Source organism: Parasteatoda tepidariorum, chromosome 5, assembly GCF_982258835.1.
Source record: "Parasteatoda tepidariorum strain Cologne lab strain chromosome 5, Ptep-v5.0, whole genome shotgun sequence".
NCBI classification, from domain to species: Eukaryota; Metazoa; Arthropoda; class Arachnida; order Araneae; family Theridiidae; genus Parasteatoda; species Parasteatoda tepidariorum.
The window spans coordinates 6,055,399-6,127,487 of record NC_141759.1 but is presented as its reverse complement, the minus strand read 5'-3'; the positions used below and the strand labels follow the sequence as shown (position 1 = coordinate 6,127,487).

Below are 72,089 nucleotides of genomic sequence, written 5' to 3'. Positions count from 1 at the left end.
GACATTTTAATAAATGATCCGAATCTATTGCTAAGTATTCACTCAGATCAAAAATATGATCGTGAAAGAAAATAATATTTTTTTTTAATAAAAAATTTAATTTGATTAAAAATCATGATGTTCAAATTATTATTTTTTACAAATATTTTCATAGTTACCAATAATTAATAATAAATTCATTTTTGTGCAAGTATATGAATGTATACAATAAAATATTCATAACTAAATTGTAATTCTCATTTCATCCCATTTGTCTCAATGAAAATGTGGTCACTTTAGTCATGAGTTGCAAACTCACATAAGTTAATAAAATAATATATTGTTCCCCAAAAAACGTCATTTCGTGTTACTACAGATCCTTCGAAATACAGCCTTAAAATGTGGGTAAAATTATTATATATTCTGAAAGCTTCCGTTTTTCATGGTTTACTACACTACACTATCTTTTTCAGAACTGAATCTTACAGAAAGTATTACTTTTCATTTTAATAATAGTTCGAAACGTAAAAAGTGGTAAAAAAATTATTTTGTTATGAACATCAATCTAGGAGATAATATGTGATCCATGTGCATTAAAATTTGGTTTGCTTTGCTTTAAGTTGGATTCACAGCACCAACATTGACAAAAAGAAATAGTTATATCATATGCTATGACGTCACGGAAAAGCCCAAATAGGGTTTGTTTGTTTTGGATGTATGTAGAATACTTCGAAATTAGCTTTTGTTACATTTAAAATTAAAATATCTGTTCAAATTTGAATGAAAGAAAAGTACTACACATGTTCAAAATTATTATTATTATGTGTTTTTTTGACAAATTTCTAAAGAATGTGTACACTTGCGAAATTTATTTTTATTCATTTTTTAATTTTTTGTGCAATCCTTTTAATTTTCTAACGCTTTGGTGACCGATACATTTAGAATCGGGAAACAACAAGTTAAATGCAATAAGTATAATTCGTTTTTTTCCCCCTTTATGAACATTTATATTTTTACTTTTACATAACGCTTTGACTGACAAACAGGAAAAGAAAAAAAAAAGAAAGTAAAAGAAAAGAAAGAAAAAGAAAAGAAAGAAAAAATAAATAAATAAAACAAAAAGTAGGAAAGGTTAAAAAATGTTTTGATGAAATAAAGAAGTCAAGGTCACTACAAAAGAATAATAATCACGAGCTACAAAAAGACGCTATTTTTTTCTGACAAAAAATATCAATGATAATGTTTCAATTTTATCACAGCTTTGAGTCATTATCAACTGCCGATATCTTTTAAATCAAGCTCACACCTGTGATATTCTGATTGATAATATTTTACTGAGAATAAGTCAACGTCTTCGATCGTGTTCGAACATAAAAACAATTAACTCATCCATTACCGCATGAGGTTTCAATTTCGTCAAAATTGTTTTTGCATGCTCTTTCACAAAATTATTTCCCCTGATGACGTAATTACCTCGTGGATATTATATATTTTTTTCCAAACATGTTGACATCGTTTCTCTCACATTTTTTGATTTATTTGTGGTTTCACTCAACACTATTAGGTAAGTATGAATTTGCTTTTAATATTGCTGACATGGGTGTTCGCGAAAGACGTGAAATATTAGGTAAGGTATCGTTTCCTCTTTATTTGACCATCTCACTCATTTTTCAGGGATAGCACGGGCGACTTAAAATGTAGAATCTCAATTCTTAATCTGTTAAATTTTGTCACTATTTACTATATTAAATTATTCAATCGTAACTAACACCAGAAATTATATTGTAAATTATTTATATTTAAAATAGAATATTGTACACTCGCGATGAATAGTAATTTTTTAAAAAAAAAACATGCTAGTGAAAGTTAATATTTTCAACCACTTTTAACTGAGGTTTCCATTTGTCAGCTTTCTTGAAATGCGTTTGAATAAAATTGGCAATCATTTTTTAGTATAAGAAAACGCATAAAAGTTATAAAACACATAATTCCTTTTGAAGTTTGGCAGTTATAAAATTTATTTATAAAGAAAAAGAAAAGTCAATAAGTTCCTAATAGGTCGTGGTAAATATACTTACCACCAAAAAAATGGCATTAAAATTTAGATTAATTTTTTATAAGTTAAATAAGTTGTTTTTCCTTATATCAATTTCAAAAATATATTATCTTTACTAGAAATAAACGGCTCATTAAAGGGTTAATTTAATATCAGCACAATAGCATTTGTAACACTCATTGTTATACAGTTTAAAAATTCTTAAAACAATTTGGATACTAATTATTAACCTATAAAATTTCTTTGTTTTAAAGTGGTTGAACTCCGTGGGGGGCATCGGAGTGCAAAGGGTTAAAACTAGCTACTTTTACTAGCATATTATTTCTTGTTCACACTTGTAAGTGATTGTATATTAATATATCTTGAAATTAAGTCATAGTAAAGTAAATAGAATAATTAATGTGATAATAAAGAAACAAAAATGAATTTAATTTCTACCCCTTTTTACATTGTTAGTCCCCCCTGTCGCATCTCTGCAAATACAGTGTTCTCTCGATCTGGAAAGATCTTTAAAGTGGCAGGGATGAGACAGGCGACTGAAATTACAAGATGTGATATGGAAACTCAAATGCCAACTTGTTCCGGACTACGGATAAATATTTATCGAATGGTAGTCTTATGCATACCTGCCAACTTTCACTCTTTCCGAGAATGGACTTTCCAAGTGCATACCTGCCAACTTTCACTCTTTCCGAGAATGGATTTTCAGAGTGGTTGTAAAACAATAACCGAAAATCAATCTGATTCAAAAATATATTTATATTTTGATCCCGTTGAAATTTGCTTGCGTAAAGATTATTATGCTTTCATATATTTACTGTAATTATTTATATGTAGTGGTGGTCAGACTCATCTATAACTCAAGAAGTTAATTGGAATAACCTGAGTATTGCTACCACTTTAAATATGAAAATAAAATCTTCCGGAAAAGTTGACAGGTATGCAAGTGGTAGTAAAACAATAAACGAAAAACAATCTGACTCAGACATATAACTGTATTTTGACTACGTAGAAATTCGCTTTCGTATTAGTTATTATGCTTTTATATATTTATATGTAGTGGTGGTCAAACTCATTTATAATTATCATTATAATTCAAAAAGTTAATTGGAATAACATGAGTCTCGCTACCACTTTAAATGTGAAAATAAAATCTTCCGGAAAAACCCGGAAGAGTTGTCAGATATGCTTATGATAGTTTCAAATGGTAATGTATGATTCTTGGTTTAGTAAATTCGATTCATAGAATTATTACTGATCACTTCTAAAAAAAATTCAAAAGCTTATGTGATGCACCACTTTGTTACAGTTAAGCCGAGCTGACTCTTGTAAAATGTTGGAAAAATTAATCGAAAATATGCAAATTTTAGTTTGTAGTTCTCATTTTTTTTTCTTTTGTTAAATATTTTGTTCAATTCGGAGCAGTTGGCATCTCTGCATTGAAATGCCGATTCTCTACCACTTCAAAAAAACTCTTTTGACATTATTTCACGTTAGTTTTAGTTAAGTAAATTTTATTTTAAATAATTTTTCCACCACTATATATCAAAAATTCAAAGCATGATATCAATTGCAACGTTATTGCAGTTACCTCGTGGTGCTGGTGACACTTCCAAAGATTGGGGATAGCTGTCCTTATTCTACAAGTTTAATTATTTAATTCGTTACAAATTAATTAAAAAATTTGTAGAAAGCGGAGTGGTTGACATCTCTTCACGTGCAGAGATGCCAAATGCGTCGCATTATAAGGAAGTTTTAATAAACTGATAGCGAATTAACCCTTTTGAAGGCCGTGGTAAGTATACTTACCACCACGTTTTACCACTTTTAATTTAGGTTTCCATTTTTCAATAACTTCAGCTTTCTTGAAGTGAGTTTGAATAAAATTGGTAACCATTTGTCACTTTTAATAAACGTATAAAAGTTATAAAATACATAATTCCTTTTGAAGTTTGTAACATTTGAGGAATTTATTTTATAAATAAATAAAAATAAAAGCCAGTAAGTTCCTAATAGGTCATGTTAAATATATTTACCACCAAAAAAATGGCGTTTTTATAAACAAAATGAGTTTTTTTTAATATCAATTACTGTTCTTAAAACAATTTCAATTCCAAAAATACTTTAATTTACCTTTACTAAAAATAAAAGGCTCGTTAAAGGGTTAAAACTTGTAGAATAAATAATAATTTCGCCAACTCTTCAGTAATCTCATTGATAGGGTTCATCCGCACTTGGAAAAAATTAAAAAATGTTAGCAATATGATAAAAAAAATTTATATTATGTTTGTAGATGCCGGAATATTCTATTTTCTCTAAGTAAATATACGTAGATCCGAAGGTGGAGGATATGAAATTTTGATACGAAAGTGGAAGATAATATTTAGAAATTTTCAACTTTCTTATAACAAAATTGAAAACAGTTTTTAAATATTTCCAGGTGCGTACGAAACCTGACCAAGAGATAATTGAAACAAAGTAGTATTCTATATGAGGCTATGGATTTTTGACACGTAGTGGTGTAAAAATAACTTGAAATCAAACTTAATAAGCTAAAAATATATTCTCCATGAGGCTATGAAACTAAAAGTAGTATTCTATATGAGACTATGAATTTTTGATACGTAGTGGTGAAAAAATAATTTGAAATCAAACTTTATAAACTAAAAATATATTGTCCATGAGGCTATGAAACTAAAAGTAGTATTCTATATGAGACTATGAATTTTTGATACGTAGTGGTGAAAAAATAATTTGAAATCAAACTTTATAAACTAGAAATATATTGTCCATGAGGCTTTGAAACTAAAAGTAGTAGGCTATGAGGCTATGAATGCTTGATACGTAGTGGCGAAAAAATAATTTGAAATCAAACTTAATAAGCTAAAAATATATTCTCCATGAGGCTATGAAACTAAAAGTAGTATTCTATATGAGACTATGAATTTTTGATACGTAGCGGTGAAAAAATAATTTGAAATCAAACTTAATAAGCTAAAAATATATTCTCCATGAGGCTATGAAACTAAAAGTAGTATTCTATATGAGACTATGAATTTTTGATACGTAGTGGTGAAAAAATAATTTGAAATCAAACTTTATAAACTAAAAATATATTGTCCATGAGGCTATGAAACTAAAAGTATTATTCTATATGAGACTATGAATGTTTGATACGTAGTGGCGAAAAAATAACCTGAAACTAAATTTAATATACTAAAAATAACTCAAACTTCACTGCCACTAGAAAATGTTCTTTTTACAATGCGGAACAATTTTGCATCGCTACAACTTGCTCGGCACAGCGAATATAAATATTCTTGAGTGATAGTCTTGTAATATATATGATTCTTGGTTATTTAAATTCGATTTATAGAGTTTTACTTACTTCTAAATAATTCAAAGGCTTATGTGTTACACCATTTTGTTACAGTTAGGTCGCGTTGAGCTTTTTATAAAATTGTCAAAATTAACTGAAAACCTGCAAGTTTTAGCTTTTAGTACTCCATCGTTTTTAAAAACATTTTATCAAATCCTGAGCTGTTGACGTCTCTGCATAGAAGAAACTGCTTAAGTTCAAATAAATATTTTTAAATAGTTCGTTTGTTTATATTTTGCTCATTTCCAGCGAAAAAATAATAATTCGCAACAGCGTCAAATTGTTGGAGTCTCCACCTGTAAATTAGACGGCTGCCAACTTTCTTCGCTTCTTGTAAAAATTAATACTAGTGGTAGCTAAGTCTATGTTTTAGAATATTATTTTTAATTCATTTAAACTTATTTTCTACACCTTTATATGAAAATGATTTGAAAGTTCATATGCAACGCCACTTTGGCACTAGCTCTTTCATAGTGATGATTTCAAAATGTTGGCAAAATTACCAAATACTAATTCTGAAAATGTTTACCACTCTATAAAATATTTTGCAAAAAGCGTAGTAGTTTGCAGGCCTGAAATTATCATGTGTTTTCTCTACTTGCTAAATTTTATTGGTGATTTTCATAGGCGCTGAGACAAACAGTCACGCTTTACCCTCATGGAATGTGTTCCACGATCCACAGTATTGGCAACACTTTGAAAGGGAGGTCAGAGCGAAGGCGTGGAGTTGTCAATTCAACAGTGACATCCTACAATCGAGCCTGGAGAAGGATGCAGCCCTTTATGACGATCCTACAACCTTCAGGAAACGAAGAAATGGCGTTCAAGAGTGGGTAACGAACACCACCTTATGGATTGAGACAGCGCTGGGTGCCTGTAAGGAACTCAGCAACGGAGAGAGTGGTCAATATGTTCGACAACTTGACGAGTTAAAGATTTTGGAGGCGTTTTCTGACTATTTGGATCATTTGAATTTCTTCCAAATGGTGGCTGATAAGATGGCTTCACTAGGACAGAGGGTTCGTATATTTGCTTATTGTATTTCTTTTTAAATGTTATGAACGTAAAGCATATTGAAAAGTGTAATTAAAATTATTCAGGCCAGTTTGAACCCTAGAAATGAAGAAAAGCTGGTAGCAAAATCAGCTAATATTTACCTTGTTTTCGAGAGGAGTATTCTCGATTCAGGGATACCACAGGCGACTAAAAAATGCAAAACGGGGTGGAAATGACTATTCATTTTAATTTATTTATAACCTCTTTATTTATTCAATCGTGACTTCCACTATGACTTACGTTTTAAAGTATTCATATTTAAAACCCAATAATCATTATTTTAAATCCGTCGTTAAACAGCCAACCCAATTTTATGGGCTTACGACTACTAATGCAGAGATGCCAACTGCTCCGGCCAAACCAAAATAATTTAAAAAAACGGTAAATAACTACAAACTAAAATTTGCAAATATTTGACTAATTCTGGTAACTTCTTAAGAAGGTTTAACATAACTAAAATAAATAAAGTGGTGAATATATAAGCTTACGAATTGTTTAGAAATAGTGGTGGATAAAAATCCATAAAATTGAATTTATTAAACCAAGAATCGCAATTAATTAACTTCCACTAGAAAATATTTATTCTCTGTCCGGAGCAAGTTGGCATGCTAATGTTGATTTGAATTCGCATGTCCACTGACCGTGCACTTCAATTTTCCTTTTTTATTTTATTTATGTTTGTGCCGTTCATAGACTCAACCATATACCGCATCAGCTCATCTTGATGCTCTCGATTCTTGTTTTATTCAAATAAATTCGAATTCCCTTGTTTTACATTTTATATTATAACCGGCGTTGAACAGCCTACCCAACTTTGGGTGTACGACTATTAATGTTCAACTCCATAGCCCTGTAATTTTGAATCCAATCCAGAAGAAAAGGTAATTCCTGGATCAAATATTAGGAGAAATTTATTTCGTGGAGGACATTTTGATGAGACTAACTATTATTTGCGTTACTTGGAGAGGAAAACTTACCACAGTTAGCCTGATGGCAAGGGGAACTAACCCATGATGCATCTACTACTGAGAATACTAAACTTTTGCAAAAAAGTAGCCATATATATTGAGTAGCTATGAAAAATGTTCCCAAATGACGAGAGTGGTAGAACATTTTCAAAATATTATAATTGATTAATTTCAGATTCTCTAATTTTACGGCAAACAATCACGCTGTACACTCTAATATACCATGAATCGTCTCCAGAGATGTTATTGATTTTTGCTATCTTAATTTGAGGCATATAACGTAACTTGATGTGAAGTGTATAACGTATCTTTTAGCGTAAAAGTAGTGAGTGAAAATTATTGCACGATTTCGTCTGCTTATTATAAATAGGGAATAATTCATTTTAATAACCTCTTATCAAAAAGATAATTACTGAAAACTTAATTGAAGTAATTTTCAAATTTTTCTTATTGAGACAAGACATAGTAATTTTCCATTGATTCCTTGGATACAATTTTATATTGGCCCCAGTCAGGCTCAAAATTGGTTCAATATGGGTCGTATAAGAACATGCACCGAGGATCCAATATTGGGATGCCTCAATTTTTTAATGTTGGTTCAGATTGCTTTCAATATTGTAACATGATTAATTTCTATCTGGGACCAATATTATAAAATATAGCCCATAAGAGACCTAGACAGAATTGAAACGTAGTCCATTATTGAAAGCCATTCTGGGATCAATTTAAAAAAATCTAGACATCCCCATGCTTACTCAACATTAAGGTATCCAATCACCCTTTTTTCATAAAAATCGAACAAATTATCGATTTTTTGGTTTTAACATTTTATTATGCTTTAAACATCCAGCTTTCTAAATCTGTTTAAATTTTGTTTTTAGCTTTAATATAACCCGAGTTATAGCATTTTAACGAAACATCTCCTTAGAAATTGTGAAACCGGAAGTTACATTCTTACACAGGAAATGAATGATTTCTGCTAGTTTCGTTTTGATTTCTGCTAGTTTTGTTTTGATTACTTACGTATATTTGAATATTATTCACTTAAGGGCAGTTTTTTTATTACTTTTTTGAAATGGCAACGTTTTTCTTAAATATTTATAAGATTTTAATCTGGCAATGAATTAATAATCAATGAATCAGATCCTTGTTTATCTTTGATACTTGTGATTGCGCTTTATTTAGATCTTCAATTTATAGTTATTAATTTGTTAATTCTGTTATTTTCTTGTTAAATTTGCTGTTGTTTTTTTATTTATTATTAATAAGTTTTGTTCTGTTTGACTTTGTTTTTGTTTACATTATTTTGAAATTAATAATGGGGAAGTCAATTGCCCGTAAGAGGAAGCGGCAGTTTTACGGCAATCGTCATACTAATGAAAGTATGATGAACTCTAGTACAGCTAGTTCATCAAAATTAAATGATTCATTAGTGAACAATAATGATTCCGATGGAAAGGAGGATTTTTCTGGTAACAGATTATTTGATCTATCAATGCTGTCATTGGTATTCAACAAACTAGCATGTCCTCAGTGTTCAAATTTGGGGTTTATTTTTGAAGAGGATTCAAATTATGGATTGTGCAGTAATCTCGTTTTAAAGTGCCATGAGTGTAAGTTTACTGAAGGATTTTCTTCATCACCTAAAATAAATAATACTTCCGAAATAAATATGAGATTTGTATATGGCATGAGACGGATAGGCAAAGGATATTCAGGTGCAAAATTGTTTTGTGCAACTTTAAATTTACCTCCACCACCTGCAAGATCTGCATTTAATAAAAACAAAGTAAAACTGTTGAAAGCTCATTCAACACCATCAACCAGAAGGCGTAGAAAAATTATAAGGGCAAATAGGAAAAATAAATATGTGTTGAGAGAGAAGAAGGAAGGTGTTACCTATGAGTATGGCGGATTTTAAGGACACGACACTATATAAAGATTATACATAACAGAAATGTCATTTTTTGAATTGTTTTCATATTTATTTAGTTCTTTTCAACATTTTAAAGGATATATGTATTGAATTATAATTTGTAAAATTTTTATAATTGCCTGAGAGAAACATGAGTTTTAATTTTTCTCGAAATGTGTTTTTCTCAATTTTTCATTTTACCCGAACCTTGATTTTAAAGCAGCCTAATGATTTAATAAGTTTCAAAAGATTCAGTTAAATTGTTGTTCAAATTTTCTCTCATCTTCATGAAGATGTTATAATAAAATTATTCAAATATATTCTCAGTTTTGCACTTGACAGTTATTTTTCCAATTTTAACTTTAAATTTTATTTAATTTTTCAACTACATAATAGTTAGCTCTATCTATAAAATTTATATTATCAAATTGTTATGATTTAAATATGAAGCTATTATTATTGTTTGTAATCAGTATAAAAATTCGTTCTTGATAAAAATTTTTATTCAATATACTTATATCATGGTTTTTATATGCCTACACTTATGCTATAATTAGTAAACTCGTATTTATGTAATGACATGTACTTATTTGTATCATAATAATTAATTTTGCAACTATATGATTTAAAAAGGATATAACTTTATTTAAGAATGCTTATGTTACTAAAAAATAACTAGTTTTTTTATGAATAATGCTATTTTGTACTTTATTTTTGTAAAAAATTTTTGTTTTTGCGTTTTTCTCAAAATGCATTTTTTGTGATTTTGAAAGTACGCAAAACATAAAAACTTAAATTCTTTTGCATGTATTGCTTCCAAATTTTAACCATAGTTTTTTATCATTATAAAGCAGGTTTTGAACTAGAATCATGAAGAAATAATAAAAATTGAATGTTTTACAGCTAGTTATAATTCTTTTGATCTTAGACTTTTTCCGTTTTTAGAGTGTTGACACATATTTTTGGCTGTCAAAATGGTTTAGGCAGACATATCTGAATTGTTTTAGTTCAAAACCTGTATTAGTGTTAAATAAAAATATTTTAATTAATTTTGTGAAAAAATATCAATAACTTTTTTTAATATCACGTTTTGCGTAAGACAGTTTTTTTAGTAAAATTAACTTATTTTTTATCAAAATTTCAAAAAATAATAATAAATTTTATAATTTGTTTTTTAAAATTATTTTATTTACTCATAAACAATATTAAAATCACAAAAGATGATAATTTAATCAGAAATTTCAAAAATTTGTTATCGAAGGTGTACGGATACCTTAAAAGTTTTTGAGGGTCCTACATTGAAAATAATATTGATCCATTATTGAAAGCCATTCTGGGACCAGCATTAAGAAATCTTGGCATCCCAATATCTATCCAATATTAAAATTCTATAAGGGTCCAACATTGAAAACAATACTGGTCCATTTTTGAAAGCCATTCTATCACCAATATTAAAAGATCTAGACACCTCAATATTTACCCAACATTATTAGACTATAAGGGGCCTAGATATAGCTGAATCATGGTCCATTATTGAAAGCCTTTCTAGGACTAATATTAAAAGATCTAGCCACTCCCTATATTTTTGCAACATTATGAACCTTTAAGGGACCTAGAGAGAAATGATTCGTGTTCCATTATTGAAATTCTAGGACCAATATTAAAAAATCTTGACATCTCAATGTTTACCCAATATTAAAAGCCTATAAGTGTCTAACATTGAAAATAAGATTGGTCCATTTTTAAAAGCCATTCTAGCACCAATATTACAAGATCTAGACACCTCAATATTATAAGACTATAAGGGGCCTAGATCTAAATGAATCATGGTCCATTATTGAAAGCCTTTCTAGGACCAATATTAAAAGATCTAGACATTCCAATATTTTCCCTACATTGTAAGCCTTTAGACCAGATATAAATGAATCGTGGTCCATTATGAAAAGGTATTCTAGGACCAATATTAAAAAATCTAGACAACCCAATGCTTACTCAACGTTAAAAATTTGTAAGGCTCCTACATTAGAAGTAAAATTGATCCATTATTGAAAGCCATTCTAGGACGAATGGTAAAAGATCTAGCCACCCCTTACATTTACCCAACATTATAAACCTATAAAGGACCTAGAGAGAAATGAATTGTGGTCCATTATTGAAAGCCCTTCTAGAACCAATATTGAAAAAATTTAGACATCCCAATTGTCTTGAACGGAGTTCATAACTATCCAGCCCAAATATCCGGGTTTTATCTAGCAATCTGCAAAATTTGAATCAAGCATTTGAATTACGAAACATCATATGAAAATTTCTGTCCTAATTTTTTTTTCATCACAGGTGAAACCTCTCAGCCAGGACTCATCAGGAATCCACGACATCGATAAACTAGATCCCATCATGTTGGTTGGTTACTCAGAGAAATTCGAGGACATGATGAACACTTCTATTTGGAATGTGTGCGTGGACAGGCACACCAAAGTGAACCCACACCACCAGGCGCACTGCCTGTGGCACGGCTGCTGCCGAGATAAGAATAGCTGCACGTTCTGTGAGGGTGTGAAGACCATAGCCCTCCGCGAGATGGTCTGTGACAAAGTGTCCAGAAGAGTTCAGAAAAACTTGGGTGGGAAACTTTCTAAAGATATGTGGGACGTGGACATCGCCTTCTTCGCCGGCCTTCCAGAGGATTGGCTCGCGAGAGCGAAAAGCATGATGTTGGAATTAAAAGGAAATGATACCTACACTTAACTTATATATGTATAAATTTTGAATATAGTAGTAAGGAACTGTATAGCAATAGTAGGTACTGTATATAAGAAAGAAATGGTTCGTCTAATAAAAATAATAGTCATAGAATTGTTTAATTTTTTTCTAACCTTAGTAAGGTATCTAGTTAATTAACATTATAGGGTATATGGAAGTATAAACTACAGTAGAAGGGATAATATGAATTGAAGGAATAATGCACGCTTGTTTTTCCCCTATCTTGCTTTTAGATGCATAGGTAGTTGTGCAATTCGCAATCTTTATTGCTTATCCAACTATCCTTAAGCATTTGTTGCATTATTTTTTGGTCATTCTGTATGCTATTTCAATAGTTTATATAGTGTATGATTTTTTTCAAGTTGTGAAATTGAAACCCTGTAACAAACAAAAACCACTGATCCAAGAGAACTGCAGAAACTAGGAGTAGATGCGTGGCCAATGAAGCCATTTCCGTAATGATGGTGTAACTAGCGCTTAAAAATATGGAACTGGAATGATGTTGAAGAGAGATGATGCTGAATCTCTCCATGTACTGGATACCCGGAGGTAAATGGCTAAAAGAAGGTGATATGCAGTATTCCAACTTGATTTCTGATGTAGAAGATTTTGGGGATCGAATAATCTAAGCGACCTTAGGATCATTAAAAAGACTCTTTAGATCTTAAGTCCGTGCAAGTTTTGAAGCCTTATCCCGGAGGGAATCAGGCTTTCTCCTCGACGGTTTCTTCCTGTATTCACATACAGTATCCAAGAGAACTGAAATTTCATCACAGTATGCTCCTTAAGTAATGAAAATATTTTAGGCGTGGTTAGAAAAAACTTTAAATCTCACTGATAGGTGACACTGTAAGTTAACAGAAACTAAAAGTGTTGTCAATGCGATGAAAACAACAGACTAAGAAAAAGAAAACTTTTTTACACATATCAAAAACATACGGAACGCAGTAATTGGGAAAATGAATTGCAAACTCCCTTTCGCCCAACCTTAGTGACTTTAATACTGGGAAACTTCCAGGAAACACCACCTCTGTGTGGCTACCACCTCTATTTACAACCTAACTTTTGAGAAGAACGGAATTTTTTCCATAGACTTTGTGTTGAAGAAAACCTTAGGGAGAGGCTATTAAAACCTCTCCCAGTGACCGGGAGACCTCCGCACGGGATAGGTTAAATAAAGAAACACATATATATATATAAAATATTAAAAAAATAAATAAGTAAATTCAAATGTATTCAAAATATTTCTGAGTGACTCATATTTAGAGAGCTCTTTTTAACCATTTCAGTTAGAGATTGGCAACCTTATGTTACAGTCTGAGTGTAATAAAGACGATGCTATCAATGATTTAGTTTCAAAATTAAAATAGGAAACAAAAGTTACTTTAGAAAAAAAACTAGACATTTCAAACAAACCTCTAATTTTTTAAAGTAAATTAATTTTTATGATATAAAACTAAATGCAGATTTACACAAAAACATAACTGTTCATTTATTTATAATAGTTCTAACATTTTGGATTCAATTGATTTAACCTCTAAGAATGACCAACGTCCAATAACGACCATTTTACTGTGGAACAGAGGGTGGTCTTTCCCGAGAGGTTTCACTGTACTTATGTAGGATTAAGTTTTGCAACAGTGACTAAAAAATGTTCCATTAATTTGGAAGCATACAGTTAAAACAGTGTTTTTTCTGTATCATAAGTTTTAATTTCACTATTATTATTATTTAAAAATGTGATATGAACCGAATAATAAGGTAACCAATGATTCTTTATAATTGTTCAATTGAACAATTATTCTTTATAATAGCATCTCATAACAGCCATGGTGGCTCAGGGGATAGAACGTTAGCAAATGAGGTGACCCGGGTTCAAATCCCAGCGATGGCTGGTCGATAAGAATTCCGCACTGGCTCGCAACAACCGCAGTGCTGATTTAAAATATCCTCAGTGGTAAACGGATCATGGGCTAGATTCCCCTTGCCATCAGGCTAACAGTGGGAAGTTTTCGTGATTTTCCTCTCCACATAACGCAAATGCGAATTAATTTCATTAAAAAGTCCTCCAAGTAAATTTCTCCCAATACTTGATATAGGAATTACCTTTTCTTCTGGATTGGGTTCAACATTACAAAGCTACGGAGTTGAACGTTGACGCGTAAACCCAAAAAATTGCGTCGGCTCTTCAACGACGTTTATAAAATAAATTATTAAAAAAATATAATCTCAGAGATGATTTTTGATATTAAAATCTGGATGTCTTGCTGGCAAATTCAGCTGATGAATTCCGGGAGAATCACTTATCAGAAAGGCATTTAATGGTCGCGCATCAATGTCCATACGAAGTCAAATCAGAGCAAGCTGCCCTTCAAAAATACCAAACATGTGGGACTCTAAGATCTCATCTTTATGCCCTTTTAAAGTGCCTCTATCAAGCATAAAGAAGAGTTTGAGTCCATTTAACATGATTTCAGCTCAGACCACAAAATTTCCACTGCCATATTTCCACTCAGCTCAGCCACAAATATCCCCCAGAACATCTTTAATATAACTCTTTTACAAGAAAAAAAACTGGATATTTCCAAGTCTAACAGAGATCTCCAAAGTTTCTGAATTCACATGAAATATCTTTTTAAAGACGTAGGATTTCTACTATGTTTAGACACTCCACCGAATGTATATTCCAGAAAAATCTGACAGATATATGTGAGTAACCACAGATATCCAATACGTAACATTGATATCTAAGACACTTAAACAAGATCTCAAAGCAGGTAGCTGGTGTGAAAATGCGGGAGTAAAAAATAGTAAGGCGTGATAAGGTGAGTATGCGTGATGAAAAAATGGTAACTAAAGGTCAGGACCTATCAGTGAGGAGAACGCATTTTCTATAATAAGTGCTCCAATCTTAAAGCTATGACTCATAGACTAAGTCATAACTGCCCTCTTCACAGTAATAAGAACTCCTCTTTCTTAAAACCTGGAGATTCGTAAAAGTCATCCATGCGGTGGAGGTAGAGGAATTAGGAAAGTGACATTTTCGAGGGTTATTATTAAGGGAATTTATTAATATTGGAAAATTATATAATGTGTTCGCATCAATGTGGTTTCGTTCAATGTAACAGAATTGTTTTTACTTTAACTGTGGCATAACTATTCTACAATAATTATTCTACACTACGGTCAGTGTGCAGGTGGGTGACCACTTGGATTAGTCTGCGTGGGGACCGAGGGTGCGCAGTATTGATCCTCGTTAAACTGCTCGACTTCGCGTGCAGGTCGTCGGGCTACCGTAGCGGGGGTGCCATCCCCTCTGTAGAGGATCAAAATTGTGATGGCATGTCTTCGGAGTATCCTCAGGGATGTTTCCCAGACCGTCGCCAATAGCCCATTGTGCAGCTCTAGTGCGATGTAAATAAACTGCAACTACAACTCTTTACAGTTTAAGTAAACTTAGAATGTGTTACTACAAATTTTGTGATATCAGTCAAGAATTTAAAAAAAAATTTTAATACGATTTTATTCCGAATAAATCAATCAGTCTGTAGAAATCTTGTATTTATTTGATTTACCTGGTAGTTATCGCTTCTTTATTAATTTAGTTAAATTATTTTATTATGAAATGAAATGGGCAACATGAACTAATCTTTTATTCATCTTTGATTTAATCTTTAAATTAATTTTTTACTTTGGGAGTTTGGCTTTATTTAAACTAATTTTTCAACAAAAAAATTCACTTATCTCTCATGGCTCTTCTAAATTAAGCTTTAATAACGTATATCGAAGAATACAACTCAAATTCAATTGTAATTAACATTTAGATGATTAATTTGAAAATGGTTCGTAGTAAAACGACAACGAGATATTTATATCGAGTTTATCTGCTGCAGCGGTTCCCAAATGGTGTTCTGCAGAACACTGGGATTCCACGGAAGGGTCACAGAGTTTCCGAGAATGAGGATTTTTTTTTTACCAGGTTATGATTTAGGATGGGCTATTGGCGACGGTCTGTGAAACATCCCGGAGGATGATCCGAAGACATGCCATCACAATTTTGATCCTCTGCGGAGGGGATGGCACCCCCGCTTCGGTAGCCCGACGACCTGAGCGCGAAGTTGAGCACTTTACGGTAGCACAGTTTAACGAGGACCAATACCGCACACCCTCGGTCCCTATGCAGACTGATCTAAGTGGTCACCCACCCGCACACTGACCGCAGCCAGTGATGCTTGACTTTGGTGATCTGCTGGGAACCGTGTCTTAACGATCAGTCCACTGCGGGACTTTATTATCTACACTCGATGATTATGTTGTAACATGAAAGTTAATTAAAGTGGGTTGAAGTATGATTGCCAGTGTGCGTATTTTTTTATTATCTATACTCAGTGATTATTTTGTAACATGAAAGTTAATTAAAGTGGGTTGAAGTATGATTGCCAGTGTATTTTTTCATTATCTATACTCAGTGATTATTTTGTAACATGAAAGTTAATTAAAGTGGGTTGAAGTATGATTGCCAGTGTATTTTTTCATTATCTATACTCAGTGATTATTTTGTAACATGAAAGTTAATTAAAGTGGGTTCAAGTATGATTACCAGTGTATTTTTTCATTATCTATACTCAGTGATTATTTTGTAACATGAAAGTTAATTAAAGTGGGTTGAAGTATGATTGCCAGTGTATTTTTTCATTATCTATACTCAGTGATTATTTTGTAACATGAAAGTTAATTAAAGTGGGTTCAAGTATGATTACCAGTGTATTTTTTTATTATCTATACTCAGTGATTATTTTGTAACATGAAAGTTAATTAAAGTGGGTTGAAGTATGATTGCCAGTGTATTTTTTCATTATCTATACTCAGTGATTATTTTGTAACATGAAAGTTAATTAAAGTGGGTTGAAGTATGATTGCCAGTGTATTTTTTCATTATCTATACTCAGTGATTATTTTGTAACATGAAAGTTAATTAAAGTGGGTTGAAGTATGATTGCCAGTGTATTTTTTCATTATCTATACTCAGTGATTATTTTGTAACATGAAAGTTAATTAAAGTGGGTTGAAGTATGATTGCCAGTGTATTTTTTCATTATCTATACTCAGTGATTATTTTGTAACATGAAAGTTAATTAAAGTGGGTTCAAGTATGATTACCAGTGTATTTTTTCATTATCTATACTCAGTGATTATTTTGTAACATGAAAGTTAATTAAAATGGGTTCAAGTATGATTGCCAGTGTGAGTATTTTTTTATTATCTAAACTCAGTGATTATTTTGTAACATGAAAGTTAATTAAAGTGGGTTCGAGTATGATTGCCGGCGTCAGTATTTTTTTAAACTTATCTGTATTCAATGATGTTCGGTTGTTTATTTACGGAATGCTTCGACCAGTTTTAGTGACCATTGGGTCCTTGCTGCTCATACCAGTGGATTGTAAGAATTCACAGATCGACAGCATCAAATGAGCTACTCATTAAAATAATGATTGAATCTTTTACTTTTTGAGGTAATAATACATTATTGCATTAGGAGGAATTTTAAGGTAAATTTTTAACAGTTTATTTTTTAATAATATATGATGGCATCAACATCATGTCAATTAGGATAGGATAAATACAGTAAAAGTTCGCTATAATAGTATTGCCGCTATAACGAGGTTATCGTTATTAGCAAACGCACACATTTAATGTTGTGAATTTTTTTTGTTTGATACTCTTATTTGATTTAAAATGCACACCTAGAAACATTTTTGCCCACATATTCTTCTTATTAAATGCCAGGCTTGTTATATCGAGTTTTTATTGTACTAAAAAAATTTTTAAAAAAGAAATGTGAGTAGAAAATTGGGAATAACTCTGGCACAGCAAAATGGAATCAATAAAAAAATCCTTCACAGTTCCAAGGCTAAAGATGCCACAACATGTTTGAATCAAATTTTTTATTTACATAATAATCTTATACAAATTACTTAGATAAAAAATCTTTAAACTATAAATAGACATAACAAAATTTACACAAATCAACATGATTTCAGTATTTACTACAAAAGTGATGTTAGTATTTTTTTTTTAAATATTTCTCAATAGGACAAATAAATTAATGTCAATATTTCATAATGAATCTCAGATTACAAATACATTTATTCATTAATCAATTATTAATGAAATTAAAAAATAACACATAAGTGAAATGGGTAAAGTTTCACTATAACACAAATTGAAATTTATTACTTCTTTATTAAAACTAGTTAAAACTTGAATAATCCCAAGAAAACTGATATGAAAGATGTACTTGTCAATTAAAAAACTTCAGAAAACGTAAGACAGTATTATTGACTATGAAATCGCAGTGGCTGGCACCTCTTCATAATTATTAACTTTTTACTGAATTTTTATTAATTTGATTAATTTTCGCTTAAGCTTTCATTTATTCTACAATATAGTATGCCAGTAAAGACATGTTTTATTGAGCCAATATATTTAAGATATTTTAGGGAAAAATGTCTTGGAATAAATATCAAATTTAACTTACAATAAACTATTTGTAATAATTTTCCCCCTCAGAAAAAATAGATTTAAAAAAAAATTGGCATAGTTAGGTAAAATTTCTTTTAAAATTTTACATAAATGCTAACTTCATATAAAAAAAATTTTTTCTTTACATTATTTTCAAGAATACCTTAAAAATATTTTCATTGCACATGAAAGTGATTTTCAAAAATAATAAGAATTTGTAAATTATTTGTAATCAATAAGAAAGTTATTAAACATAATTGTTTTCAAAACATTATCTCTACTCGCGTTTAATATAATTTACATGTACAGTAAAAACTATGGCAATTTTTAATGTTGCTATGCTAGTTTTTGGCATTGCTATTATATTGCAAGAACTTTAATTGGTCAAATATTCTGTCGTTCTGTTTTGCCATTATTCTTGTAACTTCATGATCCTGAGCTCATAGAACTTATGGTCCTTATCAGCAAAAGAACTCAACGAAATATGATCAGAGGTCATCGTTATTAAGGATATATATTTACCATTTAAAATATTTTCTAAATAAATGATAATTCAATGGTGAAAGACTATATGGGAGATCACAAGGGAGTCATGTTGCATCGAATTATCCCTTATTTGGGAATTCACAAAACATTTTAAATGATAAAAATTTCACTAATAATGATGACCACAAATTGCACTTGGTTGAGTTTTTTTGTTGATAACGACAAGAAGTGCAGAAGCATGAAGTTACCAAAAAGATGGCAAAAGATTGTCAAACAGAATGGAAGATAATTGATTGAAATATCATTCATGTAGAATAAAACCGAATTTTATTTCACATTAAAAAATCAAAATCTAAACTTTCTTGCTAACCTTAAAAGTTTTTTTTAATATTGTTATGGGATTTATTAGCGCCCTTTTGCATGGATTTGAATCACTTTGAGAAACAAGAGTCGAGTAAACAGTGCACAGTAGGGTTTTCAAAGTTACAAACAAAATGGTTACTATTTCTACTCAATAAACAAGTAAAAAGAACTAAAAAAAAGTTTTTTGATTACCCTTCTTATTTCAGATATATTATGTACAAACTTTTAAGCCTTATTTAAAATGTCGTTCAATCATATTTCTTTTTCCTGCATTTATTGATATCGAACAAAATAATTTACAAAAAGTACTAGAAAAATAAATACTTATTTATTAGCTAGGTCCCAGATAAAACTTTGCTGAAATTAGCAAGCTTTATCACTAATGCATTCTGCTGTTTAGTTATTTGATACAGATGGACTTACATTTTATTACATTCAATTAACGGGAAAAAAATGAAATATAAAGGAAAAGAAATCAATTTAAGCAGCTGGCATAACATCGTATATTTCTATTAAAATTACTGAAAATAAATTCAACTTAAGAAGCAGTTTAAAAATAATAAGCTAAGTTCATTTACTTGAAACTGTATCACAGTAACTATTCCTTTTACTAATAAATAATATTTTAAAATAAAAAGCAAAATTAAAAAAAAAATGGTTAGCCATTCACAACCCATAGACCAGTGATTCTCAACCACTGTGCTGCGACACTTTTGCATGCCGCCAAATTCTTAAAATGTGCCGCTAAATATTAGAAATGATACAATAAAAATTATAATGCCTTTTTTATTAAGAGTAAAGTTTAAATTAAAGAAAAGTGTATATATATACTTTTTATAATTTTTTCGCGCTTTAGTTACGCTTAGCTTACAAACTTTTAAGCCTTATTTAAAATGTCCTTCAATCATATTTCTTTTTCCTGCATTTATTGATATCGAACAAAATAATTTACAAAAAGTACTAGAAAAATAAATACTTATTTATTAGCTAGGTCCCAGATAAAACTTTGCTGAAATTAGCAAGCTTTATCACTAATGCATTCTGCTGTTTAGTTATTTGATATAGATGGACTTACATTTTATTACATTCAATTAAAGGGGAAAAAAATGAAATATAAAGGAAAAGAAATCAATTTAAGCAGCTGGCATAACATCGTATATATCTATTAAAATTACTGAAAATAAATTCAACTTAAGATGCAGTTTAAAAATAATAAGCTAAGTTCATTTACTTGAAACTGTATCACAGTAACTATTCCTTTTACTAATAAATAATATTTTAAAATAAAAAGCAAAATTAAAAAAAAAAATGGTTAGCCATTCACAACCCATAGACCAGTGATTCTCAACCACTGTGCTGCGACACTTTTGCATGCCGCCAAATTCTTAAAATGTGCCGCCAAATATTAGAAATGATACAATAAAAATTATAATGCCTTTTTTATTAAGAGTAAAGTTTAAATTAAAGAAAAGTGTATATATATACTTTTTATAATTTTTTCGCGCTTTAACCACGTGAACAACTTTGTTGGCGATTGTCTTGTCTCTGACAATCTTAAAATAAGATGGAAGTATTTAAATTGTATATGACACACAATTTTAAAAAATGGTGTAAGAGCTAATCATTAAAGTAAGTTATGCAATTAATAAGCAAATTAACAAAGGATAACTAAAAAATATTTATAAAAAACAAATTAACAAAGGATAACTAAAAAAATTAAGCTAACAATTAATAATTAGTAAAAAAACTAGTTAACAAGAAATCACAAAAAAATAACAGTTAATGTAAAAAAACCTAACAGTTAATAACTATAGAAAACTAGCTAAGAATTAATAACTAGCAAAAAACTAAATAACTGTTACTAACTAATAAAAAATTAGTCGAAAGAAATAATTAATCCCTTAATAAATGTGCTTTTGTAGTACATATTATTTTATTTCACATTCAAAATTATTATCACAAACTATTTAACACAGTGTAAAATAGGTAATTAAACAACTTTTAATCTAATTTTTTTCATTGTGTGCCGTCAAATTTTGAAATCCTTAAAAGTGTGCTGCAACAAAAAAAAGGTTGAGAATCACTGCCATAGACAATGCACCTCATGAATTTTATTATTTTTTTAATATAAACCATAGACTAAAAAAATATTATAAATATTATTTCCATATTTATTTTAATATATAAATATAGAATTATTATGAATACTTTATAATATACTGAAAATTATTTTATTTCATGCTTGTTTCTCAAAACTTACTGTTAGAAATGAACCTTGCAATGTTTACAATAGTTGTGAAACGCTTCGAATCGAAAGAAACGCTTTTTATAATGAATACAGCAGGTTTTTTTCAAATTATTTGAAAGTTTAGTAAATTTTTTTAAAAAGTAGCCACAGTTAAAATGCTACAACCTGCCATGTGATGAAAAAAAAATTTCTTTTTAATTTTGCTTTATACCTTGAAATAAAACTTTTAAAACTTGGCAATCATTTTGGTGCAGAAATTTTCATTTGGAATCCAGTAAACAAATAAGTGGATAAGAATATTAAATAAAAGCTTCAAAAGTAATGCCTTTTATAATTAAAATTAAGTTTTTTTTAATTATATAAAAGTGCAATATTTTTTAAGAAAGTGGCCATTGTTAAAATGCTACAACTGCCCATGTGCCCATAACAATTTTTTTTAATTTTGACTTGTACTTTGAAATAAAACTTTAAAAAATCGGCAATAATTTTGGTGCAGGGACTTTCCCCTGGAATCCAGTCAACGAATAAGTACAAATAAGAATATTAAACATGTCTGAACAAATAACAAGCATGTAATTAAATAAATAATTTAATCGGAATCTTAGACTACTCAACTAATGAGAATGAGTCAGGTCTTCGAATTCTGGAAGGTGGTGCTGAGACTTCAGGAGGCAGTGGCATGCTACCCGCTAGATTAGGCACAAAGAAGTGGAAGCTTTTTCCATTTGGAGAGGGATTCACAATCATCACAGTTTCATTCCCACCGCTCATTTCTGGCGTTATAGGAATGGACAATATTCTATTTGAAGAGGTATTTAAAGTTGTAACAAGTGGACTAGATGAAGATCTCACTAAACTGGGAGAGGCCTGAATGTTGTAAGAAGGACTTCCAACATTTGTGGATGGTGCATCACTCTGCATACGAGAGTAAGTTTGTTGCCTAAGTTGTCTAACAAACCGGGGCTCATCACAGGAAGTTGACTCTCGTACGCAGGTCGGATCAGTTTCTGGTTCCATCACAGGAGTATAGTTAACTGACGATGGCAGTAAGCAGTTTTGGTTATTTTGCGGTTGTGTGCGAGAGTGAGTGTGCTGCCTAGGTTGTCTTACAAACCGTGGCTCGTCCCGCGAAGTCGACGACTCTCGTACGCAGGGTGGATCAGTTTCTGGTTCCATCACAGGAGTATAGCTAAACGATGATGGAAGTGAACGTTTTTGGTTATTATCAGGCGATCCTTTAAGAGCTCCTTTAGTTTTTTGTCTTCTGGACACAGCAGGTGTCGTGACAACATCAGTTGCCCCTTCTGATAAAACCTGCTCATCAAGAATACTGATGACGGTGAGAGATTCTGGATCATTATAATCAGTTCGTACTTCCTGCTCAAATTTAACAGGCTGTGGATTGGCACTTTTGCATTTTGGTAATTTGACATTGGGTTTTACATTGAGCTTTCTTCCTCTCTGATAAGCACTTTTAGTACTAGAGTCGCTAGAGGATACAGAAATCGAGGGTTTGGATGCTATAGTTTTTTCAGTTTGTTTATTTATAGGTTCATTTTGCAAAGTCGATTTAAATTTTTCTTTCTTAACCGATATTATGTCTATTGGATCACGGACTACAGTTTCGGAACAGCCTATAGATTCCACATTGGGAGAATCATTGCATGATGAAAGAGCTGTACTTTCTGAACTCACATTTTTAAATTTTTGTAATTTTACATTGGGTTTTATATTGAGTTTTCTACCTCTTTGAAGAGTAGCTTTAGGATTAACTGGACTGTTGGAAGATTTGGAAATCGGGGGCTCAGGTGTAGTAGGTGTTTCTGTTTGCTTATTTGCAGGTGAAAGAAATTCGTTTCTCATGGGAAGAGAAGGTGATCCTAATTTCTCTTTTTTTATTGACAATATTTCTAATGGACCAAGATCAGTTTTTGGAGATTCAAGTATCGAGTTCGAATTAAGAGGACTTTTGCTTGCTAAAGAAATCATTTCTTCTGGGATTGGTAACTTTTGAAGTCTAACATAAGAATAGGTTGATAATCCTACAAATACAAACAAAGGAAGAATAGGATATATATATATAAAAAAAAGAGTAAAAAATAAGAAAATCAATGAGTTTTTTATTTACTGCGCATAAGCTGCAAGTATAAAGAAATCATAAAATAAGTTAAAATGTATAAGTTATAGAAAAAACATGGAGAATAATAAAATAAAGATTAATCAAAAGAGGAGGAGAAAATTTTTTAAAATAAGATATTTTTAAAAAATATTGAAATTTTTCCTTTTTTTAATATATATATATACGTATATAAAGTTGGAAAACAAAATAATGAAAAGATATAATCTTGTCATGAGCTCACATGATTATGTCCGCAAAAAGGAATACTTTCTAATATTGTATTAATATAGCCAAAGCAAAATATATCAATACAATAGTGTATTGATTGATACATTTTGCTTCGGCTATATAAATACAATATTAGAAAGCACTGCTTTTTGCGGATATAATCATGTGAGCGATGACGAGGTTATATCTTTTCATTATTTTGTTTTCCAGCTTTATATATATATATATATATATATATATATATATATATATATATATATAAATAAAAAAAATTCACATTTTTTTCATATATATTTCGTTTTACTAATTTTTTTTCTATCAGTTCATCTAGTTTATCATTATATATCCTTAAGCTATTTAATTTTTAATAACTATAATTTTTATTTCCTCTTAAAATCAAACTCCAGCTTAAACTCACTTTCTACCAGGTGAATCAGATTAATGAGAGTTATACAAGAACACAAGTTACAATAGTAAATGACTCACTTTTAAAGTTAATTTTCAATGTTTTACTTAAAATAGTATCAAATGATAATTACCAGTATATTCTGTGGGTGACTCCTCAGGATTAATTGATGATTCTAAGCAGACATTCTCGTTGACTAGAAAAAATCATGTAAATACTAAATATGATGATCAAAATAGAAAACAGGTTACTTAAGTCATCAGAGAAATTCAGCACTTCTATAACTCTATTTACAAACATATGGTTTCTGAATTAACTTCATACCATCACAAGATAAAAATTTTCTACTACGTTTGTGTTTTTCAGACATAAAAAGAAAACATTTTAAAATTCGTAATATAAGTTAAAGATTCTAAAAAAATTCAGTCTTTTAGTTTTTGCTATATAAAGTTCTGCCGACCTCTGAATTAAAAAAGATGCAATTACTTATCTAAGTTTAGGGCTTTCTTTATTATAGAGAACTTTGTTTATACCTCTTTTAGTAGTTGTATGAGATGATTAATCATGGTGAAAAGCCAAAACTGTCACAATATATAGCATGGATATATATCTTACCTAGTGATTCCATGTATTTATCTATTTTCTCATAGATTATATATATATTTTCAAACATTTTAATCTTTCCTGGTGATTACTAATAGTTAATATTAAACGTTTAGTTTTTGGCATCAAATTCATGTAAATTAGATTGCAGGATAAATACTGCTGGGTGTCCATTTCTTGCTTTCTATGCTTTTCTTCTTCGCCAATCTAACTTAAGAATCCACTGCAGTGATCAGAAGTAGTGACTTGATGATTCACTGGCAGATGAACTTTACTTTAGTAAGCCACTATGCTGTTTGATGGATGTGAAGCCATTAGCTTCACTAAGATCTAAAATTGAATTCTGCTTGTCGACAATTGTGAATCTATATATTGCAAAGAGTTATCCACTAGTGGCTTCAGTTCCTACAAATTGCGACTAAATTTGCCATGATGACTGTTGAGTTACCATGCAGTGCATAGACCTCTTATCTATACATGTGCTATTGTGAATAGTGCTGGTCAGTGAGTATGTTAAGCCATCGGCTTTTCAACTATTTATTTGAATGCAAAACAAATCTTATTCTTTATCATTTTCTATCTTAGTCATATGTTAGCGCCTCACAGACATTAGCCTCAAATTATTCTTTCTCTCAGGGATGAGATTAGCCAAAAGGCAAAAAAGCTGAATTTCCACGATAATAAATTTTACGCAAGCAAAACCCTTTAATAAATTCCAGACAGTTTAAGGTAATAAATAATGTGTTGACATACAATTGTGTACTAATCTATTATTATACAATAAATGATTACATTAATACTTAACATTTAGTGAAAATAAAAATTACCAATTGAAAAAATAAAGCTGGAAATTATATTTTTTATCAGTTCACATAAGAGACAATTATTACTTGAAAAACTACCTGGTTTAGCAAATAAAAACTACTGAGAATATACATTAATATTTCATTTCTTTTAATAAATACTGTTATGTAATTTATAGCAAACATATTGGTGATATTACTTTTTAAATTATATTGGAAAAAAAAACTTTAACAATGGATCGAATCACTACGTTCATATTATAGTCTAATCTAACTAGAGCCCTCTGAAACATATCAATAACAGTGAAGTAGAAATATATAGTAACTTCTTAACATACAAAAATTGATATTTTAGTTTGAAAAATTGCATGACATCCAGCAACTGTTTAAATAATTGTTTTTTATTTGATAAGAATTTTGCATTTTATAGCATAAATAACAACAATTATAAATAAAATTTTGATAATGAGTTAATTAACTCTTTTTCAAAAAAAAAAAAAAAAAAAAAAAATATATATAAAATAAATTAAATCTCTTTTTAAGTGATTGCTTTTGTTTGCTATATCTTTATGTTTGCTATATTTAGTTGTTAGTCCATCTTCAAACATCTTGTGACAAATCCTATTTTTTCTTCTTTGCAAGCACAGAATGTAAGTTTTGAATATATTCCCTTCCAGTTTCTCTGATGTTGTAAAACTTACATATACTAATAATCGTCATGAGAAAAACAGTCACCTTTATAGTAACTAATTAAATAAAAAATTTACTTCTTACAAGAATCGCGATAGTTGGTCTTAAAATTACGTGAATATGAATAACAATTATATGGATTTTGAAATCACATGAACATGAAACTAGATATACGATTTTGAAAATGAGAAAATTCAAACTGGGGCATCGAATTTTTAAAATGTGTAAATACAAATATGAAAAGCTATGTTTGATATTAAAATCGTCTGAATAAGAATCGAGATATTAGCAGATTCCAGGCTCGGGACCTCTAAATGGCTTGTCAAAAGCAGTGTCGTTTGAACTACGAAAATCGGATCTATCTGGAGGGCGGTAAAAAATTCACAAAATCTTATCTGCTGCGTTTAAAAAGGGAGAAAATAGCTAAAATAAGAATGAGAAAGGATTGGTAGCTATGTAGTTTGAATTTTCTGCTTCTCTTTGAAAATCGGTGAATTTTCTGAAAAAGCGGAATACTTATAAAAAAAAGTGAAATGTTTAGAAAATCTGAATTTTTGATAAAAAAGCTAAAATTCAAGAGATAAAAGTGAAAAAAGTGGAAACTCGCTAAAAAGCGGAAAAATCTCATCCCTGTTCTCTGTTTACTTCAGAAATCATTTGCTCTGAATAAAAATAAATAAACTTTCGAACAACTTGATTAAATTTTAATGATTTGCAGGGCCATTCTATCGTGGAGTATAAACAGCATTGTCGTCCCATTTAAGTTTATTTTTTAAAAATTTTGATGACTTGTTTTTCAGTTTTCTTACAATTTTGATAGCTAAGATTACAATAAAGTTTTTTCCTCTATAAAAAAATAGTTTTCAATTCTTTCTGTACAGTATCTGTAACAAATTACAGTCATATATGCTTCTTATGTGTACATACATAGGATCACAATAATATCAGGATACTCTCAGACAGTCTCAGTTCCATACAGTACTTATCGCATTGGAGGAAGGTGAGAGACAAAACAGGAGCTTCAATCCAGCAAAAACTTAAAATCCTCTCACGACTGCGTGAAGTCCACCTCCAGTGGATCCCTTCTCACGTTGGGGTTCTGGGCAAAGATATCGCCGACACTCTGGTTAAGGAGGGGACAGAAGAAACTTTGATGAGTCCAAATTCACTCACCTTCATGGAACTGGCATCGAAAAAGAAAAAAGAAGACAATGTTTCCTGGCTCATACCCCCCAAACATCACTGGTGCCAGAGCACCCGTCCAGGAGGTGCACTCAACATTCGGTGCAACCGCAAGGATCAGACGGCGCTTACCAGGCCTACCAGAGGCCACCTTAAGTCTATTTCTTTAGAGGGTAGTGTTAAAATCTTCCCAAACTGCCCCAGGTGCCACAACACGCAGGCTTCTTCACAACATATCCTGGACTGGACAAGAGAGACATTCTAGAAAACCCATTTTTGGTGGCCGACTTCCTTCGGGTCATAAATTTCATGAACATTGTTTAGCCCTGCTAATTTTGGAGATTAGGAAGAAGATGTGTATATACACACATATATAAACATCATATGCCTATAATAAGTGTCTACTTATCATTATATCTTTAGTTGTATATTTAGTAGAGTTAGTGAGCTTCAAAATTTTCTATAAAAATTAATATCCCTATAATTAAAAAAGTTGGGAACAGTTGGTTTACTGTATGCTTCTTTAGAAATAAACTCAACCATTTGTATTAATCAACACTTATTAATTAAAGTACGACAATAACTATGAAAATCATATCAATTACCACTTTCTTCAGCACGTATGTTGCCTTCTGCATTATTTTCTAAACTAGATGATGATTGCAAATAAATATTTGAGTTATCTAAAAATAAATAAATAAATAAAATAAAAAAACCGCCTTTAATTTATGATGGAAGGAAACAAATATATAAAGCTAACTATAAATATTCAACATTCATTACAAACTATAATAGCTTCCCTCCCCCCCACCTATAATGCTTCAATAAAGGTACAGTTATTAATAATGAAATTTGATTATCATGAATAGATTATGAGTTTCATTACTTTCATTTAATAAAAAATTCATTTTTAATTCCTTCAGTCTTGCTCAGCTTAATGTAAATTGTTTTTAATTATTATTATTTTTCATTTTTTTACCGTTTCAACATTTATAATTCAACATTTATAATTTCACAATGTCAATAGATCTAAGGATAAGAGCAGGAGAAAACAAGATAAAACATAGATATTTGTAAGTTGCCTACTGAGATGAAATAGTTGTTGTAACTTACAGGCTAAAATGTATACTTCATATAATATTAATTGAATTGACACATACCTTGTAATTTGCAGAAAAAAATGTAGCCTGTCAAAAATGTAGAATATGACTAATAACAGTATAAATAAATTGGTTTAATAGAAAATACAATACCAACCATTCGGATTATATATATCTTCATCAGTCAAAGCATTTATTTGAACTTGAATTTCACAATAATCATCTGTAAATAAAAAAAGATTTTGATAGATATTAAGATGGGTCAAAAATACTTTAAATTCACTAATGTTAGTGATACACATTTTGTATATATTAGAGCAAGTAATTTTTTTTTTTTTAATTTCGGAACATTTCAGTGCGAAAATTTACTTCTTGTAATAATAATTTTTAATATTTTAATTCTTTACCTTTGTGCAACATTTTAGAAATAAACAAAGTTCACCCATTTTTCTTCATTTTTACCTCCCTTATTATGTTTCAGAACAAAAGAAAACTAGTGAAGTGAAGATAGTTGCACATCGCGTCCCACCTACAATCTACCCAGCCAACCATTCAATTTTTTTTGGTAGGGTATTTACAGCTGCTAATAAAGATTTTAATGAAGTAGGGTTCATTAGATTAATGTATTGTTAACGTTCCTTTTTGTTTCCACTACACAACTAAAGTCTGATTTTACTTTAGAGAAATGAGGCATAATGTATTCTGAACTTTCCCGCTGTTCGGATATTTTCTTTTCCATCTTCATGTTCACATATTTCATCCAATGATTCTGTCACATGTTTGAAACACCTTCAGAGTGACAGAAAAACTTAGGTACTTCTCTATTGTGCATAGTGTCAGGATTGATGAGTGATTTAGTATCATTTTCATTTAAGTCTTACAGCATTGAAAGAGGAAATACAGCATAAAAATTATAATTAATGATTTCAGAGCCTTGATAGCTCAGGGGATAGAGTGCTTGTTCAACGAGGTGTATTGTATTGGAATCCCAGCCATGACTGGTCAATATGAATTCCCCACCAGGCTTGCACTGACCACAGGGCGGACGTAAAAATATCCATATCGTAGGCTAGAGTCCTTTTGCAATCAGGCTAACTGTGAGAGGTTTTGTGGTTCTCCCCTTTACGTAACACAATTACGGTATAGTTCCATCAAAAAGTCCACTCAGAAAGCAATATTTGACCCAATACTTTATCCAGGATTTCCCTTGTCTTGTGGATTGGGTTAAAAATTACGAGGCCATGGAGTTGAACATTGGTAGTCACAAATTCAAAAAAATCAGGACGGCTGTTCAAGGACAGTAATTAAAATAAAAACCGTCATGAAAAGATTTAGGACACTCGCATTAATAGACATAGTAGAAAGGACATGCTTCCTATCATGTTCTGTATACTTTGCTTTTTCTTATATGGAGAGATCACATCGCATGAAACACGTAATTTTATCACTTTTTAAACAGTCTATCTTAGGAAGTCAACAGTTTAAATTAAACGATTAAACTCAGCTGTCGGAAAGAGTAAGGAAGAAGATAACTAAAAAAGGAAATACCTTCTTGGGAACTTTGAGACAAAATTCTTGTTTTCTTTTTTCTCATAATTGGTGATGCTTCATCATCTTCAATTATTGCATTATCTAAAGAGTTAAATGAAATGTTTATCAGGAAATGAAATGTTTAAAAAATATTGCATATTTCTAATAAAAGGTCGAGAATCAGAGGAAAATTTTTGAAATTGTAAACAGGAGTAAGAGATTGGTTTATAATTGAATCCTTTAACTTCTCAAAATTCCACATAAACATTAACAAAAATACTTTTACCCAGCTTAAGTAGTAGCGATAGATCAGAAAATTTCACAAAGAGGCACGCACAAAACGCAAAAATACAAACAAAATATTTAAAAATATAAATTGATAAAAGAAACATATAAAGAGGAAAGGAAAAGAACATGTTTTAGTAAGATTTTCTTCTACCGCTCATTTTTCCTAATAAAACAACAAACAGAAAATTCAAATAGCTCTTGCTGTAACCGTCTGATTGATTTCAGCTCATTGTGCACTTGAACAGCATGTGAAGTCAATTTAGACTGGTAGATTGTAAGGGAGTTATTTAAGTATTATGGGAGAGGGGTTGCCATTTGCTAATTTTTGTGGACAAGGGGGATAGATAATGTAATGTACTAAAATCTAATTATCTCCACATTTTACTTAGATTAAGTAAAAAGTAACAATAAAAGTTATATTTGAAAAAATTTAAACGAAACTTAAATTTCTTCAAAGTATTCAAAATTTTATAAAATGAATTAAAATGTACAATGCACAAAATAAAAGTGGACCACCATAAGTAACGTTCGATTTAATGATTGGATCTACACGTACTAGGACTCAAATGTGATGTTTCGAGGAGGTTACGTTGAATATGTTAATAAGTTAGGGCAAATGATATTTTTAAGTTACAAAATCAGATACAAAATTGTACCTTCTTTGAACAAACATGTTTTTTTTTCTCTCAAAAGATCGGATTTCTGACCCCCAAAATATAGCGGGTAGCAATAATCCGGAAAATGTGGACCCCATAGGTTATTCAGAAGAGAGATCCAAAAACTTGATTTCTCAGGAATTATTCAAACGATTTTGCTCAAATTTTGTATATGGCCATATAAAATTACAAACTTTAATATAGAAATGATATTTAGATGTAAATTACTTTAAAATATAAAAACATGCACTTTCCTAATTTTTATTTACAGGTCAAAAGGTTATACAACAACAAAAAATTATTAATTTTGGTTTGTAGTAGAGACTTTTTATCTTTTAACAAACGATTAATCCAGTGAACTGTTGATAGATCTTGCTCAGTTAAAGAATTTTCCTCAATGCAGTTTTTGTTGTTGATATCAGCAAATTTGAGAGGGATTTATGAAATATTGCAGTTTATAAAATTGGGTCACACAGATCTTTGATAATAAGTTCTGTTTCTAATGAAACTATAGTCTAACTCATTTGAAAAGAATGTAAAAAAATTAGAAATAATGTTTTTCTAGTTAAAAACTTCATCTTAATTATATTTTAGTTATAAAATAATACATATTATAAAATTATAGTAATTTACGAATCTGATTTATTTTTTTGAAGTTCAATACATTCTTTGAAATTTCACTCCTCAAAAATTAATACAGAAGGGAAAAGACTGCAATTTTTTTTTTTTTTAGATAGCACTGCTTACCGCTAAGCTCCACAGAATCTCTCAGCAAAGTTGTCACTCTCTTTTTTCTTACAAGAGGCGATGACTCTACACTACAATCATCATCTTGAAAGAAAAAAAAATAAAACAAGGGAGAAAATTTATATTTCAACGATAGAGGTATCATAACATAGCTGTAGACAGGGGAAAAAATAGAAAAGTAGAACTAAATAATAATTTGCAAAAAATTATTTATAGAATGTTAATTGAGGTTTTGCAACAAAATAAATTGTTATTCTGCCAATAGAAGTTGATCTAATGCAAGTTAAAAAGTGTATCAAAATCTTTAGCCAACTTCATCTAAAAGTCAGAGTTGGCATTTTGTCTAGAAGAAACTAAAAATGACTAAAATTATCATTTAGGTAACACAATATTTTTATTAATCAATTATCATTTAGACAAGTTTTATAAGAATAACTTAATTTTTAAAGAAATTAAATTTAATATAGTTTTCTGAATTTATAGTTTTAAAATTTTTTATGTTATAAAAATAAGTAATTTTTTCTTCTCACACAATAGGTAACACAATATTTTTATTAATCAATTATCATTTAGACAAGTTTTATAAGAATAACTTAATTTTTAAAGAAATTAAATTTAATATAGTTTTCTGAATTTATAGTTTTAAAATTTTTTATGTTATAAAAAGAAGTAATTTTTTCTTCATAAAATAAAAACATTCATATTATCTTAGCTTTATACAGAATTTCAAAATCAGCAACTAATCACATTATTTAAGATTCGGTTTGAGTATTCATATTTAACAGCATTTGAAGATAAAAATAATTATTATTTACAATACAGAATTCAATAAGTGATTTCCAGCAATATAAATATATGTGATTAGCTAATTAATATCAGTAATAAAATTTGATAATTATATTTTAACAATTTTATTATATAATTATGAAATTAAGTTCTACAATGCAAATTGACATAAAATGTAAACATTTAAAACTCTTTAGAAATTCATAAAATACAAATCTCTTCCCAGTTTTCCTTTACTTCAAAATGACTCATTAAATAGCTTAATAAAGTTCCTGAACTAGAATACAATTATAAACTGTTTATAAAAGTTGCCCTAATATTTGATATTACGTTATGAAAATGAGTTTCTTCCACTCGAGTTTGAAGAAACCTATTTCTTTCATTGCAATTTCTTACATAGTTCTTTCCTCTATATAAGAAACTTGCCATGTCTGTTTAAAGTTCAAATTGATAAGCAAGTATAAAACTCGAAATTAATTCTAGAAGTGAATTAAATTAGTGAAATAATTACCTGGCTCAATAGGTGGAAAAGAGTTTTCAGCATGAGAGGTGTTGCAAGCATTTTTCTTTCCTTTAGGGCGTCCACGGCCCTTCTTGAAAGGCTGAGAATCTGTTTTTGAGAATTAGGGAAAATATACATTAAACTAGATGTAATTATGCATGTATATTTATGTGTGTGTATATATATAAACGGTATGGGACCCCTAACCTGGCATCCCGAAATCCAGCACTCAATTTGATCAATTTTTTTTTAAAGAAATTTTAATTGATAAGAGAAAACAAAATCAGTTACATTCTCTCCTTATTTGGAATTTTATTCTGTGGGAGTCTGTAACTTCATTTTATCTTTTAAAAATAAAAAAAAAGCATGAAAAAATAATAAATTAATATGTGTCAAATGAAACAGCATTTCCAATAAACAAAAAAAAAATGTAAGTTGGGAGAAACTGATTAATTAATCTTGACAGTTGTGCACATGCTCTTCTGGTTTGTCCCCACATTTCAATCTCCTTGTTTGACCATAAATTGATCACATCCAGTTGACATAGAAACTACCACATGGAGTACAAAAGGAATTCTATCCCTTTTGTAGCATTTTTTTTATTGGATGTGTTTTATTGGTTTTTCTGAAATTAACAGTATAACTGAATTATCCTAACATATGGGCACTATATTGGAATTTCCGAAAGAGATTCGAAATCTGGCAAATTCTGAATACATAATTTCGTCAGCCCCGTGAGTGCTGCATTTGGAGTCCTATATTGTATATATATAAATACACACACATACATGTATATAGATACATGCATGTTTAATGTACTAGCAGAAAAAGACCGTCATATAATGACAATTTATAACGGAAGATAAATTATTGCTATGAACAAATACATAGAGTTAATGTAAAAAAAAGCATTAAAAAGATTAGGAATTAAATGGAAATATTTATTTTGCTTGCTTTCATTTTGAGCTAACTATTTTGATTAAGAATACATATTTAGAGTAGACTTTTTTATCTGAAGAATGTAGAATGAATTATATAGCACTGTATTTTATAAAAGACCAAAATTTCTAGAAGAGAAATGTTAGAACAACAAATTTCGAAACAGTAACAAATTTTTGTAAGTAAATGAAATGCAATCAATGATACGGAAATGTTGATTTTAACAGTAAGTTGTTCTGTAAGAAATAAACATGATGAAATGGCACATAATGTGATCCACAAAGAGGCATTCCTTTGAAGTGCATGACAAAAAATTTTAAAAATAGAAATTTTCATTCATTAATGAAGAATAATTAACTGGTGGTCAGCCTACAGTACTTCTAAAAAATAAGGTGGTAAAAAACAATGTGAGATTTTTGATTTTCTGTATTAATACCCGAAAAAAATAAAAACATTTTTCATTTAAACCTTTTTTTTACAGAACATTACCCATTAAACAGAAGAAAAAAAATGTAGCTACCTAAAAAATTTTTTTTTGTCATAATATCAGAAGTCTTGCAGTTTTGAAATTGTCAAAACATACAAATATTCATACCTTTAACATTAGAATTTTGGAAGGAAATTTTAAATTTGTTATAACAGCACCATTCTTGTAATATGTTGTACAAGATTATATCGAACTGTTACTGTATGTTTATTTATACACACAATATAAAACCCTCCCACATACATAGAATTTTGTTAGTTTTGGAAAATATTTTTCCTAGAGGTAACAAGAGTAATATTTCAATAAATTAGAATTGAAGAATTTTGAATAATAAGGAATAATTTAAACGGTCCAGAAAGACAAATAGGCACACTTGCACAGTTTTTTTTTCCAACTTTCCCTTACACAGAAAATAATATAATCAAATGAAAATAAAAGATTGGATTTAAAATAGAGTTTCGTTAAATAAGAAGAGTTGTAACTAGATAAAACTAAATACCATTTTCATTGGAACCATCATTGCTTGCAATTTCTGACAAAACTTGAGATTTTCTTTTTCTATGCTTTTTTCCATTAGAAGCTATAAAAACATAAACTCTCAAATTTATAAGTTTTAATACAAATATAATTTTGTAAATAAGTCTAAAATAGCACATTTTTTTTCTTTTTTTTTTTTAAATTTATTCACACACAACTATTTACAGAAATTTCTCTTAAAAAATAAAATAAATAAATACTATTTCAATACATTATATTCCTTTTTAAAGACTGTTTAGATAAAGACATAATAGCTCTTAAACGCGTAACATTAGGTGTAAACTAATGTAAATATAAAATTGTCCAATGGTTAAAATGGCTGGTATTTAGACCATAAAATAGAGCTAAATAAAGAAGATTTTCCTCTCCTTTTAACTTAAGCAGAAAGGCAATTTTTCCTGATAATTGGGAAAGGAAAGGCCTTTTGAGTCTCCAAATGAAAATGTTATACATTGCATATGGATTATACAACATGCTTTATGTATATAATATCAGGGTTGACAACATTTTGACAACAGTAACAGTAGCTTTTGCAAAATTTAAGAGGAGCATTTCATTTGCTTTGCACAGCACTTTTTAAACTAAAGCGAAATAATTAAATAGCAAAACAAAAATCAAATTATTAATGAAAATTAAATATGGGCAAAACTTGAAGTTAAAAAAAAAACAAACAAACCTGGAAATGTTATATTACTCAGATAGTTAAAATTTATTATCTTTCAATTTACTTAATAAAATTTAAATCTCTAAACTATTGATTAACACATTTCATTATTTAAAATTCGGATCTTTACTTCATTTGCTTTCAATAAAATACAACAGTGTCCTGATTATCCGAGTTAATGTGGATCACGACTAAATCAGATAACTGAAAAACTCGGTTAAGGCAAAAAGTATAAAAAAGGAAAGAAAAAGAGAAGGTATAAATATAATATATTTAACAAATACAAAATTTATACAAGTACACCACGTACAATTCTTATTATAATTAAAAAAGCTTACTTAAAAGCACTTAAAGAGCATTCATTACAAGAATTAAAGAGTTTTTTACTTAAAAAAAAAGCTCTTAATCGTTTTTGTTTTACGTTACTTTGGCACTTTTCTGCAGCAATATTGTGCCATTTTTTTTAGAGATAACAGGAAGGCTGGTGTCGCCTCTTCTCGTTGTTCTATATATTCAATAGCACTTTCGGTAGCTTTTAGTCCATTTGTTGGAGAGAGTTTTGTATGCTGATTTGAATTGTCACTGTCTTCATCATCTTTGCTAGATTAATTTTCATTATTGACAATATTAACAATCATTTCATTTGTAATCCCCTGTAGTCCGTCAGCTTGTTTTCCTGAGTGTTTGGAAGATAAAATTCAGGATTTTCTCAGCAGTAGTTTTAAAAATAAAAAATAAACTTGAACAAAACACTTCTTGAAATATTTGATAGCTTGATTAAAGCAGAAACTCAGATAATCAGGACTCAACTGTATAAAAAAATTGTTAAAAGTTAAACATGCACACCTTCTGCACTATCAGCAACACTTTCTTCCAATCCAGGGATATCAATGACTTCCAAATCAAGACCTTCGACACTCAACTCTGACTGAAAAGTGTCTGTTTCATCTGAAGGAAGAGGCATACATAAATAAAATCTTAGTACATACTGACAGCATTTACTACAAATATTTACAATCATAATATAAGTGTTACTTACACATTGCTCTGTGCAGAAGTTCCATATTTATTTTTTCTTCTTTTTTAAACTTTATCTGAAATCATTAATATATTGTTCAATCTGCTAAACTTGAACTTAAAAGAATCGAGTTAGGTCATTAATAGACAAAAAACAAACGAACCTTCAATTCTCGCCTTGTCCTATTAGGGATAATACTTTCCATCAAAGCAAAATCGGTTCCTATTACACTTAGCGCTTTATAAAAGTTAACAGTTTCTGAAACAAAAGGCATAATGTTTACAAATTAAAAAATAAACATACGTTAAATAAAATTATAAGTTAGTGATCCTACAAAGACACATAAATAAGGAATCAGATAAAAATATAACACCTTTTTTTAACAGTGATTATTTTAATAATTATTACATTATCATTATTGTAACAATTCAATTCTTATGATAATAATATAATAATTGCAAATTTTTTTAAATTTAATTACAATAATAATATTATTTTATATTACTATTACATTAGTATAATTATATTGTTATAATATTATTACATGGTTGCAACTCAAATCTGGAAAAAAAAATCCCTGTGTTTTCCCTTTACATATTATACACAATATATTAAGAAGAAACAATAATTACTGTACTCCTGTGTGAGCCATATTGGGCTAACTATACTTATCAGTTTTAATTGCTGGAAAAACAGCTGAACACATTTAAATAATGCTATAGGAAATAAAATAATTTAGTATAGCTGAAATATCATGGTTAAATATCCCATAGATTACGTTTTGAGTGGTCACCATTTTTTAAAAGAGAAACAAAATTCCCAGTTTGTAAAGAAAATTATCAAAATTCCCTGTATTTTCCTTGTTATTTTTGGTGATTTTAAAATTCCCTGTATTTTCCAGGTTTTTCCTGTGGAGTGGCAACCCTGTATTGTCATATTAATTAAAAATATACAGTTTTCACTTTATTTTATCTACCGTATATTCCGGCGTATAACACACACTTTTAATATAAAAAATAACATTGGAATTTACGGGTGCGCGGTATACGCCGAATATAAAAAATTATAGATTGAAAAAATTTAAATATCGAAAAATACTTTTATTTTAAAGAAATAACATACCTTTACCTATATACTTTATTGATTTTCGTTATTACATAAATAGTTCATTATATTCGTCTTCCGTTATTTCTTCAGGCACGTCATCACCATTCGTCTTCATCATTTGTGTTACCCTCATCCATAAATAAATAGTCATCTTTTGATCCGTCCAGATTATTTGAAATGCTGCATTTTTTGAATGATTTTCTAACCATCTCAGGCTTAATTTCATCCCATACTTTTAATATCCATTCGCACACTGTTTCCAAACTTGCATGACGCACAAGTCCTCCTTTCGTAAAGGTTTTCTTGCCCTCCAACATCCAAGTGTTCCACTGTTTTTTTAAATTGGCTTTAAAGGGTTTGTTTAAGCAGACGTCCAATGGCTGAACTAATGGTGTCAATCCGCCCGAAATAACTGCCATATCGGTGTTACATTCGTTCAACAATTTTTTTGATTATCTGTAAGGTGGTACCTAAACATGTCCCACACTAAAAGGCTTTCTGGTTCTCTATTGATACTAGACGAGATATTGCACATGTACAATCCAAATTTTCGTGCGCGTCATACGAAGAGTATATCTTAAAATTTAAAAAAAGTTATTAGAAATTACGGGTGCGCGTTATACGCCGGGGCGCGTTATGCGCCGGAATATACGGTATCTCTGCAAAAACATTACATAAGATTGTATTTAGAAGAAAAAAAACTGTAACTATACCCTTAGGAGACCACTTCTTGGAGACCTTTCTACGAAATGTTGCATACGTGACATCACTGTCGTCTAGTATGACAGCTTCTGCATTCATATCTACAAATGTTTTCTTTCTTTCTCTCACAAGTGAAGTCTCATCCACTATGATTTCTCCATTCTCATTGACAAACAGTTTGGGGGCAATGGAAGCATCATCATCATCCTCATCCAGTTCTTCTTCAGCCGCTGTCTGTTGTTCACTGAAAAGTAAGAAAATACGTAAGCAATTATTATTTATGCTAAATGTGTTATGCACAGGGTTAGTTTTAAATAATTTATTAGAAAATTAGTTTTTTTCCCTAAATTCTTTGCAACAAAAAGAACTATAAAATATTATTAAGAGGACATTTAAAAAATATTTTAATTAGACATTTAAAAAAGTTTTTGGTAACATTAAACTCACCTTGTCAGCAATTACAAATCCCCCCCCCCATGCTTCTATAAGAAAATTGCAATGCCTCCTGTTCCTGTTTTTGCATGTGCTTAGAATTATATTGAAATAATCTGATTCTAGGTTTAAATTTAAATAAATGATGTAACTTTGAAAAAATTGAAATTAATGTTTCAATAAATTTTATAAAATTTTGAGTAAAATATTTTTAGAATTTTTTATGTTTTTCTACAGTAGTTAAAACTTTGGCATCTGAAATTCTTCAAAGAAATTTTTGTGCAATTTTTTTAACCCAAAATTTACATCAAGTTCAGAGTTCTCTTTAATGTATATTTTTTGTCACATATTTTTCAAGTTTTAAGAAAAAATATGCAAATACAGTGAAACCTCCAGGAAAGACCACTATTGTGCAGCGACCGCCTTTATTTATACCTTCAGGGGGCATGAAACTTTTTCCATAGAGTTTGCGTTTTTTTTCTCTCCATAGACTTTGGAAAAACCTTTAGGAGAGATCATTAAAATTTCTCCCAACAACCTTGCAAAATATCTAAACCAAATACGGAAAAGGTCAAATGTGGAAACACAAAAAAATATCAAAACAAAAAATATTAACAAAACAAATAAGTAGTTTCAAATGTATTTAAAATATTTGTGAGTGGCTCTTAATTTTTATGATATAAAACTAAATGCAAATTTAAACAAAATAATATAATATTTTATTCATTTAAAATAGTTCTATCATTCATAATTGGTAAAAGTGTTTTTAAACTTAAATATATCAGTAAAGGTCTTTTTACTAACACTAAACTTTATTCCTCAATCCTGTTTTCATGATGTGAACACAAGTGATATTTTTGCACCAAAAAAATTAATATTAGTTGCAAAAATCTAACTTTGATAACATTTTGAAGTCAATTAAAGTATTCCCTAAGAAGGTTCATTTTACTGAGACGTGGTCGCTGCCGAGAGGTTTCAAATTATGAACATTGTTTGAAGTAAAAATACATACATTGTAAACAATGATACTAAAAAATAATGACTAAAAAACTTACATTGGATCAAAAACAGTCAGTGATTTTTCTTTTTTTCTATAAGAAATACAGTACAGATTAATATAAGATTTATAAAGTACATTAGCAATAAATAATAATAAATAAATAAAAGAAATTTTTTTAAGTCTATATAATCATTTCCTTAAAGCTAATTATTTTATTTAATCTGAAAATATATACAAGATGCTCCGTAAAGATAGCCCTATGCTTTATTTTTAGAATCCTTATTAAAAACTAAGCTAAAAAAGCACAAACATCGAGGGTCGTAAATTTATATTTAAAAGGGGGAAATAAAAATACTATTAAACTCTGCCCAATGTCATCGCAGGAACACAAAAATAATTATCAATCAGCAAGTACAAAAGAAAAGAGAGAAGTTAAAAGAGGATTATCAGAAACATCTTCAAATTTCCGTCAAATAAATTTTTGTTCTGAAGTTTTTTTTTTTTTTTTTTTTACTTTTTATTCTCACTTTTTAAAAGAATATTTATTAAAATTGTATATAAGAGCAGAACATGCAACACTTTGTATATACATGAAACATGATTTGAAAAAATATTGCTGACTGATCTTCATCTATAATAATAATAAATAAAAAAAAGACTATACGTCTCACTTATAAATTCAGACCTCTTTCTGTTAGGATCCTGAAACTTCTGAATTCGATAACAAGGAAAATTTTAACACCCAATCCTAAATATTGTCCAAAAATTTACTTTTTTAGTTCAGGAAGGACGTTTAAAATAAAATTTTCTCCTAAAATATTCATTGTAAATTGTTATGAACAAACATTAGACAATTCTATTTTTTCACTTATTTTAAAAATGAAGTGTGTTATTTTCTAGCTTGCAGCTCTGTTTAACCAAATACTAGTTTTACTGGAATTTTATTGAATTTTTTTTCTTATTCTTTATATCTAATAAGGTCAATTAAAACAATGTGAATCCCACATAGGGTCGTCGTTTATAAATTTGTGCTTTGAGAGCTATTTAAACTGACTGAATTAAGAATCCAGTTACCATCTGTTCTCAAATAATCGTAAATAAATTGTTAATTAATTTTGGAAACTGACTATTACAAGCACGATTTTATCTTTAAGAAAAAAATTAAACTGAAGAACTTAAAAATTATTGTTCAAAATTAAATAGTTTATCTAGTGAATTTCCTTTGATTTTTAAGGTATTTTGAGAGTCATCAAGAACAAGGACTGACCTAAGCAATAGTTAATTGCAGCACAATGAGATAGACTGAATAACTGTTACAGGTTTTTGGAACTGTTACAGGCTGAGTTTTTAAGAAGAAATGTAGTAGATTAAATAAATCTGCTGAGAGAAGTGTTACAGGATGAGAAAGAAAAAAAAATTCAAACTAATATCATGATTCAAAGAATTTTATGTCGTTTAATTACCTCTGATGTCATGGAAAACTCTCTGGAGTGATGGATATCTTATTCTTTATGAATCTTTTAAGTTTTCTTTTTGTGTTCTCTTGGATAGTTTTTGAGTACTGATTGTGAGCCTTTGTTTGTTGACTGAAAGCTCTGACCAATCTCCTACCTTTAACTTTCTTCTTCTTGACGTTCACCAGAGGATATTGCTGAACGTTCTCATTTATATGCTGTATTGTTTTGCATTCTCCGTATTGTTTTGCATTCAAGCCAAATGAGTTTTAAATAAGTAAACTATGCCGGTAATTTCTGATTCTTTACACAATGTTTTTCTATGGCTCCATATTGTTTGATGCTAAGAAATACTAAATATTTCATGAAGTTTTCCATATTTTAGCTTAATGACCCGTTTTAAACGAATTACTACGGTTTACGGTTACTTGTTTGAAATTATTTCTATTGATATTCAATTCTTTCTATATAATTGCATAAGTTAAGTTACAATCCACAACATAGTTCAAAACTGTTCTTAATTTAAAAATTTTCCACACGTAATTTTTTTTATTTTTCTCTTAAAGAAAATCTTGAAAATAAGAGTTTTTTAATGTCTTACGTAAGTATTGCTAGCACTTTTTCTCCGCCTTGTCAGCAAAAATAAGCAAATCACAAACTTCCTCCCCCTATTATTAACTTGTGCAATATTTGAATGGCCCCCATACACATTCACAAAAATAAACATAATTTAAAATGAAATTATTATAGCTACTAATTATTTAGAGTAATTTTACAGATAGATTAATGTTTATACGTTGTAAAAATCAACTTGAAAAGGTCCCTCACTTATAAGACTATTTCAATTTTCTAATGAACACCTGGTCTCAAACGGTGTTGGATAAATGGGGGATATAAAAGGTAGGATAAATAAGTACTTGTATATCCCACTGGATATATAAATACTTATTTGGTGATGATACAAGTTAAAAATTCTTTTACTTGCAACTAAAGAATTTTTGAGTTAAAGAAAGAAAAAGTAAACAAAAAACATGGATATATAAATACTTTTTTGGTGATGAAACAAGTTAAAAATTCTTCTACTTGCAAACAAAGAATCCTTAAGTTCAAGAAAGAAAAATTGAACAAAAAAAATGGGTATATAAATACTCTGTTGATGATGATATGAGTTAAAAGTTATTTTAGTTGCAAACAAAGAATTCTTAAGTTAAAGAAAAAGTGAACAAAGAGAAAAGAATTACTTCATGGGAGCAGTATTTGGATTCCAATAAATAAGATCTGTAAATGTCATTTCATTTCTAGGAGGAAGCTCTTTGTAGCTCGCCATTTTCTTCTTCCTCTCATTCATCTTTAAAAAATGAAGAAATGATGAGTTAAGCACAATTAATACGGCATTTCATAGTTGATGTGCAAATAAATGTGATTTTGAAGAACACCTAGGTAAAGTAAATAATTGTCCTAAACCCTCTTTTTAGGTTTCTGCAAAATAATTTTACAGTGGATAGTAAACTAAAGCAGATAATTTTTAAACACCCATACTTTTATAAAAATTAATTAGAAACATGGCATTTGATCAAAGTAATCTTAGATATGTCAAATAAAACTATTTATATGCAGTTGTGAACAAAATTATTTTAACTCTGATTTATAAAAATCTATGAGTGATTGTGAAAGAAATTTAAAAACCCTGAAAATTTTAAGTGCAAAACTCAATGACATCTGTCAATCTGCTGACAAATCTGTTTATAAATAAATAATTCTGCACATGCTTGAAATAAAATAATTTATCATACAAAGAAAAAATATTATTATAGATGTAAACTAAGAGTAATTTTAAAATCAATTAGCAAAAGTAGCATTTTTAAACTAATAATTTCAAAATACAACAAAAAAAATTCACCTCCTTGTTGTGGGGCCTTTTCTTAGGAGCTGCTAATATTTTAGTCAGACATGGATATTTCAAACTCTTGTCAGTTGAAGAGACAACAGAAGTTTTGATAGGAGATTGGATGACTTTCTCCACCAGTTCAATAGTTTTGGGGCGCTGCTACAAATAAAAATAAACTTTTTTTAATTCATTTTTTATGCATATTTTATTATTAAAAAACACAATATGGTTTTACGAATATCACAACTTAAACATAAAAAAACTACAATTAAAATGGGAAAAATGCAACATATTTTAAGTAAACTAAAATATTAAATAATACGTTAGAATGAATAACAATTATGAGGTAAATGGCTAAAATACGGCAAAATTTCAATATAAAGATACTTAAAAGGCACATAGATTAGATTAGCAAAATTTTTATTTAAAATTAAATCATTATTCATTGAGTACTACTTAATGTTTGGATGAATGCCAAAAAGTTTTTACAATACTTAGGATTCATTAACAAAAAAAAAACAAAAAAAAGAAGCAATCAAAGCTGAGGAAATAAACTTCTGGAACATCTTATTAGAATTGAGCTGATACAGGACAGAATCAAGTTTACACAAAATATTGTACAAGAAAAATATTAAGGAGACTGGAAAATATAGAGCAAAATTAACGGCCGCCACTGACCACAGGGTAACTAAATATTTAAAAAAAAAAAAGACGATTAAACTGTGTTTTTTAATCACCGCTTTTTTCGTCAAAATTGCATTCCATTTGCTCTAAAATATGTGGTTTTAACTTTTCACATTATTTATTGCGCGAAAAAGCTGTAATCCTCTTTGAAGCGTTCAGGTTGTTCTAAGCTAATTCAAAATTTTGGAGGTACAAAATTTGGTTACCAAATTTGATTTCAAGTGTATTTCAATTTCATAATTTTTTTTTTTTAAATTTATGGCTAGTAATATTTTAAATTAATTAATATGTTTCAATCTTATGATTACAATTAGCTCAGATTGATTTCGTAACTAATGTTACGTTTGTTACCAAAGTTTTATATTTTTTAATAAACATTAATTTTACTTTGTAATATTGGTTCAAAGAGTCACACCTTAAACTTCACTTATGGAAAGTGTTACATACAATAATTAAATTTTGCATAAACCAACTTGAAGAGGTCAAGCATTTTTTCCCCACAATAGAAATGAACCCTGTATTGTTAACCATATTTTGAGAAACGATTTGAAAGAAATGTTTTAAATTACTAATATCAATATTCTTTTTTTTTTTATTCAGAATCCTCAGTTTTGGAAAAAGTAGCCATGCTTTCAAAAGTGGCTACTGTTAAAAATGCTACTACTGGTTGCTTTTTTTTCAAAAGATAGACATTTGAAAATAAATCATCAATATTTTTTTTCTGCGCCTATCACATATTTGCATAGTTTGCTGTTTTTAAATCTTTCGGATGCTATAAGCTTATAAGTTAGACCTAAGTTGCATCCTACACTCTATCAAATGTGCTTAAAAATCTGTTATCACGCAACCAGAACTCTGTAAATGAAATGACTATGAATGAAATGAAATGAATGTTATGAAAAACAAGGTACTAATTTCAAGCTTGCACAAGTAGTAGCTTGTAGTAGTGTTAGTAGATTGTAAAACAAAGTACTAAAAAAATTTTTATTCAGTTTAACTTAATTTTGACTGTAAAAGGAAATTTTTGTCTGCACAGTTAGTTCTGCGACTAGGAAATAATATATATATATAGTGTAAACTATCTCCCAAATTTAGAGCAACACACAGATATGAATACTAATAAAATAATAAATCCGATTACTTCATAATTTGGCGAAAAATAACTGTTTTCATTTTCTGTATGCTTGTTCAGTTCTTTTAAACTAGAATTTTTAACAGGAGAAGTTTCAGTACGTGCAACAGAAAGAGGAGTTGAACTGGCAACAGGTGGCTCTTGATTCCCATTATATATCTGATTTTCGGATTCTTCTTGTGGAGAGGAATTTTTGTCTAAGTTCTCATGTTCTTTTTTAGATGGAGAAGGCTTTTCCTGTTCTCTCGCATCAGTTGAGACTTTATTTAAATTGCCTCTATTTGGCGATACTTCATCAACACTCTCACAAGAAGGGCTTTTCACCTCCTCATTAAGTGACCTAAATACAAAAATAAGTCGTATTTTAATATTAAACTAGTAGAGAAAATCATACGAGAAAAATGAAGGGAAAGTTTCTTAAAGTAAATACTTGACTAAAATATTAGAGAGTACAAATTAAAAAAAATTTAATTACTAATTCATGGACCAGTGATAGAAAAATATTACAAGTACGTAAACATTTTATAGGTTTTTATTAGATTTATTGTAAAAGTAAAGTTAAGCAGAATTGAATATTTCAATAAAATAAAAGTGCTAACAGGGGAAGAGTAAAAATGTATTTCGTAAAGTAATGGTAATAACACTACAAATAAAATAACTTTAAAATCCAAATAACATACACAGATTCAGAAGTGCTTGATGTATCGTGAGAAGCTTTTTTGTTTGCTACAGGACTTAAAGGTTCAGATCCTTTTTCTTCACCAGAACTTCTATAAAAAAAAACATATATATATATATGTATATACAAACATCAAAATAAATTTAATGGAACTTTTTGTTTTAATGAGAAAATAGATTATTACGATATCTTATATCCCGGCATATAAGTTGATCCCCTACTTTTGATTACGAGATAGCAAATTTGTGGTCAAGTGTATAAGTTGACCACTAAAAAAAAGAAAAAGAAGAAGAAAGAAAGAAAACTTCTATTTAATTATAAAATCCTTTACGAAGACCTTTTTTGCATGGGACGCAACAGTATAATAAAACTATATATTTATAATAAAAACGCCTATATTTATGACAAAAATCACATTAATCAGAAGCATCAAAAAGGTATTTCGAGACTTGCATGTTCCAATAAAGAATATTGTATTAAAAATATCAAGATTTAAAAAAATATACGATAATAAATAGTGATAATTGCTGAAAATTAGATTAAAAAACTATAAATTTTAGTGTAAAATAATAAATACTAAGGTGCATGATTTAATTTAATATATCATAATAATGTCGGGAATCTAATGTATCATGTTAAAATACTTAAAATCGATATAATTAAAAAAATTATCGAAACATCATGTGGATAGAACACAAATCAAACGCATCAAAAAAATTTATTTGAATGTGAGATTTGAATTTCTCTTTTCTTCATCTGAAATATTGAGATTTAAGAAAACGTGTACAGGGCCCATGAATGTTTCTCTGGTGCTTTATTCTGCTATACTTAAGCTTTAAGCTTAAACAATTCTGTACTATTATTGTAGAAAATAAAAAGGTTTTTAAAAACTCCTTAGTTTTTAAAAATTATTAAAAATTCAGCATCAAAGTATTACAATTTCAAAATTATGCGAATTTCAAATGCCTGGAAGGGAAAGTAATAAAAATAATATGACATAATAATACTTTTGTTTACAAAAAAAGGGACTACCTGCAAGCAGTAAGAAAATTTCAACAATAAAAATTTTTAAAAAAAAATTATAATAAATAATATATTCTGTAAAATTAGAGGAATTTTAAGGACCTGTCAAAGGGCTTTAATTTATTTAAATTTGGCAAAAAAAACATTTCCTTACAAATATTTGATACCATTACTTTTGCCGTTACAGGTGATTACAATTTTTAAAAAATAAAAAAATTGCTCCATCAAATTATTTTTTTTATCTCATTGCTTATAATACATTGATATATAACAAACAACAAATGCCTGATTTTATCACCCACGTAAAAGTCAACCCCCCAATTTTCTTGAAGTTTTGGGGGGTTGAATAATACACCAGAATGTACAGTAATTTAATTTAACCTAATCTTAAACCGGACCATGTAAGCAGGGAGCAGAGTCTCCTAGTAATACAAAAAGAGTTTAAAATAAAAGCAAAATAAAAATTTTGAAAAAAAAAACCAAATAAACATAATGTACCGGTTCCTATACTAGAAGATTACGCTAATTTTACAGAAGATATGTTATGAGAAATTATTTTATATGATTGAAATATAAAAAAAAAAGATTCAACTGTCATTATCTCTAACAAACAATAATGAAATATTTTTGTTAATAACAGTCAAACAACTTAAAGAAATGGAAAACTTGAGTAATTTAAATAAAAGCTCCGTTGAGTGAGTTAAGTATTAAAAAGAATAATAAATTTAAAAAACTTACTTTGAAAGGTCTTTTTCATTTTTTGACTGTGAACTTTTCGGAACAATTTTAGGTTTCGCTTTTGCAAAGCGAGAACGTTGCATGACCGGCGCAACTTTCTTTTTAGCTAAAAAAAAAAGTAAATAGATAAATAAAAAATATATAAGTATAAAAAAAACCTATACCTTTAATTTAAACAAAGTATATTATTCAATAAAAGTTCTAAAGACTAAGCTAGGAGAATGAATTAATTATTAGATAGACCCAGTGCATTAACATTAAAATTACAACAATGATTTGCTTAAAATGAATTAGAAACAATGAACAATTGAGGAGCTTAAGAAAATACAGTTAGCATCACTTTTTCCAGAATAGACCTGATCTCCTACTTCTAATTTAATTTCATAATGTAAAATATTCACAATTCAAATTATTTTTTTTTCGTTTAAAGTCAACCCTAGAAACTTAAAGATGATAATCATGTTCATGAGTGAAAATCCAATCATTAGTTCAAAAGTTATTTAAGTGTGCTATTTTTTTATTTTACACATTGTAGAAATTCTAACCTTAAACAAAGCTTAACGGCCAACTTTACTTGTAGTAAAGCAAGTAACATGACTTTTAATATAAGAATTCAAAAATTTAACATTTAATAAAAGAATTGTTTCAACTGTTTAACAAACAGAAATTGTTAACAATTTGTAACTTATTTTAAATTTAATAAATGAAACTCTTTAAAGGATATACTCAATTGTCAAGAAAATAATAAACATAACATTATTTTGCAAAAAAAAAAAAATTTCCTGAAAATTTCAATGCATATATCTTGATTTACATTAGTATCTTAATACAACTAATAAGTTTCATAACAGTGTTCTATCAAAAAAAAAAGCAAAGAACGTAACTTCATATACATATTACAGGGGTCTGTCTAGGTTTTTCTGAGAGGTACTTATTTCGTGAAAATTAAAAAATCGACACGAAAATATGGATTTATCGTTTCGTATGGGATACAAAAATAAAATTTTAAGAAAAAGTAATTTGATAAACTACCGTTTTTCCTAAAACTGAATTTGTGAAGGTACTGCTACAGGTTGTGAAGGTACTTGGCCTAGATAGACCCCTGATATATGATGCAAATAGATTATTTCCAATAGAGAGTGTATTACTCATTAAATTGCCACATAGAGAAAATTAATGTAAGCATTGTTATAATTAGTATTAATCTATCGTTCCAATTTTCTATATTTTGCTCCTTCTCCCCCAGAATTTTGTATTTTTTTAGCAATGCTGACTAAATAGTAATGATTTAATATGAAGAAGAGTTCTCTATTTATTGCCACTTAATATTCATGCATATAAATAAACAATTAGTTACATGCATTAAATAAACTAAAAAGCACTTTTTTTTATAAATAATAGGCGCAAATTAATTTGCTGTTACAGCAAAAATTATTAAATGCGGATTAGATATAATTTAAAAAACCTATAAAGAGTTAAGATCTGAAAGTACTACACAAATTTTATTCAAAAGTGATGACAACACGTTTAAAAATAAGATGATTCAATACTCACAGAACATGTTTTGCTTTAAAGATCCCGTTATTGAAAAAAAGAGTCAAATTATTAACTTTTATGTACGCATAAAAATATTTGACGCACCCTAAAAAATTATAGAAACATGAGATTGAAACGCGTTAATAAGAAATTTGTTATGCCAAGACACATTATACAAACAAATTGTAACTTGATGATGTGACCACAAAAGTGATTATTGATATAATTTCATGATTGTTTGATTGCTAAAGTTTTCGGCTGTCTGTTTTAATCCAACTCAAGAACCAAGAAATGAGAACCAATCAAAAGAAAGCCCTGAATTTGATCTGAACCTAGAAAGCCACAAGCTTAAGTTCTCTTTCAAGATAGTTTACTATCCTCCTATCGATCGCAGCGCTCGAATACGCCATCTGGAGAGAAGACCGGTTCCGTGCGTTTGGCCCTTCTCCCTTCCCTCTCCTCCTCTTTTCAGTTGTATAGGAATATACTACGATATTTTTTCGTTTTCTTAATATTTTTCCATTTTAATTAATGAAAATATATTTTGAAATTTCCATGATGCTTTCTTCTAGAACTATGTTTAATGTAGTTTTCAGTTCCACATTGTTTACTAACTTAAAACAATTTAATCTATATGAAAATCAAGACTGTAACTAACGTATTTATTTCTTCTATGACTCTCCACACGCTGATGGTGAAAGCATGCGAAATGTGCCATAGGTAGAGAGTTCTGCTCTACGCCATCTGTAGCCCATTTCGATCGCCAATCTAAGAGCTCTGAATTTAATCTTAGCTTTTATTTCTAAAAGATAATTTAAATTTTGTTTATGATTGTAAGCGCAGCTCACATTATTATATCAAAGGTGGTTTTTATTATATAGTAACCTTTGTATTATTTCTTGATTTCAGAATATTTATGCATTCATTCCAAATTTTTATTGTTTAATTTAAGCTGCTCTAATACCTTATTTATTCAGCATCCATGATCAGACGTGTAGTACTTTGGCTTGAGTGCAGAGTGTATGATTAAATATTTGCAAGTAAACACTCATTAACTCAGAAACATATAAATGTTTCACACTAAAGAGAAACCCTATTCATGTAGTGTGTGCATGTGCAGTAAAAATTACAGTACTTAAGGTTGTTTAACACGACGTATTTCTCTTCAGGCTAATAAAAAAAATTTCCTTTCAGTGAAAATGACGAAAAATGCATTGCAAAAATGAGGATAGTGAGAAATTGTATGCATATGACGTAAAGATAAAACTGGTGTAATTAGACATGATCATTTTCATAGCACTGATGTACTCGTTTCATGCCATGAGTGTAAAAAGACATTTCTAGATAAAAACAATTTTATTCGTCACTCTTGTATTCATGCTGATTTATAACTTTATTCATGTAGTCTCTGTGATAAAACATTTTTAAAACATTCATATTGAAGAGAAACCCTTTTCCCTCATTGTTTGTGACAAATCATTCTCACTGAAATATGACTGAATTCGTCACTCTATTATTCAGAATAATGATTAGCCTTATAATTGCAACAAGTATTATTCTTGTAGTCTTTGAGATAAAAAATTCATAAGAAATCATCATTTAAAGAGGCGTTATCTGATTCAACTGTACTGAAGAGAAGGCTTTTTCATACAGTGTTTACACAAAACATTCACTGAAATGTTACTTACTCCTCCACTCTAGCATTCATTATAAAAATTACAGGGTATCTGCGCACCTGGAAAGCCATGAGAAATCATGGAAAGTCATGAATTTCGATATTGAACAAAATTTGTCATGAAATGTCATGATTTTAACTATTTTTTTTAAATCATGGAAAGTCATGAATTTAAAAATGGAATTTACTCCCCCCTCCTCAATTTCATGGTGTTTCGAATATCTGAATTCGTAACAAAATCCTCACTCACATTCATATTTTATAAAAATATAAAATGTTTTATCATGGTTATTAAAAATTATTGTGTATTTTCAAAAAATGAAAGAAAAAACATCATTTCGAGAGCAAATTATCTTTTAACTTCTTTAATTTCAGAATTTTGTTATTATTTTTTTCAATTTTTATTTTATCAATTTCAAATTCTAGCTGAATCAAGGCAGCCATTAACCAATTTTTTTTTTATTCCGATATGAGAACAGAAAAACTAGGAGTATTTCTTTCCTTTCTGATGAACAAGAAAAGAGTGTTTTAAATATAATTCTTACAGAAAAAAAGGGAAAAAAAATTTGCTTTTGTATTATTTTCGGCTACTTTATAGCTTCAACTCTTTCTTTACTCTGTTTTTCAAATTTGAAATCTATAAATTTTAAGATGTTGAATATAACAGCTTTGGTTATACCTGTCATTTCAATTAATGTTATTATGATGCTTTTTTTTAATTTATTGTTGTGTTTTTGTCGGAGAAAATAGTAACTTCGTTAAGTCATGAAAAATTCTTGGAATTAAGTCATGAATACGAAAATCTAAAATGTAGCATATAATCTGAAATTAGCCTTATTCTGGTGGTACTTTGCATTCTTGTTGTCTATGCAACAAAAGATTCTCACCAAATAGTCATTTAAAAAGGTTCTATCTTTTACATTTGCATTAAAGAGAAGCTTCTTTCATGAGTGTTTATGACACAACATTTACACTGAAATGTAACTTAATCCCTCCCTCTGTCAGTTCAGCTTTATTTTTGAAATTAGTATTGCGCGGCTTTCAGAAGAACTACTCCAGACATCCGTCTCGTGATTGTGACCGGTACTATGGTTACGAGAAAAAGACACTTGGGTGTGAGGTTAATAGTTTTGGCATAGGTCGGTGTGAGTAAACCAGTCGACAACTTCGTTCCTCCGTTTCGCCCCCATTATAGATGTACTCTCCCTTCTCACCATAGTAGCAGACGGCCCCAGACTTTCAGTCTGGGAGAGTTCTTCTCAAAGTCGCACTATAATATTCTTTGTGATAAAACATTTTTGTGAAAATGTCAACAGTTATTACTAGAGCCCGGATTTTGATGACCTAAAAAATCTCAACTAATGCCCTTAAAAAGTGCAAAAATGCCCTTAAAAAGGGCAAAAAATGCCCTTAAAAAGGGCAAAAAATGCCCTTAAAAATCCAAAAATTGTGCAAAAAATGCCTTAAATAAAGTAAAAATATTGAATTAAAAAAACTTTTTGCTCTTTAAAATTATTATGAGTCATTTAAAAAATATAAAGCAATGCAATACTTGTTCCACGTTCATTAAAGTTTGAAAAATTCGTTTTATATTCTAAAATAACAAAAAAAGGAAAATATATTGACACCAAAATATTTTTATTTCGTATATAAACTTTAATGGATATAACAACTTCCATCTCATAATATTACTAAATATCAGAATTACATTGGATTATTAAATCTTTTTTGATCATTTGAAATGTAAACGAGCGTCTCTTGTCTGAAAGTAAATTTTCATTCCTGCAGAAGCTTCTTTCAACTTCTACTGATGTTATAGGTGCGTACTTGAAAAAGACGGTCTCACTTACTTACAATTCTTCTTCAATTTGAAAAGATTTTGCTTCACCTGTTAATATTCTATAGATTTTCTTCATTGTTTGGAAGCCAGTGTAATAATGAAAATTGATAAAAAATAATAAAAATTGGAAAAAATTAACAAAAAACTTTAAAAAATGCATTAAAATGCAAAATACGCCCCAAAATTTAAAGAAAAATGCCCTAAAAATCTAAAAAAATGCTCTAAAAGACAAAAAAATGTCCAAAAATGCAAAAAAATGCAAATGTCATCAAAATCCGGGCCTTAGTTATTACGATTTAAAGATATTTTTTCACAAATTTTTAGTACTTTCTTTCACTTTATATTATAATTTATTTTCCATGCAAATAGTTAACTTGAAAAAAATGTGAAGTTATGTGAAATGTGAGTTAGAAACTTAACTTGAAAAAAATGTGAGGTAACGTTCCACCCAAATAGCCATTATCCCTGGAGGCTTGGCAAAGAAATTGCAACCCCTTGATATAACAATCAACAGGGCATTTAAAAATGAAGTTCGGAAAAGATGGGGAAATGGATGTGTGAGGAGGAAGAGGATCTAGTGGACAGATTGCTAGTGGAAAGAGGAAGAGAGCAAGCTATGAGATTATCAGGAAGTGGATAGGGATGCGGTACCCGCGGAGACTCGAGCAAAATGCCGGCATCATCGAGGATGACTCCGACAGCAATGACTCTGATGAGTTTTCTTCTAGTGTTGATTATACAGCAAATGATGAAATCTTGAACTTATTTGTCGCTGATAGTGATGAAAGTGACTTTGAAAATTCAAATTTTTTTTCATTTTTATCGTTTCAATTATATATAAACGGCCAGCGATTTTTTTTAAAAACAGAATTTAAGATAGTATTTTATTTATGAATGTATTTGAGTGCAAGCGAGAAAATATTATAATTAGTGCTTAGAGTTTTACTTTAATTAATAAGGTGAAATTGATTGTAACTAATTGTTATTACTGATTCCTCAATAATTAAAATTGTGGGCGCATATTTGCTAAATAATATGATTTTGTTAATAGAAAATGTTTTAAGCTTCATTAGGACATGAAAAAATAGTGTTTCATTATTTAATGCTAATTTTTTGGGACTTGTTTAATAGATGCTGCTAATTATCATTTTGTGTATTTTATTTTTCCAAATTGTAATTACTATGTGTTAGTTAATAATTCCATTCAATTATAATGGTTCATTAATAATTTATGTAAAAGACATAATGTCTTTATTGTTAGTAATTCTCATCAAAGATATGGCACATATAAACTACCTACACAAGTTTTATTTAGTTCCTTCAAAATTGCAATTTATTTACATAATTAAAATTATTTTTAAAGATGCCATATTCTCCTTTCAGGAGTCTCATTATCATCATATCTGGCTAGACAGCCCAGGGTGGACCAGTGCCTTCCTTTGAATTCGAATCCACTTCTCTCTACTTTTGACACTTGTTCGCCAGTTTTTCTCCTTTAGAGTAAGGAAATCAGTCTCAACTAAATCCAGCCATCTCAGCCTGGGTCTACCTCTTTTCCTGTTCGTTAGGGGTTTGTGTAATAGGATTTTCTTTAAATTTGAGTCATCATTCCTTCTGAAAATGTGAGCTGCCCAGTTCATTCGATTTATTCCTTTCAGGAGTCTACTTCGTATATTATTTGATAAGGTTGTACGTATAGGCAGTTAATGTATTAAAACATAATCTATGCTGCATTAATCTGGTATAAATATAGTAATCTTTATATTATTGTACCAGCTGAATACGCTTTCTTCGCCAGGGTTGAATAAAAAGCTAAAAAATAGTTAATAAATCGTTACTGAAAAACACGATGCAATCATGCTCAAAACTGAAAGGCATATAGGGGAGAGTTGGACAAAACGGGATACCATTATTGTTTTTATTTACTACGGAATATCTGTTAAGGAAAACCATACATTATTTTTTTTGTAGCTACAACATTTATTGAAGCACACACAAAACATATTTCAAACTAATTTTAATGACTGTGAAATGGAAAAAAAAATTAATTTCCAAACTCTTACATATCCCGTTTTAGCATACCTGGGTTGGATAAAACGGGATAGGGTTTACAATGTTTAATTTTTTGCATAAAACTAAGTGAAAAGCATAATTAACTGACAGAGAACTGCAAAGCAAAATTTCTATATATTATATTCATGGGATTTAACTGTTCTAACACTTTTATATAGATTGTTGTTTTATAAGTAAGTACACCAAAAAATATGATGCTACATTTGTTTTTGAGGACTATGAGTTTTCAAACATGAAGGCTTATTTCCGCAATTTTCGTTGTCGAGATGTGCCTTGTGTTCTTAATAGAGATCTCTTAGCAGCCTTTTTCTTCAATTCTCTTGGTTCTTTTTTTGTAGTTTAATAATCCTTTCCTTTTCTTCCATTTCTAATTCACTCCATTGATGTCGTAACATCCCTGAAATACTCTTTAATAATCAAGCATTTAAATTATTCAGTTACAAAGAGAAGAATTCATTTTAGAATTGAATGCAGATTGAATTGAGCAATCCAGAAAATTAAGAAGTTTATATATAAAAAAGCTCAAGTCTTCATCAGAGAAATACATTACAATTAGTTCTAAAGAATGATGTGAAATCCTAGAGTCGAAAATAAAATGCTTAATAATGAACGTTAATAAACAAATTTTGCATTACTATATAAAGAGACTAAATGTTTCAAAAATATCTATGGCTAATATAAATAAGCTGTTCAAAAAACCTAGGCCTACATTAATATATGGCTATTTTAAAAGGTAATAATCCAACAAATAAATAGGTGGATAAAACGGGACATAAAAAACTCTATCCCGTTTTATCCAACTCATAAGTGTCCCGTTTTGTCCGACTCTGACACTTTTTGAAACAAACATGGCTGCTGCCTAAATGTGCAAAGAAAATTAGATAGACTGCACATAAAAATATTGGTAAATAAATAGTTAATCAAATTTAATACTCACCGGAATTTTATTCCCATATATAGAGGCAGTACAATGTAAAAAACAACGTACGTAAATGTAGAAAATGGCAAGAAAATATAATAAAAAAGTTCTGAGACCTACAACTTTCTATCGAATAGTGATCTCGAGATGGGACGCACCGAGAATAATATAATCACGGTCGAATAACACGTTTCTGTCGTTGTCCACTAGATAGCTGCAATAGTCTGGTCCCTAGGTGACGTATCCCGTTTTGTCCGACTATCCCGTTTTATCCAACTCTCCCCTACAGACTCAATTAAAGATGGAAAAATCAAGTGAATGGCATTTTAAAGGAAATTAATGAATTAGGGAAACTAACATAAAGTGTTTGCATCGATATAGGGTATGTTTAATGAAATAGAATTGTTTTTGTTTTCACTTTTATCTTAACATAACTAATCCATGTTAGTTTTTAGTGTGCTTAAATGAGTTTTATTTCAAATTCGGCAGAGGTAAAAAAATAAAAGAAAGGAATTATTAGTCCCACCTTTTAAAAAATTAGTAATAAAATAATTTGGATACATGTGTTCTTTTTTTCGTTTTGAAAATGCCACTTACATGGTTCTTCCACTAAGTTTTTATACAATATAGCAAAATAAATTTCAGTTTTTTTAAAATTTAATGTTATATATTGTAATCTTTGGTGGCTTTACGTTATTAAAACAAAGCTCGTTGTTTGTAATTTATACCATTGGAGTAACGATAAAATGCATTCAGCATCTCTTGGCATAATACTATTGCTCGCTATAGTTAAAATTTACTAATTCATTATTAAATGAATTTCTCAGGTATCTATCCCTTTCGAGGGGCGGTAAACCCCTTAATTCCAAAGTATTGGCATTCATAGTATGACGGTTTCTTACGGCTCAGACAACTAACTTTTATCTTAATGACACTAAAATTACAACTATTAGGAAATATTTCTTATATAAAAAAATTATTTTTAAATATAATTATATTTAATTATTAAATATAATGATATTTAAATAGTTCTTATATAAAAATTCTTTTTATTATTAACGGAAAAAAAAATCTTTTAACAGAAAAATAAACAACCGATTTTTTTTTTTACGAATTAAATTTTTTGTATGAAATTATTACTCTTCCCTAAATATAAATTTTCAAAAGTGAGATTTGAACAATTTTTGTCTTATGTTAACATTCTTATTCAATTTAATTTTCTTTAAACTAAATTTCCTCACAAAGTAAATGTAAAAGCAGTTTTATAATTCTGCGAATATTTAAAGCAGCAAATTCGATTTAGGATAAATAATAACAATTGTTTATAAAAAGGAATATCTTTGAAATCGAAAAGTATAATGAGTGAGCGTAATTATAAAGATACGTATTTGTCTACGTCATCAGTTATGTACTTGAAATAATTCTGTTTATTATTTAGTTATTCTAGATAATAGTTAATAATTTTCATATCCTTTTAAAAGGGGGAAAACTAATTTTTAAAAAAAATGATTTCTAAGAAGTGCAATTTTAGTGAATATTGTTTACATTCTTAACCAAATTTTGTATTTGCAAGATCAATGCTTTCATCATTAATGTTTATATAGAGCAAAATTTTTCATCATAATGAATTGGTGTAAAATATGTATGAAATGAATGCAGTCATTGTGTTTCTTCTTCAAAAGGGTCTCAATGCCACAATCTAAACAATGGAGAATCCTTTGAAATGCATTTATGGGACATTATTTCAAAATTTCGAAGCAGGTGTACGATCACGTGCAGGCAGACACGAGTAATAACAACGATTCATGCAGCGGGTCTTCTTAGCTCTGTTTTACTGAGGGACAAACAAAGAGGACGATTAACTGAAACTGTTACCTCTTTAATTGATCTTGTTGCATCCGCATTGATCTGTCGGAAGCAGACGCAACTTTTAGAATCTGATGTTATATAATATTAGGTGCATGGGAGAATATTATTTTTATATTACCACAAACTACATTTCTTTAATTCTACTGGTAGATAATTTTTTAATGTAAGCGTATTATTCGGGGTATTTGCCTTGCGGCACTAGCCTCTTCACCTGAGATTATTTTACCAAAGGCAACGGACGAATGCAGTCGAATGATTGGTTAATATAGAGTATAGTTAAAGGAATGATATTTACATCAAAAGAAAAAAAAGAGATCCGAATATTGATTGATAAGAATCAAGTGCAATTACAGGAATTCTGAATTACATAGGAAATAATAAACTATTTACTTAATCGGAAAAATAATTATTTTTAATTGAGTGAGTGAAAGTAAAATTGAAAAACCAGTAACTACTTGTTTACAACAAAGTGAAAAATAGTTGATATAGATCATAATCAGAGATATAATCTATATCACTGGTAGATGTTATTTCTTATATGAAGACCTTGATAAATATAATTGGCGTGATTCTGAAATCAAAGGTTGATATTAAGAAGTATTTATTTTACAATAAAATCACTTTCAATAATGCAAAGCATCTGAATGAGAGTTGGGCGTGTCTTACAAATCCCCGACAAGAAAATGTTAACCTCTCCGAGATTAAATGTAACGCCTACTTAATACTACGACGTTCATAAGTCGTTAATAACACTTCTAGCCTTGAGAATTTTCATATTAGTAATTAGTGGCTAAGTCCAATATGTCTGACTTGTAGTTATGAATAATAGGAAAGTAAGTCGGCCGAAAGGTTGTCACCACTCTAAAAGAGTTCTTGTCGTGCTAATGAGCTTTTTGAAATTTATGCCAACCAGCGATATTTTACACATTTATAGCCAAATAAGGGATAAACCTAAAATGTAGCAAATCTTTATCTATAGTGTGATTGATACTAATTTTATTAATTCTGTTTTAGGTTCACGACCTATTAGAATTTATAGAAATCAAGAATTAATCAATAGAATCTATCAAGATCGAAACAAAGAATTTTGAACTGTAAGTTAATAAAAGAAATAAGATCTTGAAGCTTATATACATCATTATTCTTCAGGGAGACAACAAAATCTTTCATTGTTTTATTATTATAATGCTTATTAAAATCTTTTTTTCATATTAGAAATAAAATTTACATTTACTTTGTCACTATAAAGAGAGTTCTTATTACTCACCGTTCACCTCTATTTGTGCACTTTAAACATAAAAAAGTAAGTAAATTAAGGGGGTTATTAAAGTTAATCTATGTATGTTGGAAGGTATCGTTTAGCCCATACGCAAAATGGCATTAGCAGATTTGCTTTGCATAAAAGCATGTAGTGATTTTCTTTTTGTAGTGTTAAATCAAAATCTTCTACTATATCTAAAATAATAATTTTGATACTGTTAAAATTATGTTCTGTGAAATAATTCTATTCCAGTTTATTACTAATTTTATTACATTTTATATTTGAACGATGTTGATTCACATTTGAATATTAAGAGAATTACTTTTTTTTGTCTAACATATTTCATAATACGAAAACCACAGGTCTAATATTATGAAATATGTTAGTAAAACTAAAAATGTTATTCATATAAATAACATTTTTAATTTTACCAACAGGTTTGGAGCTATCGTTATTATGAATTTTTTTTTTTTATATATATATATATATATATATATATATATATATATATATATATATATATATATATATGCATAACAAAATAAATAATTACAAGAAAACACGAAAAAAGTGAAGAAAAACAATAAGCTTATACTATTTTTTCTTTTATTTTATTTTCTGTTTTTACGTGTTATTTTTACTTATTGTGTTCTATTTTATTTGTTGTAATTCTTGTAAAAAAAGTTTTTGAGTGCTCCTCACACTATTGTATTAATATATTATGCTTTGGCTATATTGATACAATATCAGAAAGCACTCTTTTTTGCGGATATAATCGTGTGGGCAGATAAAAAGATTACATCTTTTTTTTTCTCTGTTGTTTTTTAAAAAAAATTCATCCTTTTTTTTTAATCAGTTGTTTGCTATTTTTTTAATTATTATTTCACCCCTTTTACATATGTCTGTAATTTTCCTTTGTTTTATCTTCATTTTGAACTATATATATATATATATATATATATATATATATATATATATATATATATATATATATATATATATATATATATATATATATATATATATATATATATATATATATATATATATATATAAATATATATTCCTTGCATTTATAAGCTTAATTTATAATTTTTTTGACCACCACTATTTAAAAAAAAAAATTAAACATATATATAAATATTTAATACTGTTGTATTCTGATATCATCATTATCAACTTAAATAAATGCCAACAGCCATAGCCTCATGAATAGCACACCCGACTACAACCACCAAAGTCCTTGGTTCGACCCCAACTGACATCACTTTTATAAAATATCTTCCGAAACAGCCATAATGCATTAAATCATCAAGAAAATCAACTACCCCTCACTGCATTCTGACTTCCTACATCCTGCCGGCCATCATCCAGTGCCTTCTGAAAATACAGTATCAAGAACTTTGAACTTTCAATAGAACTAATAGATAGTTTATATATATATATATATATATATATATATATATATATATATATACTTTTTTGTCAATATTAGTGCAAGTTTTACATCTTTTTTCAAAACACTCTTTATAAGATAGAAAATTTTCGGATATCGAATGCAGTTCTATAAATCTTCTGCTTTCTTAATAGCAAAATGTCAATCCGAAATTTAATTTCAAAATTAAATAATTTTTTTATTATTTTTCTTTTTATCACAGTGATTGCTTCAGTCACTGTGACAATTTGCTCCAACCAAAAAGTTGTCTCAATAAAAAAATCACTGTTATCGTCACTGTGACTAATTTCACTGCTACTGTAGCTGCTCCAAAAATCACGGAGAAAATGCAGTTTTTCACAGTTTGATATCCTTTGACTGCCAGTCGCTGCATAGGAAGCATTTTCCTTGTTCTGCTCTGATAAACGTTGCTGTTATTTTTGATTGAATATCATAACGGTTAATAGCGTCTAGTTACTGTTTGATTTTGAACGTAAATCCAAAATCCCTGTTTTGATCATCTGTTAGAATATCTATAATTTTTGGTCAGATAAATTTGTTATATAGTAAAGAATCTTTAAAATAATCGTATTACAATTTTTTTCTCTCGCATATATTTGAGTCTAATTATATTTTTATTTACCTTGAAAATTTAAAGCAAAATATATTTTTATTAATTTTTTTTCTTTAAATGTGACTGGATATCTTCTTATAAATGTAAATTATACAGTATATGAAAATCTAAAATAAAAAAACTTATATTTTTGCCAGTTTGTTAAATATGAGATGATCGAAGCAAAAGATATTATATTATACTTGATATTTTTACATGAGGTTATTTACATTTATATTTTTAGGTGTGAAATAAATAGAGTTTTCTATCTTCTCCTTTCCTCTCATTTGGCGAGTTTATTGCTTTTGTGAAATGAAAGTGACAAAATAAAAAGAATTGAGGCAAAAAGAAAAACAGAGATAGTCAGTAATAAAAAAACGAACACAGCAACAATAATTTAAACATGAAAATTTTAAGAAATATGCTCAAATTTGTTACGTTTTTATCTATTTATAAGTGAAAAAATAAAAGAAAAGAATTGAGACAAAAAGAAAAACAGAGATAGCCAGAAATAAAGAAATGAACACAGCAGCAATAATTTAAGCATGAAAATGGTAAGAAATATGCCCAAATTTGTTACGTTTTTATCTTTTTATAATGTTAACTATCATTTGCATTGCGTGTGTAGTGGTTACGAAACTGTCCTTGCATTCGAGAGTTTTCGGGTTCGAATCCTGTGGGTTACATGTCTATAATAATTTTTTGTTTTCCTGTGGGTTACATGTCTATAAAAACTTAAATCTATCAAAATTTTGCTTTGCATTAATGCTATAAATGCCTCAAATTTAAAAACTATTTTTGAAGAAATAATATAGAGAAAAAAATATTCGATATTCAAACAAATTTATTTTTAGTTTTAAAATTACTAGATTAAAAGTTCTATATTATATTTAATATCGAATTAATATTTGATTTATTTATTATACACCTTTTGAAATATAAAGTAATTTCTTTTGAGAACCAAACAACTTTTTTTTTTCTTTTTTAATTTCCGTCCTCTCCTATGTTGCAGATAGAAAGTTTAAAATTGAAATGAAAAATATAGTAACGTGAAAAGTCTAAATAATGAATTCAGTGAAATTTTCAGAGCTCGCAGAATGTGATAATCCGTTTTGAACTTTAGGGCATTCGTCTATAATACTCAAGAGTTCAATCTGTGCATCTGCTTGATTACTCATAGATTCTTAATCACACATCTATGCATGACTGACAAAAATATTGATTAATTGTAAATTACTGAAATAAACAAGAATTACAATCGCGTAAAGGAATTAAATATTTAATATCCATTAATAGAATCCTAACACATTAATAATTGCAGTCTACGTTCCACTAAAAAATATAATTTCCAAGTTTATAGATCTTGTTAAATGTGCCGAAGAGCATAATGATGATATCGATTAACTGTACTTAAAAACTAATTGTATCGATTATTTATTGAAAATATTTCATCCATTAATTTATACCAAACTTAATAAATTATAACGATTAATCCAATTGGTCAATAGAAAATATGATTATTTTTATATCGAAATAATCACAGTAGCAGAAGTAACACTGACAAGGAAGTACATTGGGTACAAAGAAGTACATTAACCGATCAACCACAGTAGTACATTTCTAAATAAGCAAACTTTCCGCGCTCGCGTATATTGCGCAGAAAGTTTTAATAAATAAATAGTTATGTTATTTCTTAAATTGTTTACTTGTTTCTTTGTTTATAAGTATATATAAAAATTAATGTATTTAATTACTGGTAGATTATAATATTGAAATGTGATTATGATATTTTAATGAAATTACAATATCCCATTTTATTGCTCTTTAGGTTATCTCTACAACAATGCAAGGAAAATACAATAGCCTGTAGTGATGGTATGAAACTCACTATTTTTTCCAGAACTTTGTAAAATTTTTGGTATTTCATTCTTCCTTGTAAGTGCATAAATAAGGGAGAATTTTCATAATATTCTGGATTTTTAAATATCTTTAACAGTTTTAACATTGGTGGATATTTTCGAAAATTAAATTTTATTCACGTGTATCGTGATTTCATTGAAGATGTTATTACCATACCCAAGATGTTCTTACTGCGAAGGGAAAGAATAGAAGAGAAAGTGGGCGTTACTGTCTAAAGTAAAGTTCACCATTTTTCGGACGATTAACTTTACAGAAAATGATGAAAGTGCATATATAAAATGATTGAACGAATTCAAGATATACATATATCTATACGTACTGAAGTATTTACCAAATTCTTTCCTCATAATATAAATTAACAGCGTTTCTGAAATCTTTTCATAAATTATATTCTTAATAGTAGCATTTCAATATATTACAAGTACTAAGCTAATTAATAAGTTTATTAAGCTAATTAATACTAATACTATGTATTTTAGTTTCTTTAATACATGCAACTTTAAAGCCTGAGTATGCTTTCCTTCTTTTTAACAATTCATCAAGTGGCAGATATTCATTGTAGATAACTTGTGATAATGCAATTCTCATAATTGTATCTGTAAACATCTAAGATCAGATTCCGTATATTTAAAATTATTTGATCTAAAAACCTAAGGAAAATAAGGCATGATTTTACCAAAACCTAAAATACGAATTTCTCACTACTTTACATAACAGATATTTGAAAAAATATAATATTTGAAACAAATATATTCCTATTAAGATAGCAGATTTAAGGTTAAAAAATATTTGATATCAGAAAAATATCTTTCAGATAAAAATTAATGTGTGTATACTTTTAGAGGTGCAACCTTTTTTTAAAATTAGTAATTCTAATAACTACGAATTTTTTAAGAGACTATTAAAAAGAAAGTTTTTTTTCATTAAAATACATCACCATATGAGTTTTACGATATTATTCTTAATTAGCTATTACAGTGAATTACTTGGCAATACAATTAATTTAAATCTCCGATCAAGTTTGTACATACTTCAAATCATGGTTACTTTATTATAATGTTACCACACTGTTACATAATTCAAAATGTTTTATTCACTGTATATAATTTTCATGGTGAATGGGGTAGGGGCCGCTACGTGGCCTAGGCACCGAGTTTTGTTTAAATAAAGAAAGAAAGACTTGGTAATGCAGATTAATTAAATCAATTGCGACTCCCAGTTATTCCACAATCATAAATGTTTTTTTTTCGCTATTAATTATTCACAACTTATATGCATTCAAAAGAAAATAAGACACATTAGTTATGATTAAACTGTTAAAGCATTTTCGTTATAATCAATTAATAGCAAAGTAAATGAATAAGTAATGCATTAAACCATGTACAGGTATGTGATATTAAGACATTTCATTTCCAATAATTAAACAAAATATTTGAAATCTTTAAATTCACAAGAAGCACTTTTCTCAATTTCGGAAAAATGTCTGAATTCTAAATATATTTCCGGTGCTTGCCTCTGAGTAATGTCATTTTTTGAACCACTTTTATTTAAATAATGTGAACTTATTTAAATTGTTTTCAATTTACATAACTGTTCTCTTAATGACACTAAAATTAGAACTGTTAGGAAACATAATTAGTTCTTATGTCAAAATTCTTTTCAGTATTAACAGGAAAAAAATCATTTAACAGAAAAATAAACTTAATTGATTTCTTTATTAGAATTAATTTTTTTTTTGTATGAACTCTTCCTTAAATATAAATTTTCCAAAGTGAGATTTGAAGATTTTTTCTTTTACGTTAACATTCTTAACAGTATTCAATTTAGTTTTCTTTAAGCTAAATTTCCACAAAGAGTAAATTTAAAAGCAGTTTTATAATTCTGTTAATATTTAAAGCAGCAAATCCGATTTAACATTAAAAATAATAAATGTTTATAAAATACTGTCTTTGAAATCGAAAAGTATAATGAGTGACCTTAATAATACTTAAATACGTACTTAAAATAAATCTGTTTGTTATTTAGTTATTCTACAAAATAGTTGATAATTTTATTATCCTAATAAAAGCGGGAAAACTATTTTTAGAAAAAAAATATGATTTCTAAGAAGTATTAAAAACGAGCTTATTCTTAATAATTGAAATCTGTCTCCAAAAAGGAAAATCTAGTTTTAGTGAATATTGTTTACATTCTTAACCAAATTTTATATTTGCAAGACCAATGCTTTCATTATTAACCAAAAATTTTTCATCATGATGAATTGGTGTAAAATAAGTAAAAAATTGGTGCAGTCATTGAGTTTCCACTTCAAAAGGGTCTCAATGCCGCAATCATAATAATTAATATACATAGGAGATAATATGAAGTCCAATCTAAAGTTTATTTTATTATTACCACGTTTATATAAACTTGCCTTCGTGTATGTCTGTCCGGGTGGAATTTTGCAATCGATTTTAAACCAACTTCCCGACTAGCCACAAACTTCAAATTTGGCGCATAGTTCAGAATTGGATGAATGCATGAAAATGAAGAAAAAAAAGACATACAAAGTAAAATAAAATTAAAATTTAGAAAAAAAATCATTTTCGAGATTGTCTTTTGTTGTCGATTCCATTATTTCAAATTAGTATTACATGTCAGGTGAAAAGATTTTTATTGTCGGAGTATTTTTATTGGCTGAAAAATCACGTGGTAGGATCCAGTTTTTCCTCATTCATTTCCAGATCGTTTTGGTTGTCATCAGCATAAAACTAATGAAAGTCGTAAAGGTATTGTTTCGGATCCCTAATTCGCGATCGCAACGAACTATAGGGGGCGTTGTTGTATGAGACGCTTACCTGCGATTTCTATATGAACCGTCATTCAGTTACTCTGGAGACGTCGTTAATGTAGCGTGTTGCATTGCAACGTTCCTTCTTTAATGTGGCTTATTAAATTTAAAAAAGAAAAATGCTTGATCTTCTTTCTTATACAACCGAAAACAAAATGGTATCTCTTTTTATTAGAGAAGGAACATCCAAAACACATCGGAAAAATATTTGTACATTAACAGAAAAAAATATGTATATTCTTATAAGAGTTAAAACCTAATGCCCGAGAAATAGTATTACTAAATTTAATGATATAACATGAAAGGCCCATTTAAACTTTACATTCTATAGTTTTAAGAATCATATTAGTTCAAAAATTAAAATGAACAAAAAGTATACATAAGCCTCATAATTTTAGGAAATTTAATTTTGTAAACAACGTTTTTTGACAACAATTTTTATCAAAAAATTTCAAGTTTCAATAAAAATCATTATTTAGAAACTAAGAAACGTAAAATAAAGAATGCTGACGAAACAAAAAAAAAAAAAAAAAAAAGACAATTCTTTTTTGTCGCCATTTTTAGTGCTACGAATATTCGTCTTTGGGATTTGCCAAAAACAAAACAAGATGCAATTTTATTTTTTCAGGAGGGAAATATTTTACCGAAAAAACGAAAATGTACCAATTCCCACAACATAAAACTTTATCTTGGTAAACGTACGTTTTGGAAATGTTATTTCATTTGGAATCTTATTCATCAGAGTTCATATGGCGATATGATTGTTTTGAATCTATGCTAAACTCTATATCGGCTCATTTTCCACCGAAATCCGATTAACTATTTTGATTTTAAATAAAGTGTTTTATTTTATGAATTGTCGCAAAAATTTTAAGTGTAGATTAGCGGCTCTTAAAAACCGCCAAATCTGTAGCGGCGGTGGCGTTAATACGTTAGTACCGAATTTTTATTCCATACTTTTCTGAATCATATTACTTCAAACATTGGAATATACAAGAAGTATACATAAACACATAATGTTATACCATTTAATTTTTCAAAAAAAGTATTTTGAGAACAATTTTTATCAAAAAATTATAAACTAAAAAACGGAAAATAAAGAATTCTTAGGATAAAAAAACGATTTTAAGAATTCTTTACATTGAAATAAAAACTTTCATATTGTTTCTTTTTTATTATTCTTATAGTTCTTAATCAGACGTAAAAACCCATTCTGTAGTGTAGAGAACCATCATGAAATGAAAAAAAAAATATTTACAAGCAAATTTTTTATTGTAAAAATCATTGCACTTACCTGATTTATGATTCCCGGAGAATTCCAAAATGATAAGTTCCTTGTTTTAAAACTTTATTCTCAAATAATAGATACATAGTTTATACCTTCATTACTTTTAGATAACATACTACACAGCAAAATTTTATAATTGATATGAATTTGAATATGTAGCTAAAAACAGAATAGCTGAATTCTAGTTGAACTTATTCTTTCAAAATTAAAAAAAACTTACCAAGAAAACGATTTAAATTAATTAAGAATCAGCACAAATGGCACTATTTCAAGTAACTTGGATAATTTTTTATTGTTGTTTTCCGAATTATATGGATACAGAAATATATACTATTCTATAACTATTACAATTCTGTATGTTCTGAATTCATATTTATTCACTCGAATGACGAAAGCAATGTTGACTTCACTTTAATTCGTAATGAATTGAAGACAGAAGAAATGCATTTTACCTTAATACACACATCTGTAACAGTATCCGAAATCGGAAGTCATCAGTTGCAAGTTTGTTGATAATAGAAATTAAAAATTATTGAAGAATTTTTCTTCAAATGTTTGGCGTGTTCTGTTCCTGAAAGATTTACTAATATTCTGGAGATTTTTTTCAAGTTCTTCGGCCTTTTCCTTAGGGAAATTTTGTTTCCTATTTGCTGCTAAAAAATGGCGTCTGATTCAGTCAATGACTTTGATGGAACTAAATGAAAACGTGATAAATTAATGTCCGATATTTACAGGCTCCCGCTAGACGGCGTACTCGAGCGTTGCGATCGCGAATTTAAAATGAAAGTTCTATTATTTTAGTAGTGGTCTCGAAGTAGTCTTGACTACTCTTGACTAAGAAAAATAATCTAAATAAAAATATATATTTTAAAAACCACGATTTTTGTAGTGAAGAATAATAATTAAAAAGTAATAATTTTAAAAAATATAAAATAAAAATTAAAAAAATTATAATTTAAAATAAAAAAATTCAAAATAAAAAACAATATTTTTAAAAACCACGTTTTTGTAGTGGAGAATAATAATTAAAAAAAAATTGAAAAACGAAAAACGTGGGGTGAATGAAATACATAACAGAACATATACGCATATATATACACATTTTCTATACACATTTACACATGCACAGCTACATACATATGCATATACACAAACATATTCCACATCTACATTCAGATACAATTACAATTACAGTTATACATACACATATTCTCAAGAGCACACATACACACACTAATATAACATTACTGTTATGTATTTCAAGCGCCCCACGTTTTTCGTTTTTCAAATTTTTCTTTAATTATTATTCTCTACAACAAAAACGTGGTTTTTAAAAATATTGTTTTTTATTTAGAATTTTTTTTATATTACTAAAGACTATATTATTTTAATTTTACTGTTAGCTAATTCTTTAATGTTATCGTATTAGTCGGGGTATCTGCCTTGCGGCACTAGCATCCTCATTTGAGATTAATTTGCCAATGGCTACGGACAAATGCAGTAGAGTGATTAATATACAGTATAGTAAAATGAATGATATATACATAAAAAAAAAATTTGAATATTAATTAATAAATTACAGGCTCGATTACAAGAAGTGTGGATAACACAGAAAAAATAAGCTATTTACATAATCGAAAAAATAAAAATTTATAACGGAGTGAGTAAAAATTAAAATCGAAAAACTATTACCTACATATTTACAATAAGAGTGAAAAGTCGATGACATAGATCATAATCGGAGAAGAGTTATAGGTAGATGTAATTTCTTTTTATTTTTATATTGTTTCTTATATTGATAAACAGAACTAGTGCAATAAATATTAATAAATATGATTAGTGTGATTTTGAAATTGGAGATTGATATTAAGAAGTATTTATTTTACAATAAAAATCACTTTCAATAATGCAAAGCATCTGAAAGAGAGTTGGGCGTGTCGCATCTGCGTGTTAATATTTTAAATATAGTATATATATAATATTTTAATATATATAATATTTTAAATATATATATATATATATATATATATATATATATTGTCCCTTGCATCTCTTATGATGATTAAGTTCACCATTAATTGCTTTCGTAAATAGTACAGTTTTAAAATTTTTTGTGCTGATTTATTTACATAAAAATGTAAGGTCTGACGCAATTTGAATTTTCTTTAAACTTAGACGTAAAACATTATCTCAATTTGTGAAATATTCGTATTACCGACATCGTGATTATTAATTTAATTTTAAATCATTCGGTTGAAATTTGAGACAAGTGTATATTTTTTATTATTTTCTTTTAAAGATTGTTCTTTTAGTTCATAGTTTTAAATGATAATCAAATTGACAAAAATTTCTGATTGGCAATCCTAAAATCATCTTTACAAGAAATAAAAAAAATGTTGATAATTTTTAAAATATTAAATGCTTTCATAGTCTCACTCCCATGAAATGATGTCTATGGATACCTTTGGCTTCAAATTTTTTGTGAAAATATGAAGAAGTATGGAAGTGCATCCGCCATGTTTTCCTACCTTGTAACATGTGTCCATACCTGCCAACTTTTAATCCCTTCCATCATGATTTTTCCCAGTGGTATTAAAATGGAATTAAATTTTGACTTGTAAGCAAAATACTATGTTGTATTTGAAAAATCTTCAGTTGACAACCAAAAAAAGTAATGCATATTAATATACATGCTAAATTTTTTTAAGAATACTGGTGATCGAAATCAGTTTAAATTTAAGTTTATAAAATAAAAAATAGTATATATTTACTACCACTTTAAATATAAGAATAACATTTTACGCCAAATGCGTAAAAGTTGGCAGGTGTGTGTGTCACTTGGGCCGCCATTCGTCATTTATTTATTTTTTAAGACTCCCTAAAGACTATGACTTTGTTACTTTTGGATTAAACACGCCCCTAAGAAAACAAGCATATAACAACTCGTAGACCAAAGGGCTTTTTAAATAATTATTTTATTCCTAGTAGCAGCTGTGGAAACCAATTATAGAGCATTAGTGGACAGAAAATATAGAAAAAGAATTTAATCAATAAAAACTGGTAGATTATTATTTAAGAAACATATATCTGTTAGCAGTCAAAGAGCTTTTTTATTTTTCGGAATACAACTCGGCATGTTTAAGGAAATAAACATGTTTAAAATGCCTCTTAAAAAACATAGGCACAACTTAAATTGTGTTGATTAAGAGGACCTTCCTCCTCAAAAGACGAACTCAACTTTAGAGATGGAGAGGAAAATTTCTGAATAGGCTTTTAATTCTTTTCATTTAATTTTCAAAAATACTGATAAAGGATATTTAATCTATTTGACGCTATATTTCAATACATATAAAATACAACTCCGTCACCCAAACAAAATTTGAGATATAGAGCGTACGGTATTTTGGATGATCTATTAATTTTAGAATTAACCAATTAATTTCAGAACAATACAATTCTGCAGTCAACTGCTTGTTTAGATATATTCAAATTGCAAACAGATGTTAGTTTTAAGAATTTATGCAATTATTTTTTTTATTCTTGTGCAATTATTTTTTTATGCTTTCATTTTTATGCAATTAATGTTGAAAGAAATTTTTAGTGTAAACTTAGTACTTTCAACTTACTTGTAAGAGAAAGCAGAAAAGTATGATCGACATTCAGCAATCATGTTGTTTCGAGGAGTCTCAACGAAGTCATTAAACAGAATCACATGCTTGGGCCATATATATATATATATATATATATATATATATATATATATATATATATATATATATATATAAAATAAAACAATACACTTTTATCTTAATCGTTGAAATTCTAAATTTATTTGAATTTCAACGATGATTGAGCTACAATGATTTAAAAAATCCTTAATTTTTGGTTGATTATTCTGTATTTTTTAACATTTTCTTCGGTTATTTTCATGTATTGTAATATCTTAATATCTAAGATTTTAAATGTAATATCTTAAAAGATTTTAAGCTCAAATTACTAGATATTTTGCCTGAATGTCTTCTATTCAGATGTTTAAGGAATAGATTACGGTCTATTTGATTGAGTATAAGTTGATGATAGATTTTATATTTTACAGCTAAACCGAAAATAACTAAGTGCAATTTTTAACCTTTTTTTCTGCCGAAATAAGTTTTGATGTTTGCTGTAAAGAATTTAAATATTAATATAATATCTATTGTATAGTCCTTTTCAAAGTCGAATATTTATTTGTACTATAAAGCAAGAATAATGATAGCAAAATGAATTTCTTCAAATCTGCATGGTTACTATGTTTAGTTTTCTCCCTGTTCATAAAAAAAATGGATGGTTCTTAAAAAAAGAAATCCATATTTTTTTGTATTTATACCATGGTTAAGGGTTAATAAAAATTTCTATATTAAACATTTCTAAATCTTGCATATGAAGGTATTTAAGTACCTCATGACAATTAACTCAGTTAAAATTGCGACTCTAAGAAAATGGGTAAAAAAAGAAGTCTCTTAAAAATAAACACTGTTAGAAATGCGCCTTAAGAAATGGACTCAGTAATTTTTTTTTTATCGTTATTGCTAATTTTACGCAGAAATATCCACATTTATTCTGAATTGAAATAAAAAAGTTTACATAAGTTACAATTAAGAGTTTATAATTTATTTTAAATGATTCCTCAATTCTGCTAAAGGTTCATTTATTTCAAAATATCTATTTGTATTAATATTAAAATATAGGAATATAATTTTATAAATTTATTTCCATCTCTTGAAATTCATTTTTATCCTGTTATTTTTTTTAGTGCTGAATTCTTATAATATTCAATAATCGGATTTTGATTCTCAGACTGAGGAAATGTATTGAGGAGTGGAAAAAAAGCAATTATAAAATAAATAAATAAATAATAGTATCTTAATTTAGTATATATTTTTATTTTCTTGTAAATTTGTTATAAACTTACTGTAACTTAGTAGCTTGTTATAG

At 28.6% G+C, this 72,089-nt stretch overlaps 2 protein-coding genes across 6 annotated transcripts; one reads left to right on the top strand and one right to left on the bottom strand.

The window, feature by feature from the left end:
• Nucleotides 1-1,136: 1,136 nt before the first annotated feature.
• LOC107445611 (uncharacterized) lies at nt 1,137-12,206 on the top strand. Of its 2 annotated transcripts, none has more exons than XM_016060051.4 (3): nt 1,137-1,543; nt 6,042-6,433; nt 11,688-12,206. In XM_016060051.4, the coding sequence occupies exons 1-3, from the start codon at nt 1,483-1,485 to the stop codon at nt 12,096-12,098; spliced, it is 864 nt and encodes a 287-aa protein (XP_015915537.3). In that variant the 5' UTR covers nt 1,137-1,482; the 3' UTR covers nt 12,099-12,206. The 2 variants fall into 2 exon arrangements, with proteins under 2 accessions (XP_015915537.3, XP_015915531.3); XM_016060045.4 differs by having other exon boundaries at nt 1,332-1,606.
• Nucleotides 12,207-22,308: 10,102 nt separating this feature from the next.
• Nucleotides 22,309-49,720, bottom strand: Bdp1 (transcription factor TFIIIB component B'' homolog Bdp1). Of its 4 annotated transcripts, none has more exons than XM_087163270.1 (19): nt 49,411-49,720; nt 47,857-47,962; nt 46,097-46,186; nt 45,426-45,756; nt 43,613-43,759; nt 42,954-43,060; nt 40,314-40,349; nt 38,838-39,070; nt 37,181-37,275; nt 37,039-37,093; nt 36,846-36,947; nt 35,298-35,378; nt 33,382-33,480; nt 32,085-32,168; nt 30,412-30,495; nt 29,021-29,086; nt 28,369-28,446; nt 24,619-24,681; nt 22,309-23,774 (listed from the first exon to the last, which is right to left on the bottom strand). In XM_087163270.1, exons 1-19 carry the CDS (start codon nt 49,415-49,417, stop codon nt 22,339-22,341), a joined length of 3,300 nt encoding a protein of 1,099 aa, XP_087019396.1. In that variant the 5' UTR covers nt 49,418-49,720; the 3' UTR covers nt 22,309-22,338. The 4 variants fall into 4 exon arrangements, with proteins under 4 accessions (XP_087019396.1, XP_042902298.2, XP_087019397.1 ...); XM_043046364.3 differs by having other exon boundaries at nt 43,613-43,756; nt 49,411-49,666; XM_087163271.1 differs by lacking the exon at nt 28,369-28,446.
• Between the last annotated feature and the right edge of the window lie 22,369 nt (nt 49,721-72,089).

What these genes read in the sequence shown, in the direction of transcription:
- LOC107445611 (XM_016060045.4), top strand. Translation starts at nt 1,483, where the DNA reads ATGTTGACATCGTTTCTCTCACATTTTTTGATTTATTTGTGGTTTCAC. An exon ending in CGAAAGACGTGAAATATTAG is followed by an intron (nt 1,607 to 6,041) that starts GTAAGGTATCGT and finishes TGATTTTCATAG; the next exon opens with GCGCTGAGACAAACAGTCAC. An exon ending in TGGCTTCACTAGGACAGAGG is followed by an intron (nt 6,434 to 11,687) that starts GTTCGTATATTT and finishes TTTTCATCACAG; the next exon opens with GTGAAACCTCTCAGCCAGGA.
- Bdp1 (XM_087163270.1), bottom strand. An exon ending in GGACAAGGCGAGAATTGAAG is followed by an intron (nt 37,094 to 37,180) that starts GTTCGTTTGTTT and finishes TAATGATTTCAG; the next exon opens with ATAAAGTTTAAAAAAGAAGA. An exon ending in TGTTGCTGATAGTGCAGAAG is followed by an intron (nt 35,379 to 36,845) that starts GTGTGCATGTTT and finishes ATGTTTTTATAG; the next exon opens with CTTCTAATGGAAAAAAGCAT.